This window comes from Apium graveolens, chromosome 11, assembly GCF_009905375.1.
Source record: "Apium graveolens cultivar Ventura chromosome 11, ASM990537v1, whole genome shotgun sequence".
Lineage (NCBI taxonomy): Eukaryota > Viridiplantae > Streptophyta > Magnoliopsida > Apiales > Apiaceae > Apium > Apium graveolens.
The window spans coordinates 198,414,469-198,486,557 of NC_133657.1; the positions used below are offsets into that span (position 1 = coordinate 198,414,469).

Below are 72,089 nucleotides of genomic sequence, written 5' to 3' on the forward strand. Positions count from 1 at the left end.
TGAATACAGTGTATAGCACAATCAAATCGAATTCTAATAACACAAGTAACAGAAAACAGACTTTATTCAAAGCAATAAACTCTGTTATAATATGGAACTGTCCTCTCTCAGTGATGAACGAATATCACGAGAGCTGCTAGGGTTACAATGAATAATATTCTCGATAATGATAACACTTATAGTGTAAACCCTATGTCTGTGTTTATATACTACACAATTACAAGATAATCGCTAATTGATATGGAATATAATTCTGCTTCCTAAAATATATCAATCAGATATCTTTTCTTCCAAGTATTCTATTCTTCATAGAATTCCTTCTTCATGCATATCTCTTCTTACGTTTGTATCAATCTTCTCTTCAATCAATCAGCCGCCTTCCTTATCTGAACGTTTCCTTTAAGTCCTGTTATTATCTCCTGATAAATATCTCCTGAAACTTAAGTACTGATGACTTAAGTTCTGACTTCAGTATAAGTGCTGATTTCAGTTAAGTACTGATTTGTCCTGTTTAAGTAAGATCCGAAAACTAAACATAAATCATATTAGTCATGACATTATCAAATATATCTAACAATCTCCCCCAATTTGTAAATTAGCATAATATACAAGTTTAACAAATATTTGATGATGTCAAAAACATTAAGTACAAATGCATGAGAAATTGACTAGATAACTACAACTTACAGTCCTTAAAGCTTTACCAACTTTAACTTCTGATAACAACTTCAGTCTGTATACATATCAGAATTTTGAGTAGTTGTAGATCTTGACTTGGCTTCACTTTCCGATCTCTCTGATGTCAGGAGTTGTTCTGAGATAGTTCTTTAACAAGCATCTCTCATCATATCTGAGTTCATCAATCATCCTCCTTTTAGCATCTTTAAGCTCTGCAGAATCTTCACCAGTTTGGAAGATAGCAGCCCTGAGATCATTAATCCTAGCTTTCCTTATGTCCTGATCCAGTCTGATCAAATACGCCTTGTCAGACTCAAGATTGAATTCTACAGCCTTATAACCCAGAAAGGTAGTTATAATCTTAGCAGAGTTAGGTTTCATCTCAACAATATCACCCTTGTGATCTCTGTACTTTGGAAGATATGTGCTGTCAGACTCTACATAATAAAGCCTTTTCTGTCTCTGAATTTGAGTCTTCAAATAGTTTGCAGCACTTTCTGTTATTCTGTCATTCACTTGAAGTAAGAATAAAACATGTTCCATTTCTTCAAAATACTTCAGTGGAATAGCATTTTCCCTTATATGGTAAACCCTACCACCTGTCATGAAGTATAACAAGATGTGTTCTTTCAAGTAGGTATGGTAAACCATCTGTACAGATTCTAGTTGATTCAATCTTTCAGGAGTTGCTCCAACACCTGGTTCACTTAAGGAAGTTGGATCATTGGTTGTGTTCTGTACTCTTCTTTCATCAACACTACCCAATACAGATTTATCTCTTGCTTCCTTTCCTTTCCAGTAACCACTCTTGCTTCAAAACCACTTGCAGTAGTCTTCAAAGGTTGAGTCTGTTTGGCTTTGGTGAAAACTGGTAGGAGTAACTTTGAGGATTCAATATGAGCAATGTCAGAGGTTTCCTTTGATTTATCTTCTGATATCAAGTCAACTTGAGCTATGTCAGAGGTTACTTGCTTCTTTGTAATATCAGAACTAACTATATCTTGACTCTGAACAACTTGAGCCATGTCAAAGGTTGTCTTAGAAATCTTTCTTGAAGTCAGAGTAAGATCAGCATCTTCAACAGTAATTTCTTCATCCACAGGAGGTACATAAACCTTTTTAGGTTCACCAACTTTTTATTTGCCCTTGGACCTTGGATCTATCTGCAATTATGATTTAGCCTTGGTTGCCTCAAGAATTGTCCTTTCTCTTATCACAATGCCTTTGGCCTTAGGAAGTTTCTTTTTACCAACAGAAGCTTCAAATTTAGAATTGACCTTTTCTGACTTAAGTCTAGCTTCTTCTTCCATCAGACTCTCAAAGTCCATCCCTGGATTTTCTTTCAGAAATAACTGTCTTGAAATTTCTTCATCAAGATCCAAAAGTTCATCAGTACTTATTCTTTTACTAGTATCAGAAGTAATTCTTTTTCCAGTATCAGAACTTGTTCTATGACTTGTAGCTTCAGCTCTTCTTGATGAGAGACCTCTACCTTGACTATGACCTCCACCCATTCCAGAGTTTTCCTGGTCATCTTTTTCATCATCCTTTCCCTTCAGTGTCTTAACAATTTTGCATTTAGACTTAAGTACCTTCTCCCCCTTTTTGGCATCAGAAGGTAAAAGAAGAGAGACAAGCAATTCCACTGAGGATTGGATTTCATCGAGTTGAGATTGCTGAGAAGCTTGATTTTTCAAAATTTCATCAATCTGAGATTGTTGCTTCTCCTGGGTCTTCTCAATGTAAGCAACTCTGTCAAAGGTAGGTTTGCAAAAGTTTTTCTTGTCCAGCTTGACAAGTGTATCTTGCTGCATTAAGAGTTCTTGAACCCTGTTCAACTTGTCTTGAGTGACAGACTGTTGACCTTGAAGGTGCCTTGTAGTAAGTGCAGTAACTCTTAGCTGTGTCTTGAGATCATCATTAAGTAGCATCTCATCAGCTTTTGCCAAGTGCTCAGCAATAATTTTTTCAAATGGAACAAAAGTAACTGTGTTCCACTCCTTAGTCCACTCCTGTCCTCTAGGAGTTTCACTCCAAGGTACTGGTGCTTCCCCTGTAACAAACTTCTTGATTATCTCACTTTTGTGAATAGTTTGTTGAGGTGCATGTCCTGATGGACCAGCTGCAGTAGCATCTTCATTTATAGCAGCATCACCAGTAGAATCAGCATTTACAGCATCAGAACTTACAGATTCAGCATCTTTCGATAAAAGAATAGTATGAGAAGTAATTGAGGCTTCAACATCATCCTCTAAGTACTGATCTGCTTCCAAGTTCTGATCAACAGCCATATTCTGATGTTCACCTAAAGTTTGATCTTCAATGTCTAGATGCAGAGAAGGTGTTGTAGACAATTCTGGAGTTTCATTAGCATCAATAATTGGTGTTGTTGATGGATTAATTGGAGCTGTTGGAGCTTCTAAGTAGAGAACCGCAGGCACAACCAGGTTGTGAATATCAATTTCAGCACTTGTTCCAGGATCTGTAGCAGATACTGGTTCATGTACAGGAGACACAGGTGGTGTAGATGCTTTATTTGTAGCAGTAACTTCAGCAAATTTTGGCTCTTGTGAGATCAGAGATTCCTGATCTCCTTCCTTAGCTGCTGCTTCCTCATCATCTGAAACTGGCCTGTGAGCTCTCTGTTTCTTGTAACTCTTTGAAGAAGAAGATTCCTTGGGATTTTCAGAATAAGACATTCCCAAACCTCAACAGGAATGGACATTCCCAAACCTCATCAGGAATGGCAGTAACATGCCATTTTTGCTGCCACTCTGGACAGCTCATAGTGAGAGAGCAAGTATCATAGTTCAGAGCTAAGTTGTAATTAACCATGATTGTGATGAGTGAAGAAGAAATGAGTGTGAGAGTTTTGAGTGTAAATGAGAGATGTATTGGCTGAAATGAAGTGTTGGTTTATATAGGCAATAGAATGCCAGGAGACGCAAGGAAAATTTAATGCTGACAGGTATAAATAATTCTACCTCGTCTCCCTAGACTGAGGAGAATAAAAACAGTCATTGGAAGTGTAAAACGGGGTTTAATGCGCACAAGAAATAAGTAAACATTACTTGGCATGGACGTGTACCACTAACCCTAATTTTAGTGACTGTTAATATCTCACCCGAACATATTCTGATGTAAAATGGGACTGTTTCAGATTTAAACCATAAATAAGTCAAGTAAAGAATCAGAATTTAATATCAGGACTTAGACTTATATCAGAACTTAACAGTCATCAGAACATGATTTCTTGACTCTAAAAGTGAATGCCTATCTCTGTAATTCTTCACACAAATTCTGATTTTAGTTCTTCAGAACTTAATCATCAGAACTTTCATCAGAACCTGTCCTCAGAATGTATGCAATCTGACACATAAACTGTTCATCTAAAACAACATTGATCACCACAGTAATTTTCATCATTCATATGGAGTGAAAGTGTGTGCATTAAGCTAAATATCAGACAAAGAGTAAAGTCTGATTCACTTTAGTACATCTTAGAAATAAGGCATAACTAAGAACTTTACTTAAAATATGTCATTAATCTGAAGCCTACTATTGAATGAGTTCATGCATGAGTCCACCTCAACTGTTTAGTACTTATTTTATGCATCTTTTGAAATTCTATTGTACAGTGGCTTCTCAGTGTAAGTGAGTCACGACTGCTTATCAGAATTTATGCTATTATCAGAGTATTTTTCCAGTAATCATAGAGTGTGAAAAGTCACCAAGAAAAATAATTATTTGCTTTTCTGATGCATATTACTTAATACCAGCAATGCACTTGGGTCGTCCCTTTCACATTTTTACTCTAGATCTCAAAAGAGTACCTGATTTTTATTCCTTGTTCTTTTCCTTTTTCTTTTAATAAGTGAGGTTTATCAGCACTTAGTACATTCAGCAGATTTACTAACATCAGAACTTAACAGATGAGAAGCATTATTCTAGTTTTTGACTTAGTAATAAGATAGACAAAGTAAACTTAACTAAGATCAATATCAGAATTTGCTTGTGTCAATAAATTTCCACATAAATAATTACTTCTAACATGGGATCTTTAGTATATTAAAGACTACTAGGTCAGCATCTAGCACAGTTATCCTCATAGGATTGAATAGTCACAGAAACAGTCATATCACTATCAGAGTTTAGAAATACATATCGGACAACAATCAGTACTTAAGCAGTTTTCAATTAAGCACAGAATACACAAAGATAGTAATATCTGTAAATACTGATCATAAAGTCTGATGCAGCAGAACAAAAGCTAAGCAGATTTAGAGAAAGAACCTGAAACCATTCCAAGTTCATTTACCAATCTTGTAAAAGTAGCTTCACATAGTGGTTTTGTGAAGATATCTGCTAGTTGTTGATCTGTTGGAACAAAGTGCAATTCCACTGTACCTTCATCCACATGTTCCCTTATGAAGTGGTACCTAATGTTGATGTGCTTTGTCATTGAGTGTTGAACTAGATTACCTGTCATAGCAATAATACTTTGATTATCACAGTAAATAGGGATTTTAAAATATGTTAATCCATAATCCAGTAACTGATTCTTCATCCAAAGAATCTGTGCACAACAGCTTCCTGCAGCAATGTACTCTGCTTCTGCAGTTGATGTGGAAATTGACTTTTATTTCTTGCTAAACCAAGAAACCAATCTGCCTCCAAGAAATTGGCAGCTTCCACTTGTGCTTTTCCTGTCAATTTTGTAACCTGCAAAATCTGCATCTGAGTAACCTATTAGTTTAAAATCTGATTCTCTGGGATACCACAATCCCAGATCAGCTGTTCCCTTAAGATACTTGAAGAATCTTTTCACAACTGTTAAGTGAAGTTCTCTTGGATCTGCTTGAAATCTTGCACAAAGACAGGTAGCATACATGATATCGGGTCTACTAGCAGTTAGATAGAGTAAAGAGCCAATCATACCTCTGTAATCAGTAACATCTACTGATTTACCAGTATCCTTATCCAGTTTTGTTGCAGTGGCCATAGGAGTGGATGCACTTGAGCAATCTTGCATTCCAAATTTCTTCAGCAAGTTTCTGGTGTACTTGGTTTGACAAATAAAAGTGCCTTCTTCATTCTGCTTGACTTGAAGGCCCAGAAAATAGCTAAGTTCTCCCATCATACTCATTTGATATCTTGACTACATCAATTTGGCAAACTTTTTGCAAAGTCTGTCATTTGTAGAACCAAAGATGATATCATCAACATATATCTGAACCAAAAGTAAGTCCTTTCCTTGGTTGAGGTAGAACAATGTTTTGTCTATAGTTCCTCTGTTAAATCTACTTTCCAGAAGAAACTGAGCTAAAGTCTCATACCATGCTCTAGGAGCTTGCTTAAGGCCATAAAGTGCTTTATCAAGCCTGTAGACATGATTTGGATATTTAGGATCTACAAAGCCTGGAGGTTGTTCAACATACACTTCCTCCTCTAATTCTTCATTGAGAAAAGCACTTTTCACATCCATTTGAAAGACAGTAAACTTTTTGTGAGCAGAATAAACCAAAAATATCCTTATGGCTTCCAATCTAGCACCTGGTACAAATGTTTCATCATAATCAATTCCCTCATATTGAGAATATTCTTTTGCAACCAACCTTGCTTTATTCCTTGTAATTATGCCATCACTATCAGTTTTGTTTCTGAATACCCACTTTGTACCAACAACAGATCTGTTCTTTGGTCTTGGCACTAGGGTCCAGACTTTGTTTCTTTCAAATTCATTTAACTCTTCCTGCATTGCTTGCACCCAATCAGCATCTTGAAGAGCTTCTTCCACTTTCTTTGGTTCAGTCTGAAAAAGAAAAGAATTGTAAAGACATTCACTTGAAGTAGTTGTTCTAGTTCTGACACCTGCATCAGGATTTCCAATTATCAAATCAGGTGTATGTGCTTTAGTCCACTTCCTTGCAGATGGAAGGTTTTCTCTAGAACTGGGTGCTACCCCATGATCCATGCCATCTTCATCAACATCTTCTGATGCTCCCCCTGAAAGTATGCTCTCCGAATTGGATTCTTCAGAATTTAAATTTTCAGAATTATCAGAACTTGGTTTATCAGAACTTGACGAATCAGAACTTGAAAAGCCAGTTGTATGTTCTGATGCTTCTTGAGATGTGGTTGTATCTTCAGTCTGCTCCCCCTGCACAGGTGTATTCTCCTTTGACGTAGTCACCACAGTTTCAATGACATCAGAGTTTAATCCATCAGAGTTTGCAGTATCAGGATTTAATTCTTCATTTTCGAATCTCAGCTGATCATGATCATTGAAATCTTCAAGTCCTGTAATCTTCTTATCATCAAAAGAGACATTGATAGATTCCATGACCACCCTTGTTCTCAATTTGTAGATTCTGAAGGCTTTTGTGGAAAGTGGATATCCAACAAAGATTCCTTCATCAGCTTTTAGATCAAATTTGGATAGCTGTTCAGGATGAGTCTTAAGAACAAAATACTTGCATCCAAATACATGAAAATACTTCAGATTTGGCTTCTTTTTCTTCACCATCTCATATGGTGTTTTTCTTTGCTTGTTAATGAGTGTTGCATTCTGAGTAAAACAAGCAGTCTACACAGTTTCAGCCCAGAAATAGGTTGGAAGCTTTGCTTCATCAAGCATTATTCGTGCAGCTTCAATGAGAGTTCTATTCTTTCTTTCAACAACTCCATTTTGCTGTGGAGTTCCAGGAGCAGAAAATTCCTGCTTGATTCCATGGTCTTTGCAGAACTCTTCCATTGTAAAATTCTTGAACTCAGTGTCATTATCACTTCTTATTATTTTCACAGAGTCTTTAACCAATTTATCCAGTTGCTTGACATGATCAATCAAGATAGATGCAGTTTCACTTTTTGTGTGCAAGAAATACACCCATGTGTATCTGGTGAACTCATCCACTATGACCATAACATATTTCTTCTTTGCAATAGATATGGCATTCACTGGACCAAATAGATCAACTTGTAGTAGATGATAAGGCTCAAGAATTGATGATTCAGTCTTGCTCTTAAATGAAGATTTCCTTTGTTTAGCCTTCTGACAAGAATCACAAAGGCCATCAGGAGCAAATACTGACTTTGGCAGTCCTCTCACAAGATCTTTCTTGACTAATTCATTTATATTGTTGAAATTTAAATGAGAGAGTTTCTTGTGCCAGTTCCAGCTTTCTTCAATTGATGCTCTACTCATCAGACGGATTGCAGAACCATCAGTACTTATTGAAAGCTTGGCTTCATAAATGTTACCATGCCTGTATCCTTTCAGAATAACTTTGCCTGTAGATTTGCTTACAATTTTATAGTGTTCTTCAAAGAAATCCACATGATAACCTCTGTCACAGATTTGACTAACACTCGGCAGATTGTGTTTAAGTCCTGAGACCAGAGCTACTTCTTTAATGATGACATTCCCAAGATTGATATTTCCATATCCCAATATTTTTCCAATATTGCCATCTCCATAAGAAATTCTTGGGCCAGCCTTCTCCACAAAGTCTGATAGCAGGGCTTTATTTCCAGTCATATGTCCTGAACATCCACTGTCCAGAACTAGGATGTTTTTTCCGTTGCCCTGCAATCACAAAGCCCATTAATGATTAGTTTTAAGGACCCAGACTTGCTTGGATCCTTTGGCCTTATTAAGTTTGTTAACATTTGCAGCGGATTTAGCATCAAAGTTTATGTTAACATTTTTCTTATCAGAATTTACACTATCAGACTTTGAATCAGAACTTACACTAGAAGGAACAATGCTAACTTTCTTTAAAGAAGGTTTTATTTGATAATAATCATAGTACAAACTATGATATTCCTTACAAGTATAAATGGAATGCCATAAACTACCACAATGAAAATAAGGATTTTGTGGCTTATATCTAACAGACTGACTCTTAACTCCTGACTTTGAAGGTAAGGAGTTTATGTTCTTATTCTTCCTGCAAAAAGAAGCCAGATGGTTAGAACTTCCACAGTTATGACATGTTTTTTTAGAAGCATTAGGAACATGTTTATAATCATTGCTTTTATTTACACCTTCCTTTCCATTCCTATTTTTCCTAGGTGATTTTACCTTGTCTGCATTCTTAACGTCTTTCAGCTTATGCTTAAGCTGCTTCTTTGTCATTAGGCCTATGTTAACTTCCGTTGTCTTTTCCTGTTTTAGTTTGTCAGAAGTTACTTCCTTTTTAACTTCTGATTTCTCAGTTTTAGACTTTACAGCTACAAACTTAACAGGTTTTAACTTTGGCTTTTGTTTAACAACTATAGGCTTAATATCTACAGTTCATTTATCATTCTTATCATCTCCATAACCTAAGCCCTCTTTCCAGTTTTCATTACTTAACAAATTCTGAGTTGTTCTGCCAGAGTTAGTCCAAGTCCTGATAATCTCTCTTTCCTTTTCTAACTCAGCTTTTAGAGATTCATTCATTTTAAGTACTTCATCTCTAACATAGAAAGTATCATCTCTATCTTTCTGAGTTTGATGGAACATGACTAACTCTTTTTCTAAATAATCATTCCTCTTTTTACAAGCAAGATTTTCAGAAGTTAATCTTTCACATGTTAAAGTTTGATCTCTATAGCTAATGAACATGGTTTTAAGATATCTTCTCAACTCATTAATATCATCAGTATGAAAGGCATAAGTAGTTTGAGGTACCTTTAACTCAGCAGTTTCAGTACTGCTTTCAGCATTTGTCATATCAGCATTTGCCATCAAGGCATAGTTCTCCTCACTTTCAGAATCTGAGGTGTCTGTCCAGCTTTTCTTCTTTGTGACAAGAGCCTTGCCTTTGTCACTCTTCACTTTCTTGCAATCAGGAGATATGTGGTCTTTCTCACCACAGTTGTAGCATTTGACATTTGTGTAATCTCCTCTGTCAGACTTCCCTCCTTTACCTTCAGATTTTCTGAAATTCTTCTTATCAAAACTTGCACCTTTCCTGGAAAACTTCTTTCCCTTCCTGAACTTCCTGTATGCAATCTTTGTGATTCCCTCACCATAAGAGTACATAGCTTCATCATCTCTTCATCAGCATCCATCTCAGGAGAGCTTTCAGTTTCTGAGTCACCATCACTATCAGAACTTGGTGACTCAGTATCAGACTTTGTGAAGAGCGCTTTACCCTTGCCTTTCCTTGAGGTGGCTGCCTTGGGAGATTCTTCTTCAGCCTTAAGAGCAACTGTCCTTGACTTTCCTCCTTTCCTCTTGCTTCTTTGTTCCATCTCAAGTTCATGAGTCTTGAGCATCCCATAAATTTCATCAAGAGTCGTTTCATCAAGATTATAGTTGTCTCTTATAGTTGTTGCCTTCAAATCCTAGCTTTCAGGAAGAGCTAACAAGAATTTAAGATTTGAATCTTCAAGATCATACTCCTTATCAATCAGTGACAAATCATTCAAGAATTTGATAAATCTGTCATATAAATCAGTCAATGACTCATTTGGCTTTGAGCCAAAGTGTTCATACTCTTGAGTGAGTATTGTCTTCATGTTCTTCTTAATCGAATCAGTTCCCTGACATCTTGTTTCCAAGGCATCCCATATCTCATTTGTCGTCTTGCAGTTAATTACCCTGTTTGACATTACATTATCAATGGCACTATGCAGCAAGTGTTGTACCTTAGCATCCTTAGCAATTGAAGCGATATCTTCAGCAGTGTAATCACTCTTCTCATTTGGTACAGACTTTGCTGCTTCACCTACAACTGCAACTGCGAGTTTTGTTGGATTGTGAGATCCTTCCTTGATTCTGTCAAGATATTCTGGATCTGTAGCTTCCAGAAACATAGTCATCATCACCTTCCATATGGGATATTCAGACGGTTTAAATATGGGAACTCTAATAGTCTCATATCGACTATGGATTTGTGTCTTTGGAGGTTCTTCAGTTTTGATGGGCTTAGTTGGAGTTTCTACTTCAGACATGATTATTTTTGGATCTTAAACTGTTTGTGTGTTAACAGATAGGCTCTGATACCACTTGTTAGGTCACACACACTGTAGAAGGGGGTTGAATACAGTGTATAGCACAATCAAATCGAATTCTAATAACACAAGTAACAGAAAACAGACTTTATTCAAAGTAATAAACTCTGTTACAATATGGAACTGTCCTCTCTCAGTGATGAACAAATATCACGAGAGCTGCTAGGGTTACAACGAATAATATTCTCGATAATGATAACACTTATAGTGTAAACCCTATGTCTGTGCTTATATACTACACAGTTACAAGATAATCGCTAATTGATATGGAATATAATTCTGCTTCCTAAAATATATCAATCAGATATCTTTTCTTTCAAGTATTCTATTCTTCATAGAATTCCTTCTTCATGCATATCTCTTCTTACGTTTGTCTCAATCTTCTCTTCAATCAATCAGCCGTCTTCCATATCTGAACGTTTCCTTTAAGTCCTGATATTATCTCCTGATAAATATTTCCTGAAACTTAAGTACCGATGACTTAAGTTCTAACTTCACTATAAGTGCTGATTTCAGTTAAGTACTGATTTGTCATGTTTAAGTAAGATCTGAAAACTAAACATAAATCATATTAGTCATGACATTATCAAATATATCTAACATACCACCTTCATCTTCAGGTAAATTTATGCCTCTGAAATTGTTTTTATATATAATATTTTGTTAATATACATGTTAATCAACTCAATTTAAAGCTTCAATTTATAAGTGAACCCTTACTTCGTTTGGTCGGTTGTTTAACACATTCCTAAAAAATTGTTAGCACCTTCTAAAAAATATATGATTATTTATTAAAAGTAAAGTACGTATACAACATAACTATAAATCTATACTATTATATTAAAGACGAAACAATGAAAGTTTGATCGGTAGTTGGTCTGATCATCGTAATTATAATAATATTTTGGTACGGTACCTATTTTTTGGTACACGCTGAATTTACTGAATTACCCTTATTTTACTTAAAAGTTTTATTAGCCTTAGTAATCGAATTATAATAGAAAAAGAAATTGATCTACGGTAAATAAAATTAAATTTCAACTAAAGATGATTCTTATATTATTATTTAGTATTAAAATAAAATTAAAATTTATCTAATTCGTTGGTATGTATAATGTAGGCTTAAAAGAGTCGGATAATTGGAATCCAACCCTAAAAGCCGAAATATTAAAAGTTTGATATTAGGTTGTGGTTGCAATGTTTGGTTTATATAATTACGTGATGACTTTAATTTTTATAATATATATAAATCTGAATATAATTATTTGGATGTGGTCGGTATACCAAACTAAAGATAATTTATAAATGAGCTAAAATTTACCTTTAAATTAAAACAAAATTATCTTTCATAAAAACACATATAAACATCAATAAATTATATCTTTTAACCAGTGACATTTTTCTAAACTAAAATATCACTAACTTATACACGTGAATATTTAAAATTATTATCAAATTATATTATTAAAAATTTCTAATAAAAAAATTCCAAATTTAAAATTTTCACTTCAGATTAAATTTAAAAGGTATATAATATTAAAAATAATCCGTGCATCGCACGGGTTTTAGGCTAGTTCTATTAATTATCTTGTAGTTAGAATTTATACAACTTACGATCAACTTCATTCTAAACTCTTTTATTCAAAGCCAAAACTTCCAAATTTATTTAAACAATTAAAATAATTAAAATTAAATATGACAATAAATCAAAAGGTCATAAATCTAGATAATATTTTACTATGATATGGAATCACTAAACTTGGTCTTTTGATATTCAAAAACAACCATTTGACTTAGTGTGTTTTTGTGATCCGAATTCTTCTTGGAACCTTATTCAAGACATTGAAAAACCAAGGGAGCATCTGAAAATTCTTGAGTGGCAGGTTAAATCTTTTTTGTTTCAGGAGTCTTACTGATATTGCTTGCACTTTATGTATTCATTAACTCTACTTTTCTTAATTATAAATTAATAGATCAAACTATAAATTCTATTAACTCTATTAATTAACTCTATTCATTAACTCTAAATTCTATTAATTATGTTGTAGTTAGAATTTATACAACTTACGATCAATTTCATTCTAAACTCTTTTATTCAAAGTCAAACTCTTTCAAATTTATTTAAACAATCAAAATAATTAAAGTTAAATATGAAAATAAATCAAAAGGTCATAATTCTAGATATTTCAAATGACAAATTTATTTTCATATTAAAATTGACATCACAAATAATGAAGAGTACATATAAAATAGACCAAGATTACAAATTAAATATGAAATTTTAATTTAAAATTTAAAAATGAATTATGATACTAATAGCAAGATAACTATTATTAAAAAAAAATTCGTGCATTTCATGAGTTATAGGCTAGTAAATAGTTATATTTGCAATTGAGATTTTTTAATATGTTTTTAGAGAAAGCAGGTCATTTCATAATTTTGATAAATTTCTTTTCAGTTTTGCGGGAAGCATATACTAATTTTGGTATCAAACCTTGTTAAAAATATTACTTTACTAATTTCATAACAAAAACTATTTAAAAAAAAATATCAAATATTTATCTGTTTTTCGCAACGGCCTCCTAAAATGATATTTTGTTTACTACATTTCTTAGTTGGTCTTGTTTATTTTGAATAATATATAAATAAATATAATAAATACATAAGTTTCAAATATGGCTCTCTAGTTAAAATGCTTACTTCAATGAGATAAGTCGCTCTCTAATTTTTCACAAATTTAAAATTATTAAATTATATTATTTATTAGTCAATAATTAATTATAAAATATAATAAAATTTAATTTAAATATTTCAAAAACTAATTTAGTAATTTAGTTTAGTTTAAGAGAATTGTTAGATAGTAATTTAAGATATGGAGAGTGTTAAAGAGAAAATGAATTAATTAACTTTTTAATTGAAAATAAAGTTTAAGAACATACTAATATGATAATGAAATTTTAAGATCCGAAATTTTAAGATGCCAATTTGTGTTAAGAGGAAAATTTAGCAGAATATGAGAAAATTGAGTAGAAAGCTTATTAAAAAGACAGAGAAAATTTAGGAGAAGATTTCTGTTAAGATTTAAACATAATTAGGTCCTAATACCTAAGAGTCCGATTATATTGTGCTTCAAGATATTCATAGAATATTTTTTCAATTTGTAAGGTTATAATATATAAAAAATCCCTGTACGCAACGATTGCATTAATCATATTAAAAAATTTATTTATAATAGATAGAGAGGCTATACAAGTTAATCATAATAACAATAATTAACTTGATACATTAGGGTTTTCATACATTCAAGTGCTTTGCTTTTCTGATCAACAGCTTAGCTTGGACATAAGCCTTTGTCTGAGAGAGAACCGGCATAACAAATGCAGCACAGACAATTCCACCGTAACAAAGAAAAATAAACGAAAAGCCTATAATAAAATACACCCTGTCTTGTTGAAGTACTACGTATATTGTTGTCGGGATGTACACAGTAAGAGCTGATAACAACGCACACCACACTATAAATAGCTTTCTTCCCCTAAATATTTCGCCAGATCCAAACTTTCTTTCCGCCTCTAATGCATCCTCTATTATTGATTCATTGGTGCTCATCGTCGCCATCCGATTTCTCTGTTGCATGCACGATTCAACGAACTATACAGTGCGTATAACGGCTACGAGTTTGCTATGATAATAAAAGTAAAAAATAAAAAAATAAAAATCACGTACTAGGGTTTATACGTGTTTGACTATGCGGGTAGAAGGAGAAGTATTGTTGATCCCTTCCCTACTTATCCAATATATAAGCGTACTGAGATATGAATGGGCTGATGGGGTCTTCTTGGGCTCAAGCTACAATTTGATTCGGCTCTTATTAACTGAAAATCGGACTATAAAAACTTTGATGACAAAATAAAAACAATTCTAACATTGTCATAAAAAATAATTGCCGAAAAAAACAATATTTATTTACATTAAAATCTTATTATGTATATTCCACCCAATACATAAATTTTAGATCAAAAATTATCTCCTCAATAATTTTTTACTTCAAATTAAATTTTAATTTTACTCGCTTTACTCGTACTTGATTGAAAAAATAAAATAAAATTGTATCATTTTGTAACAAAAGAAACATTATATGAAAGTACAATAAAGCTTTTATATATTAATAGTTTTGATTGAATATTAATAAATGATATTTACAATTAACACCATAATAGAGTTGAAACTTGATAAAGTAATAGTCGATAACATAATAAAATAATATTTTATTTCGATTTCAACATAAAATTTACACATTTCATTTTAGTTCCGGTAAAATAACAAAATTGTTAAAGTATAAATTTAATAGGTCTCAATGATGTTACCTTGAAGAGGTTTAACACAGGGTGAAAAACTAAAATACCCAATATTTGAGGACAAATGCCCAAAAATGTCACGATATATTATGTCCAAATTACTCACGAAATACGTACTAGGGATATGCATATTCAATTTTTTAAATTTTAATAAAAAACACGCATATGTGTATGTGTGTTCAGTTTTTGTTTTTATTAAATAGGCATTAAAGGATGCATATTCCTTTTGCCCAAAAGCTGAACATATTTTGCTTAGCGGAAAAGAACATGCGTGTGCTTTATAAAAATTTAAAAATTGAATACGAATATTTGTAATACATATTTCACGAATATTTTGGACAGAACTTACCGTCAATCAATATTTTGAACAATTGATATTGGAAAGTAGTATTTTGAACATTTCTTCTATTACGCATATATCATTACATGAACTTAAAAAATTTGTTAAGAATGAAGAATAATACAAACAAAAAATTTAAAATTACAATATTTAATTGTCACTCATTTTTACTGTTTTTTTTCTCGGTGAACATCAACAACCTTTTACCTTTCTTTACCTTTCTATCTCGAACTACAAATTACACCAGGAATCAAGAACCACTTCTGTGGAAAATACACACACATACACACAACTTTCATATTATCCACAACCAAGCAAGAACCATGGCTTCAACACTATCCCCAACAATCTATCATCTACCTCTTACAACTTACTCAAACAAGAATGTTAAAACCAACAATGTTTTCTCATCTTCACTGTTTTGCAATTCCTCAACCTTATCTTCAAATTCAAACATAACCCACAATTTTCTCAAGGCTAAGAAGTTTAGTACAACAATTTCTAGACCATTTGCTGTTAGAGCCATGGCCCCTCCTAAGCCTGGTGGCAAAGCCAAGAAAGGTAACACCTTTTTGATATATTTCAATTCTTTTTTGTGATTTATGGTTTTAATTTCATTTGGGTATATTTTGTATGTGTTTTTTTATGTGTCTTTATGTGTTTTATAGTACATTTTAAGAACTACATTAGGTTTTTCGGATAATTTACGGTTTTGGTTGAGCTTGTTGTGGTCATTTTTTTTGAAGAGAATGGGAAGGGGATTTAATTTAGCATTGTGAAGTGAATTATATGCGAAAGGGAAGGATTTAAGAGAGAAAAAAATGAGAAAGTGCAATTCTTTATCGATAAGGTTTGTGCAAATCATTATCGATAACGAAATGAAGTGCATTACTTTGGACAGGACCTTAGAGTATTAATTTTTGTTAGTGTTTGTGTTCATACTTGGTTGTGGAAGGTGCTGCAATTAACACAGTGCCGTGATTTAAGCCCTTCTCCTAAGAAATTGAGGTTTTTGGAGAGTGGTAACTTAAAATGATACTGGAGCTCTTTTGGTCAGTAACGTTGATTAGACATGATATAGGAACTCTTTTTATCCAGCGGTCTTGAATTTGAATTCTTAATGGCCCATTATGCTATAAATCTAAGTTTGTAGTCCAAGGTTGAATATTCTCCCAAAGAAGAGCTTATTGAGATCCACTCTTCAATTTAAAAAATGAACTTTTGATGTGATGGAGCGTATTAACAGAAGCATGATGACCTTTTATGCCCTTCTCACTTATATATCATTCCCTTCTCCTTGTATACATGTTTATCCCCTCTCCAAATACTTGAAGCTTAGCTCATAACTTAACATTGTGGAAGGGGTAGGTTGTTGGTTGATATGTGTGTGGGGAAAGCCTCACCCAGCATTTTCAATAGTTAATCGGAAATTTAGTTTTCCCCTGTTATTAATTCTGCTAATTATGTTTATATGTGTTATCTACTGCAGTGACAGGAATGATAAAGCTAGCACTGGAGGCGGGGAAAGCTACTCCTGCTCCTCCAGTCGGGCCAGCACTTGGTTCTAAAGGTGTGAATATCATGGCTTTTTGTAAAGATTACAATGCCAGGACTGCTGATAAAGCTGGCTATATCATTCCTGTTGAAATCACTGTTTACGATGTAAGTTTTTGTGTCACTTTTCTGAATTCTCTTTCTTGCCAGTTTATATTTTCCTAATTTTGTCATGTCATCGGGGTTCTCTTTTCGTTGTTCCTACTGATTTTATTGATGTAGCATCAGCTCACTTCTGCATTCTATTAAATGAAGTCCTCTTTGTACTAGAAGTTATAACTCCATGATATGAAAACATGAATATATATAGTTGAAGTTCACTTTGTCATCATACAGATCTCACCTCATTCAAATTACAAATTTAATTAGAAGTCCTTAAGTTGCCGGGTCAATACTGTGGTGCAATGACTAACCTTTCAAATTTTAGTTATATATCAAAGATTTTAGAGTCTGTTACTTACTTCCGCCATAGTTGTTGGACATATTACTTGGTATATAATGACATCACTCTTTGTAAATAATAGTTTAGTTTTACTATTTATCCTGTTACCCCTCTTTTGGCATCAGTTAGTTAGTCGTAACAGCTTTTCCCGCCCTGTACATTCTTTCGGTACATATACCATTGTATAGACTTCAGTTGAAATAATAATACAGTTAGTATTTTCCACATCTCTCTCTCATCTCTCTCTCTCTCATAATAATAAACACACACACATCTATGTTCAACATGGTATCAGAGCAGTAATGGAATTACTGTGATTGTTTTCTCTTGTCTACTTCCGCATATGATTGTTAATGGCGATAATTCATCATTCCATGATCTTCATCTTGTTCATCAGTTAAGTTGATCATTTCTTCATCTTAGATACACAATTCTATACTAATCTAGTAACTCAAGCTTAGTTTACTTGTTTCTACCTACTCTTCTTGATAAATCTTACGCAATTTTCGTAAATTTCTCGTATTGATTTGTAGTTCTTCGTAATCCTGGTCATAATTTTGCATTTTTTCATTGATTATTCTTATCGATTCTCATTTCTGCACAATCTTGCCGAGATCGTGTATATTGTTAGTGTTTCTAGTCTCCTCATATAAATCTGTTCTCATATCTCACTGCACTCTACGTGTTTGTGTTTATGACTCAACCATTTTTTACTTGAAACTTGTTCTGATTTCTCAATTAATTCATATGGCATCTACCTCTCATAACAACACTGAATCTCAATCTACTCCTCATCGATTCACTCAATCTCATACTCATCTTGATCATGATAATCCTCTCACTTTGCATTCTTCTGATAATCCTGGAATGAAACTGATAAATGACGTCTTTGACGGCAATGGTTTTAGCAACTGGAAACGTTCTGTTCTGATCGCTTTATCCGCGAGAAATAAGATTTGTTTTGTTGATGGCTCTTTTCCCAAACCTGATCCTAATGATCCTACCTTTAAGAGCTGGACTCGTTGTAATGATATGGTTATATAATGGATCCTTGGTGCTTTGTCAAAATCTATTGGCCGTAGTGTTATCTACTCCACTTCGGCTCATCAAATGTGGCTTGAACTTGAAGAACGATATGGCACTTCTAATGGAGCTCACTTGTTTGGACTACATAAAGAATTATCAGAGATTTTCAAGGAAATTCTACTGTTGCTACCTATTTCACTAAAATCAAAATGTTATGGGATGATATTGATTCACTCTGCACTGTTCCTTTTTGCACTTGTGGTTGTACATGTGGTGCTTCGAAGAAACTTACTGAATTTCAACAGGATCAGAAAGTCATACAGTTTCTCATGGGTCTTAATGACACTTATAATATGATGAGAGGTTCCATATTGATGAGATCACCTCTACCTTCTCTGGGACATGTTTACAATCTACTTCTCCAAGAGGAAGCTCAAAGAGAAATCCACTCTTCTGGACAATTGTTGCCTGATTCTGCTGCATTGAATGTTAATTTTCCCCGAGCTCAAAATCAGTTTAACAGACCTAAATCTGGGTTTTCTGATGCGAAAAGGAGTTCATTACATTGTAACTATTGCAAGAAACCAGGACATCTCATTAACAAGTGCTACAAATTACATGGTTTCCCAGTTGATTTTAAATTTACCAAGGCTAAGAAATTTGCTGCTTCTGTTGAAAGCTCTAATCCAGGATCTGATTCTCCTACTCAAAATGCCCCTGCTGTTGAAGCAAAACCATCACCTGGACTAACACCAGAACTCTGTGCTCAATTTATGAATTTACTGAAGTCTGCAACACAACAATCCCAGTTATCTGATCAATCTCAAGTCTCTGCTGCCAACTTTGCTGGTACTGTTTCTGTTCCTTCCTCGCAAATTGCTTGCTTATCGAATTCTCAAGGAAATGATTGGATAATTGACAGTGGTGCAACTGACCATATGTGATATAATAAAAATCTGTTCACTGCCTTAAAACCCATAACACACAATACCACAATCTCTTTGCCAAATGGTCAACACATTATTATTTCCTCTATAGGAAATATATCTTTATCCAATGGTCTTGTCTTATATGATGTGCTTTATGTTCCTTCTTTCAAATACAATCTTATTTCCATCAGCAAATTAACACAACAAATGCAATGTTCTGTTAATTTCACATCTGCTATATGCTATTTGCAGGGCTCTTCTCTGAAGAACCCTCTGGCTCTTGGTAGATTCTACAAAGGACTCTATCTTCTATCCTCTTCATCAACATTTGCTGCTACTCCTTTTTCTAGTATGAATGTTAGTTCAAATTGTAATAAGAACCTCCTGTTGTGGCACTCTAGATTGGGTCATTTACCCTTATCTAAACTCAAGAAATTGTCTCTCTGTAATAATGATTCTAGTCAATCTGACATTGATACTCTTAGTGCTTGTGATATCTGTGTTAAGGCAAGACAACACAGATTGCCTTTTTCTCATAATTCTGTTCATTCCACTGTTAAATTTCAGTTAATTCATATTGATCTCTGGGGTCCCTATCATACACCTACTTATAACAAGTACAAATACTTTATCACTTTGGTTGATGATTATACCAGAACTACATGGACTCACTTGCTCAGTTGTAAAAGTAATGCTTTTACCTTCATCAAATATTTTTTGTCAATGATTAAAACCCAATTTAAGTCACAAGTTCAATGCATTAGAACTGATAATGCATTAGAATTAGGATCTTCTTTAGATGCAAAAGCCTACCTTCTTTCTCAAGGCATTATGCATCAAACTTCTTGTGTCTATACCCCTCAACAAAATGGGGTTGTTGAGAGGAAGCACAAACATTTGTTAGAAACATCCAGAGCCCTTTTGTTTCAGTCTAATCTCCCACTTTGTTATTGGGGTGATCGTGTCCTAACTGCAACCTACCTTATTAACAGATTTCCTTCCAAGGTTCTACAGGGCAAATCTCCATATGAACTGTTTGATAAATCACCCACATTTTCTCATTTAAAACCTTTTGGTTGCCTTTGTTATAGAACAATTCCACCTCCTTTTAGGGATAAATTTACTCCTAGAGCTAGTGCTTGTGTTTTTCTTGGATATCCCTATGGTAAAAAGGCTTACAAAGTTCTAGATCTTCATAGTAAACAAATTTACTTTACCAGAGATGTCATATTCCACGAAAAGATTTTTCCTTTTGTTAAAATTGTATCTCATACATTCTTTCCGCAACCTGTCCCTGATACCGAATTTCCACAAGATATTCTTCTGCCACACCATGATTCTACATCTCCTATGTCTCTCATACATAACAATTTTACTCACATTTCACAAAGTTCTGTACCCGATACTGATTTTTTTGATAATACTGATACTTCACCTCAAAATCATTTCACACCTCCTCTTGTTAGAAAATCTACCAGAGTTCATCAACTCCCTACCTATCTCAAAGATTATGTGCATTCTTTTCCATCATCTTGCAAAGCTAATGCTTGTGAAACCTCCTGTGATAACACAATCACATCTTTATGTATATCTCACACATCCTCTCCTGTTCAGTCCATTTGTTGTAACAGTGGTTTTCTATCTTTACCTCCTGCTGAGCCACAGTCTTATGAAGAAGCATCTAAATTTCCTGAGTGGCAACAGGCTATAGCAAACGAATTTTCTGCCTTGGAAGCTAATAATACATGGTCCTTAGTTCCTCTTCCTCCTGGCAAAAAGGCCATTAGTTGCAAATGGGTTTTTAAAGTTAAGCATCATGCAGATGGTTCTATTGAGAGATACAAAGCTAGGCTTGTAGTTAAAGGTTTTACCCAAAAAGAGGGTATAGACTATTTTGAAACTTTTTCTCCTGTAGTCAAAATGACCACCATAAGGAGCCTAGTAGCAGTTGCTGTTAAGAAAGGATGGAAAATGTATCAACTTGACGTTAACAGTGCTTTTCTTCATGGAGATCTCCATGAAGATGTTTATATGAAACCACCCCCTGGTCTTTTCCTTTCTGATCCTACTTTGGTTTGTAAACTCTTAAAGTCATTATATGGCCTCAAACAGGCCTCTAGAAACTGGTTTTCAAAGCTTAGTACTGCTTTAATTTCTCAAGGCTATCAATCTTCTCAAAATGATCACTCACTCTTTTACAAAAAGTCTGGCAATTCTGTTGTTTATATGGCTGTTTATGTAGATGATATAATGGTTGTTGGGAATGATGACGTTGAAATCTCTCACATCAAGTCATATTTGGACTCTGCTTTCAAGATCAAAGATCTGGGGTCTCTTCATTACTTTCTCGGTTTAGAATTTTCAAATGTTCCTGATGGGATGGTTGTCTCTCAACAAAAATTTGCTACTGATCTTCTTACAGAATTTGGTCACTTGAACAGTCCTCCCGTGGTTAGTCCACTTGACTTATCAGTCAAATTATCACCAACTGAAGGTGACTTATTCTCAGATGCTGCTTTATATAGAAAATTAGTGGGAAAGTTAAATTTTCTCACTAGCACTCGCCCAGATTTGGCCTTCTCAGTACAACACTTAAGCCAATTTATGGCTACACCAAGGCTCCCTCATTCGCATGCTGCATTACATGTTCTCCGATATCTAAGTGCTAATCCTTCTCAGGGTTTGTTTTTTAATAAATCTTCTAATATTCAATTGGAAGCATATTGTGATGCTGATTGGGCTTCCTGCTCTCATACTAGAAAATTTGTCAGTGGTTATGTTGTTTTAGTTGGGGGTAGTCTAGTCTCTTGGAAATCAAAGAAGCAGCATACCATTTCCTTGTCTTCTGCAGAGGCCGAGTATAGATCTCTTAGACGAATTACTGCTGAACTTGCTTGGTTATCTCGGTTATTACATGAACTAGATGTACCTGATATTTTGCCTATTTATGTCAAATGTGATAGTCAAGCTGCAATTTATATAGCCAAAAATCCTGTGTTCCATGAACGAACGAAACACATCGATATTGACTGCCATTTTGTACGGGAAAAACTTCTTGGAGGTCTCATTTCACTGTCATATGTCCCAACTTCCCTGCAACTGGCAGATGTGCTCACAAAGCCTCTTACCGGACATCAACATAGCTCTGTCATTCACAAGTTGGGTGTTCACTCCACCTCCAACTTGAGGGGGGGTGTTGGACATATTACTTAGTATATAATGACATCACTCTTTGTAAATAATAGTTTAGTTTTACTATTTATCCTGTTACCCCTCTTTTGGCATCAGTTAGTTAGTCGTAACAGCTTTTCCCGCCCTGTACATTCTTTCAGTACATATACCATTGTATAGACTTCAGTTGAAATAATAATACAGTTAGTATTTTCCATATCTCTCTCATCTCTCTCTCTCATAATGATGAACACACACACATCTCTTGATGTTCAACAATAGTCTTCAAAGTAAGTTCCAAAAAGTTTTAAGTATTTCATTCAACGCTAGTAAATCATGTCATCCTCTTCTACTTCCTGCACCATAGAATTGCAGCAATTATTGTATTTTGAGATTTTCACTATTTCTATTGCAAGCTCTAAATGAACAACTTGAAGGGAAAAATTATATTGACTCAGTTGTAGTAAACTATTCGTTGATACTTGAATCAACGGTACCATCTAGTGTCAGAGATTTTTGGAAGTTTTAGTGACTTGCGAGGTTATTTTTTTTATGCAATCTCTAAAGGCTGGAAATTTTGGTCCCTGTATAGTATTTTTCATGAGCCCTAGACCTGTTTTTTACAAGGTCACCTTCGTAAACTAGCTAAGAAGTTGAGTTGGACCAGTGTTATAGAATGTAGGCACCCAATTTATGACCAAATGGTCATGGGTTTGACAAGGCTGCATACATTCTACTCTCGCACACCCTGCTCTTCGAGCGGGATTTAGACATATAGTGGGGAGGGTACATCCCTTTTCCTTTTTTTGCTAAATATCCGTTTCCCTAATTTTTAGTTAACTTTCTTAAACCAGCTTTCCTGGCGAAGCTACTTCTCATCCAGAACAAGCCCACACATATTCTGTGAATACATGCAACAAATTTTAGAAATTTAAAATTTCAACTCAGGACTTCTACCGAAAACTCTAGAAAGAGTGCGAAACCCACTTCAAAACATCAACTGAAATATCATGAAACATTTTTGTAACTAAATTTACTGCCAAGAACGATTTTCACATTTTTGAGAGGTTTTGGCACAAATTTGATACCTTTTTGATTTTTAGTACTCATCTATCTCATTATGGTGTGAGATTTATTAAATGAAAAGTGCTAAGAGCTTGACGAGACAATTTAGACCGGTTTCAGGGTCATATACTTCAGTACACATACACTTATATTTCGTATGTTTACATTATTGCTTCTATTTCAGGACAGAAGCTTCACTTTCATCTTGAAAACTCCACCTGCTTCAGTACTGCTTCTTAAGGCTGCAGGTATGATAAGTTGTCTAGAAGTACTTATTTTGATCAGTTGCCTTAAAGTTTCGTAGTTCTACAGTATCAAGCATATTTCTTGAAATAATTAAAACGATGTACTTTTATGATGTTTCTACCAAAGTCAATACATTGTTACACTTATGTTTATGGTTATCCTGTTGTGAGGTAAGGGCAATAGTGCGATTTCTTGAAACTGCTACAGAGTTTTATCATAGATTTACAATAATCAATGTATTTTGATGCATCACTTTATCATAGAAGTATTAAAATTCTTATGAATACAAAGAGATAGTGGTAATACGGACAGTGTCACACTCTATATCTATGCTTTCAAGTTTTCGAAACTATTAATGTAACAGCTCATGTCAAAATCCATGTCCAGAACTTAAAAATTGGACTCCCTCCTTCGAAAACCATCTGTGGTAAAATTATCTCTTATGCTAATGGTAATCGAATATATAAATTACCTTAGTAGGAATAGAGGATATCAGTATACATTGAAATTGAACGGTAGAGGGAATCCTTTTTCTTTTTTGGGGGGGAGGGGGAGAGGGGGGTAGCGTTCTTTAGGTTTGATCCCTTTGGTGCGAGGTGAAAAATGCATAGTAAGCTGCTATCGTCCTGTTGAGGCCATATAGATACAGTGAAGCCTATCTAGAGATGTTAAATAACATCGAACACGTGTATCAAGATCATCAAGACGTGGAAATTAAAAGATGAATCTTACGGAGTTTTACATGTGAAACTCATCACTTGGGCACCACAAATGATGTAGGTCGAGCCTCGCCTCAAATCAAAGCTCATTGTTCTCAAAGTAGATGGGTTTGGGATGTTTGGCTACATAAAATCTTTCTTTTCTAACTTCCCTATCTAGACCAGTAAACGACTCTATAGTTTGTTTTCTGGAACTTAACAGGATACAAAGTTTTTTTGTGTGGGTGACTTACCTCAGGGTAAAAGTCCACTGTGTAGTGTGTACCTCAACTATATAAACTGCCGTTTCATATCTCCGGTAATGGACAATTCTTCCATATAATGACACAATAAACATTGTGTGGCATTTTACAATTCTACATCTTGTAACTGCTTCAAAATTATAGATGCCAATTGCTGAGTCACCAGTCAAGTCTTCATTCTTTAAGTAGTCTTAAAGTGAATGCATTACGTGTTAGTTCCTCCTTAGCAGAGACTTAATATTTGATTGTCCCCTTATTGTGGTTAGCTATTTTGCGTCCTCTCTTTTGGAATCTCATTGCGGGTTGATAATGTATCTTATATATCACTTGAGGTAAAGTTAGACTTCTGAGAAGCTACAATGCCAAAAGGTTTGATTACTTGAAACACTGTCTTGCTAAGTGTTATTAAAACTTTTTTATAAGAGGAAATATTAGAATCCTTGTTACATAAAATACATGCTATGGATTCTATGGTCAACAAATTATGAAAAGAAATGACCTAAGTTGATAGAAAACAGAAAGTGTCTAATGTCTGCAGTCCTTTGGTGGAATTGATGGTTCATTTCTGAAGTGCAATTCCTACGCAGCTGCCAAGTTTTTTAGGAAAAATAGCCAATATAGTGTTTTTCTTGCCTTGTACCGTAAAGAGCGCGATACTGCTTGTACCACAAATCGCAGTTGTCTACGGTTGTTTTATGTACTTGATTATAGTGATTTTGATTTATTCTACTTATTTGGCAGTAGAAGTGATAAACAATCAATAAATAATCGTTGTATTATTGTATGCTTTTATTAGGTAATAATTTTAAGATGAAACAGCAGAAACAAAAAAAATCTTAGGACAAGACAGCGGTTCTAATTTGGTACCAGAGATTTAGAATCTTCTTTAAAAGCAAATTCACTACCAGCCCAAGTTTGAAACAGTGCCTCAGAAAAAAGATTACTTAGAACTTATATACTCCCCTCCTTCCCATTTATATCGTCACTTTGACCAAATTTTGGTCAAGTTAACTAATGATACAATTATTTTCCTGGTAAAATGATACAATTATTGTTGTTTCCTGACCACCTGCTTATAATTAGGAATTGCAAAAGCAAGCTTATTGAGCTGATTCGTAAATCTGAACAATTTTGCAGGAGCAGAGAAAGGCTCAAAAGACCCAAAACTAGAGAAAGTCGGGAAAGTCACAATTGACCAGCTGCGCACCATTGCAATTGAGAAATTGCCAGACTTGAATTGTTCAAGCATAGAATCTGCAATGAGAATCATAGCTGGTACTGCAGCTAATATGGGTATTGATGTCGATCCTCCTATTCTTACCCCCAAGATTAAGGAACTTGTGTAGCCTCTCTTTTTTCCATCCCCCGTCGCCCATTCACCCAACACAAACACATTATCGTTTTCCTTTGTATGTTCCTACTTTAATCGTAGTATAGGCCTTTCAATTTCTTCTAGCTTCATTATACGTTAGTGTGCATCAAACTCAAGTCATGTGCAAAATGTTGAGCCCTGATGATGATTTTCAAAAGTCTGGTTGATGTTGATTTATGCTTGCAAATTCACATGGCTGTCAATTTATTTTGTTTGTGGTGACTGAGATGTAGAAGCTGATGACTAATAAACAATAATTGCATAAAAAAACAACACAAATAATTCAAAGTCACCATCCACAGATTCTTTATTAATCAGTAAAACGGCAAGACATCATCATTTTAACACTTGTCTTTTATCATTTGGTTGCTTCTTGTCTCTGAAAATTGTAAGAAAATTGAAAAATCTAAGAATTCAATAGCTGATTTTATGGGTTCTGTACTTCTGTTGTTATATTTAAGAAATTCTGTGTAATTCAGATTATTCACACCTCCTAAGCTATAGTCCAAAAACTCTCTCTATCAACAAAGTCCAAGAACAATTTACAAAATAGAAATAGACAGTTGGATAAAAAAAAAATGTGTGTGAGTATTTAAATTTGTTATTAATAGAAAAAGTAACAGGTCATTACACAAAAGAAGTTTTGTTATTACTGTAATTGTTTGGGTGCATCTGATGTTTTACTGGTTCACCAGTACACTTTGCCCCCCAATTTTGACGTTTGACCGTAGCCTTTTACTTGCTTTTTTGTATTATTGTTAATCTAAGTAAGACCTTACAGTTACTTTGGTATGTTTGTTGTCGTTTTTATCTTTTACGTCCACAAAATATACGAGTATCTTGGAGAGTGGTTACTGAACGATTGCTAAAGTTGATATTTTTATATATTTTTGGCGGTGTTACAGTAAAGATGGAGGGATCGATTTAGAATTAATTAAAAGAATTAATCGGAGTAAAAATTGAATATATTATAATATTAAAATATTATTTAATATATTATTATGATGATATTAATTATTTATCAATAAATATATATTTATTATATAATAAATTTCATAAGTATTCATATTTAAATTAATATAGTATTCTAAATTTAATAAACCATTTTATGTATTCCAATAAAGAAAAGCTTATAAAAATTAATCAGAATCAAAAATCAGATCGATCAACTATCTTGCAGAAAATTAATCGGGAATAATCGGGAATATCAACTATCTTGATAATTAGGAATAATTGGTTAAATCGGAGATTTTTTGTCATCTATATATTGGAGTTGGTAAATTATCATGAAATTGACAATTTTTGACAACTTTTTGAAATATAATTAAAATAAAGGGGTTGTCAACTAACTAACTATCTTCAAAGCCTGGCTGAAAATACTACGACTACAAGCATATTCTGTGTATAAAAAGTCGAAATTTGAGCCAATGTCCCGGCAAGTGAAAAAGTAGTGATAATATTTTATTGTTAATTGTAATTTTCTGGGTGCCTTATCTGTTCTGACTTGCCATATCATTGTATGATACATGTGGTCAGATATTTGTTGCAGTGCTTTCTCCCATTAGATTTTATACATCATTTTTTGACATTTTTTAAATACTTGTTTAAAGTACAGTTTTATAATATATTTTTAAATTATTATTTTTGAATTAAAATTTTATGTTTAAACTTTTATTTAAAATAAAATTTTTAAAAATATATTATAAAACTAAATTTTATAAAAATCTCAAAATACGTGTAAACAGTACTCTCATATATATCCTAATGGAACATACGTAGTAATTTTCTTTGTACCGCATTCGTTTTCAGACAGTACAATATAATAGTAACTTCATAGATGTACTTTTAATTCCTCTGTTTGATTGGTCAAAGACCTGTTTAAGGGGTCAAATTTATTTAAATTCACTTGAATTTCACTAAACGTTTAAATATCTAATTTTACATTAATCAATATATTTATATTTATAATTTTGCTTAAGCTCCGCTTAAACATTTATTTTAGAACAAGTCTAATACAAGATGCAAAATATTTATAACTATTACTATCATTTAGCACAACAACATTCATCTCATTTTATTTTATTTGATACTAAAATAAAACTTCAACTTCAATGCTAGATGCATTTTGAAACCAAATATTTTTTAATTTACCTAAATTTTGTCATTTTACTCTAAGTTTTATTTAAAGCACAACAACATTCATCTCATTTATGGTAGTTTGATGATATGGTTACATACATAAATATATCATTGGTTTCAAATTTAAATCAATTATGCATATATGCATATTTGCATCCAAGTATAGAAATATTTTGAAGTTGAAACTTTTGATATTTGGCTTCAAATTATAGAAAAGATATCACTTATAACAATGTATTGGACTTGTTCTTATATGATTTTTAAAATACTTATAGTAGATGTCTGATTCATGATATTTGATAGAGAATTTTGTTTTTCTAAACCTAAATTAGAGCCGTAATCGGGCCGCTCACAAGTTTGCCGGACTGAACTCGGTTCATTTAGCTAAATAAGCTAACTCAATTCGATTTGTAAATTAAAAAAGCAAAATTCAAGTAAAAGTTTAAACTTTTTTTTATGAGAGAGTAGAAGTTTAAACTTGATTAAATATAAAATTAAACGAGTCAGCTTATTCGACTCGTTAAAAACGATTCATTAAGCTAAACGAGCCTCTTAGTATTAAACAATTCGAATTCATGTAGAGATTTAGACTCAATTAGTTAAACTTGTTGACCCGACTCAACTTAACTAAAATCGGTTCGAATTACGCTCGGCTCAAAATCTGGCTAACTCGACCGAAATTACAAGTTTACAACCCTACCTCAAACTCTTTGGATATGATTTTTTTTTGTGGGGAAATTGTGTACGTAAAATCAACTTTATTTTTACTATCGCATCTATATTTAAGTAATTAAATATAAATATCTTATAAAAATAAATCAAAAACAAATTAAATAACCTTTTTAATTAAAAATTTAAATTTAATGAATAAAAAACTTTAAATAATCAATTAAACAATTGATAATTCAATTCTAAAACCATACCCGTTCAACCCTACCATAAATCAAACTGCAAGGCTCCACAAAATGACAATAAAAACCACAACCTTTTTATAATTCTTTTAAATATAATTTATATCATTATAAACAATTATTAATTTTATTAATTTTCGGGGTGAGCGAAACCGAAACCAATTTCCTTTTTAACCCCATTCCCTCTTCCCAACTGATTCGATTCTGATCCCTCCCTTCAGAATATCCCCCTTTTACAAAACCCTAGTGGCCTTTATATAAACCACCCTACACTCTTTGCCACCTATACACACCTATACTTACACCTATACTTACACCTATACACACAAATAATTCACTCCTCCGTTCATCCCTCTCGCTCCACCTCCTTATCCTGCAAGGTAACATCTATCTAACTCTTATAAATTGTGTGTGTGTGAAATTTTTTTGTTTATATTGATGTTGTGTTTTGTTTGTGTTCATTATGTATGTGATGATGATTATGTGGATTTGATTGGTTGTTGATTTATGAATGAAGCTGGAGATTTGAATTGAGTTATCGAAAATCGAATTAATTACTAGGTTGTGGATAGTTGTGGTGTTGTTGAGGTGGCCTTATCCTGTTTTTTGGTTTGTCTGTTTTCGCCTTTTTGTCAAGTTGTTATTTTCTTTCTTGCTGATGGAATATTACGTAATTTATTGTGTGAAGCTTGTAGCCGTAGGCTGTTTGTTAGTGAAACGCTGTTTGTTAGTGAAATCGTAGTTTGTTTCGTGTATGTATGTATTTAATTATCGGATTACGGATATGTATGATTATATAAATAAATCTATTTTTAGTGATGAATAGTGTAATCGAGTTGTTATTCCTTTCTGGCTGATGTAAAATAAAGCTTGTAGGCTATTTATTAGTGGAATTGTAGTTCGTGTTGTGTGTGTGTATTTAGTGATCGGATTACTGATACATTGTTTGATTATATAAGAAAATGTTGTAATCTATAGATATAAGTAGCACATTTTAAACTATAGTTTTATTTTTAGAATGGACAAATATAATCTGATATATTGATCAATTTAATTCATTTGTGCATAGTGATTTTTATATGATTGAATTGTATACAAGCAATTTATTGTATTTTGTACGGTATTTGATGGTTGTTGAGTTAGGAAGTGAAAAAATGAGCAAAGAAATTGATTTGGATGACTTTAAATAATATATATTATAATATGGTTTGAAATATTTAATTATAGAAGGTTCACATGTAAAATGCGGTTGATGATGCCACAGTGGGGCCGATGGCTTTCCGCAATTCCGCGCCAAGTGTGCATATATAGACACATCCTTATGCTTATCATCATATATGTTTCAAGTTTCTGTTTCAAGATTTGGGATTTTCTTCCATTTTATTTTCGTTACGTTCTCCATTCATTTTAAGGTATGCATATGTTTTATTGCTATAGATGTGTTTGAGAATTATAGCTATAGTGCTTTGTTTTGGTTGTGCGAAATTACTGAATGTGTGGGTGAATGTTAATGGCTCTTAAAAACAGTTTTAGTTTATAAATATCGAAGAATGTTGTTTTTTTGTTCTCCTTGTACTTGGTGTTACTAGACATAGTTTAAGAAACAAATCGTGTCATGATTCCAGTTCAGACACATCTTTTGAGCATCTTCTTATGAGAGCCTTGCTTGCTTGGAAAATGAAGTCCAATTATGGTAATATATGATTTACCCCATGAATGCAGTTGATTTATTAGATGATATGATTATCGAGAACTTTTACGTGTTCATAGATCTGACCATGAAGCCGCTTAGTATTTAAAATCGATCAGAACCCTAATACTCCTTCATTTTGCAATCTCTGAACTATGTTCGGTTGTTTGCTAATCTCTGTTCAAGACTTTAGGTTTTACCCTTGGACTGCTTCTGACAACTGTGACCTTTGGTCTGTTGTGGTACTCTTACTTTGGGATTAATGTATGTTTATTATGGCTTCTAATATCGTTCTTCTTTAAAGTTTTTTTGTTGTGTTATTTAGTCACATTTTGTCTACTTAGATTGTTGAACTTTGTCTTACGTGATCTATTGCATTTTCAGTTGATATATTCACCTTCTAATTCATAGGCAGCAACTAGTTATATATTTATATTTTCAGCTTTAAGTTCTAATAATATGGATGTCATACTTAACTCATTTTTATTGTAAACATTCAGATGGATACGCATCATTCTGAACAAGGACACATCGTGGAGGTATGTGGAGATCTTCAAGTTCAAGAGAGGACATCAGGTGTGAATAAAATTTGTGATGGAGCACCATGTGGATTTTCTGATTCTTTATCCAGTCCCAAAGAAGCGAAAGAACGTAGTGATTCCATGCGAAAGCTTTTGATTGCTGTTGCTCTATGCATCATATTTATGACCGTAGAAGTTGTTGGAGGTATTAAGGCCAACAGTCTAGCTATTTTGACAGATGCGGCTCATTTGTTGTCAGATGTTGCTGCTTTTGCAATTTCATTGTTCTCACTGTGGGCATCGGGATGGGAAGCTACACCTCGTCAGTCTTATGGTTTTTTCCGAATTGAGATTCTCGGAGCATTGGTCTCAATTCAAATGATATGGCTTCTTGCTGGGATCCTTGTCTATGAAGCCATTTCAAGATTCTTTTATGAAACAGGTGAAGTTCAGGGCTTCCTTATGTTTCTTGTTTCTGCTTTCGGTCTAGTGGTTAATATTATCATGGCTGTTTTGTTGGGGCACGATCATGGCCACAGTCATGGCCACGGTCATGGCCACGATCATGGCCACAGTCATGGTCAGGATCATGATCATGCGCACGAGCACAACCATGAGAACTCTGATGATATGCACACCCATGGAGTGACAATCACAACCGAAGTGGTGAACAAAGCGGGGCATTCCAAACATGATAAGCATCATCACCATGCTCATGGAACAGATCATACCGTACCTTTGCTTGGTCCTTCCTCTGAATCTGAAGGTGAACATAAGCAAAAGAAGCAACGCAACATCAATGTTCAGGGTGCATATCTTCATGTATTAGGGGATTCAATTCAGAGCATTGGGGTGATGATTGGTGGAGCACTTATATGGTATAAACCTGAGTGGAAGATCATTGATTTGATATGCACACTCATCTTTTCCGTAATTGTTCTGGGAACTACTATCAACATGTTGGGCAACATATGGGAGGTTCTGATGGAGAACACACCCCGAGAAATCGACGCAACAAGGCTTGAGAAAGGACTTTGTGAGATGGACGAGGTAGTTGCAATACATGAGTTGCATATATGGGCAATTACAGTAGGCAAAGTGCTACTAGCTTGTCATGTAAAGGTGAAGCCTGAAGCTGATGCTGACATGGTACTGGACAAGGTTGTGGATTATATCAAAAAAGAGTATAATATCAGCCATGTAACTATACAAATCGAAAGAGAGATGCAAACTTGATGTTATGCAGTCAGTGTCTTCTAACTAGGCTATGGCTCGGGTTCTTGTATTCAGAGAAAAAGGCCCGTTACATCGCTTGGGGGTATGATTTTCATGTTTTATAAATGTGATGTAATAATTTGGGCAAGATGATTTACATTATGTGTACTCTTTCGTTTTCATGGTGTTTTCAGTCCTGCTTATGAAGTTCTTTTGCCAGTAAATGTTTAAATTTCGATTCAGATCTGGAATCCCCTATGCATGTGTACTGCTTTACAAGTTTCTTGATGGGATGGTAAACAATATCCATTACGGATTTTGCTTCCCATTCTCTTGAAACAGTTGAAGTTGACACATTCACAACATTTTTTTCCCATCTAATCAAGTGGATGCTTTTCTTTTCTTGTTCGATTTTATAAATTAAGGCTCGGTTAGTGATGGCAAACGTTCTTTTCCTCATAAATCTAAGCCGGAGAAGATTTATCAGTATTCTGTTTGCTCTTAAAATAGGTTTCTTCACACACTGTGCCGGGTAGCACCATCTCAGCCTATGAAATTGATACAATTTGATCTCAAGTATACAAAAATACACAAAATACCCATGTAGAACATGATGCTGTAATATTTAGGCTAATTAATATGTATAGTTAGATCTTTGTTGTTATATATTCTGAAGAAAATAGGAAATATTCCTTTTACTTATTCCTCAATGTTGCCTCTGAGATCAATCAACTGGGATTTATAATCTGTATTTTACACACTGATCCTCGTCTTGAGCAACTTGTAGTTGAGGGTAAATCTATATGGAAAAATCCTACAGGTTACCTGCCCGGTAGAATGGCACACCTTATGAACTTTTACGAGTTTATGTCGCTAGGCTTTGTTTTGTTAGGCATATATTAGTTCACTCGATATGTGAAATTCTGGAAAGAGGTTCTTCCGTTGCAGAATTGTGTAACATTGGTTTTTTTTCTAGGCATGTTTGAGATGACCTTGTGGTATTCTCATTATGCTGAATTTAATGAAACTGGAGTTCGACCAACTGGGATTATACCATATGGGCTGTTGTTACCTTTGGCACTGTAAAACGCACCATTTCACGTTTAATCATCCTAATGATTTTAATCTGCTATGGTGTTATAAGACTTTCCCTAGGTGGTCCGACTAAGAAAGTAATGATACTTGGAGTCGACTTTTTTGTTGCATCTGAAGTTCTTGAACTGGTAGAAAATGTAGGTGCTATCAGTGATCTTTCTGGAATGGCAAGACTATTCTTTGTTCTTGCTGTAGCACTCTTGGATGCATTCTTTGTTATTTGGCTGTAGCTGTCCTCGTGTGTGTCGGATGGAAATGTTATCAGCTGAATTTTAAGAAAGGTTTAAATTTCAAAGTAATCGTTAAACTCGGGCTCATATATCAAAAATATCATTCTAGCTGGACTGACTTACAACAAGGTGACAGATTTCGGATGTTTAACAAACCATTTATAAGACAAATTTTAAGTTTCTAAAATCTTATCAAGTTTTACTAATTTTAAATTCAAAATTTCTATTTTAAAGGATGTAAAATTTAGTCTATTATGTTTTAAAATCATTAAAAATATTTAATATTTTTCTCATATATATTTTAGTTGTCAAATTTTACCAAACAAAATTATGATTAGAAATAATAAACATTTTCAATATATTTAAAAAGTTCAGATTTATATAAAGTTGATCAGTATGTTTTTTGTTCATATTTTCGTCGTAATTGTAAATTTTAAGATCCCATTATTTCTTTAAATTTTATAAAATAATATTTTATACTTAAAAAAATGTAGGCAGGGTAATAATTTTTTAATTTCAAATTGATTTTTAATTATAAAATATCAATCCATAATAAGTAAATTGATATTAAAAAAGCAGTATCCTTTTCTCTCCTTTTCTATGTGAGAGCGTGAGTTTTTCTCTCCTTTTCTGTACCAGAAGAAAGTGTGGGAGGTCTGTGAATTCAATCATGGACAACCTTGATGTCATGATGACTGACTTAGATATATCAAATGAGGAAAATGAAGAAATGGTGTTCGATGAAGAGTTCGAAGAGGAAAATAACAGATTTGAATTGTGTTTGGTGGGAAGGTTTTTGACTGAGAAGAATCTGAATGTCCGTGCTATGAAATCCAAGCTAGCAGATTTATGGAGGCCAGCAATGGGAATCTCTATCAAAGCTTTGAATTCAGGGGTGTTCTTATTCCAGTTTTATCATAAAGATGACCTAAAATGGATGCTCTCTAATGGACCGTGGTCGTTTGACGGGGCGATGCTAGTTGTTAATGAGATTAAGGCAGGGGAGGACCCTGTTAAGGTGCAGCTGAATGAAGTGGAGATGTGGATCCAGATATACAATCTTCCCATGGGTTATATGACTGAATCGGTTGGTAAACAGCTGGGCAATTTCTTTGGAAAATTCATTTCCTATGACTCAAGCAATGACTCAAGTATCTGGCGTGAGTATATGCGTGTTCGTATCTCTTTGGATGTCAGATGCCCGTTGAAGAGGAAGAAGAAGATCAGCAGGAAAAATAAATCAGAGATTATGGTTACTTGCAAGTATGAAAAGTTGGCAGATTTTTGTTTTCTGTGTGGCCTAATCACACACACTGAGCGTTTCTGTAAGAAGAAGTTTGAAAGTGGTTCAGAACAAGTCATAAGGGAGTGGGGGAGTTGGTTACGTGCTCCGGCGAGAAGGGGTGGAAACCAGGAACGCAGCAAGTGGCTCAGGGATGACAGGGAGGATAGGTGGGGCGAGAAATTCGGGGGTGAGAGCAATCAGGGAATTCAAATTCCGGGGTATCAGCAAAACACAGTTGTGCAGCGTGAGAATAGGGAGGGGTTAGTTAACAAAGCGCCAATCGTGGAGAATTTGAAAAATATGACAGATAAGACGATGGAGGGAAACGTAAATCTGAATATAGTTATTGGGCCTGGAGATTCTGAATTAGATGGGCTAGAAATAGAAGAAAGGAAAAGAAAACGGATTGGCCCAGTTGGAAATAAGGAGATTGTTCAAGAGGTAGTAATGTATCAACAGGATCCTGCACTTTCTACAGTTGATTGTCCAGGGACTTCAAACTTGTTATTGGCTCAGCTTGCTCAGCAAGCGAGCCATTCGCCATGAATACGTTAAGTTGGAACTGTCGAGGGCTCGGGAAACCTCGTACAGTTCGAGCTTTAAACGATCTTATTCGAGATCGTAGACCCGAGGTGTTATTTTTAATGGAAACAATTTCAGACAAAAAGAGGATTGAGGAGTTAAGTGTGAAGTTTGGTTTTTCTAACTGTTTTTCAGTTGATCGAGTAGGAAGAAGTGGAGGTTTGGCTGTTTTCTGGCATAGTAGAGTGGAATGCAGAATCTTTGGTTATTCACAGAATCATATAGACCTTATGTTTGAGGAGAATGGTTCAGAAGCTTGGAGACTCTCGTGCTTTTATGGTTATCCTGATCGTAGTCGCAGGAAGGAGTCATGGAATCTTATGCGTAGGTTATCTAAATTGTCTGCTGTTCCGTGGTGCATAATAGGTGATTTTAATGACCTGTTATACAACTCAGACAAGAAAGGTGTGCATAGTCATCCAATTGCTTTAATGGAAGGGTTTAGGCAGGCTGTGCATGATTGTGATTTATCGGAGTTGGACCTATGTGGAGGGAGGTTTACTTGGGAGAAGAGCAGAGGTTCCAATAATTGGGTTCAGGAAAAATTAGACAGAGCGTTTGCTACAAGCAGTTGGTGGAGTAAATTCCCGTTATGTAAGTTAAATTTGCTTGTTGCCCCTGTTTCAGATCATAGTCCTATCCAGTTGACTTTAATGGATATTACTATCTCTAAGAAGGTGTTTCGTTTTAGATTTGAAAATATGTGGCTTAAGGAGTCCTCGTTTGTTAAGGAATCTACTGAATTTTGGAAAAAGATCCCTGTTATGCATCTTATTCCGAAGTTAAAGGAAATGTCAAGATTTATGGGTAAATGGGGTAGAACGTTCTTTAATAAATTTAGGGAGAAACTAAAAGTGCAGAAGGAGGTGCTGAATAAACTGAAGGATAGAACAGATGAAACAGGAGTGAAGGAGTTCGTTATTGAGAAGGAAAGAATGAATGATTTGTTGCTGCAGGAGGAAACCTACTGGAAACAAAGAGCTAAGCTCTTTTGGTTGAAAGAGGGGGATGAGAACACGCGCTTTTTCCATGCGAGTGCTTCTGTAAGGAAGAAAACTAATCATATTTCTTATCTAGTTACTGACACAGGTTTACGGGTTGAAGATAATGAAGGTATGTGCAATGTAGTGGGAGATTATTTCAGTAATATATTTGCGAAGCCAGATTCCATGAATAACAGTGAAGTTGAAGCAAGCCCCAGACTTGTAACTGAAGCACAGAATGAGAAATTGACTGAAGAAGTCACCTTCGAGGAGTTCACGTTAGCAGTTAATCAGATGCACCCTGACAAAGCGTCAGGGCCCGATGGGTTAAATCCTGCGTTCTATCAAAGTTTCTGGAAAATTATGGGAAAGGAAGTGTTCGAGTGTTGCAAGAAGTGGCTTCGAGGTGATCCGTTCCCTGCAGATTTAAATAGCACCAATGTAGTCCTGATCCCCAAAAAAGATAATGCAGCGACAATGAGAGATTTCAGACCTATTGCTTTATGCAATGTTTTATATAAGATCATGGCTAAGGTTCTCGCTAATCGTCTCAAGGAGATTCTTCCTGGAATTATTGCTGAAAATCAATCAGCTTTTGTGGCTGGTAGGAATATTACAGACAACTTCTTGGTGGCTTTCGAAGTTATACATCACATGAGGAATAAAAAGAGGGGGCAGGATGGTGAGATTGCTTTGAAATTAGACGTTAGTAAAGCATATGACAGAGTTGATTGGTCATACTTGCATCAGAGGATGGTTGCTATGGGTTTTTGTGAGGGTTGGATCAAATGGATGATGAGATGTGTAACAACAGTGGGGTATGAATTCTGCTTCAATGGAATGACAGTGGGTCCGATTGTTCCAGGAAGGGGACTTCGACAGGGTGATCCCTTATCCCCCTACCTGTTTTTGTTTTGTGTAGAGGGGCTTTCCATTGCTCTTGATAATACTGCAGCTAGGGGAGAAATTCATGGATGCAGGATAAGTACTTCAGCTCCAGAAATTACCCACCTATTGTTTGCAGACGACAGCTTCCTTTTCTTTAAGGCAGAGGTGAGCGAGGTTTTAAAAATCAAGTCTATATTGGAGGAGTATGCTGTTAAATCAGGTCAGTCCATCAACTTTCAAAAGTCTGGGATTTTCTATAGCTCGAACGTTAGAAGAGAGAAGCAAGTTGAATTCTCGGAGATTTTGGGGGTTTCTAATGATATCTCCAGTAGTAATTACCTGGGTTTACCTGCTTTGATCGGTCGCTCGAAGAAAAGGATGTTTGGGTTTTTAAAAGAGAAAGTTAGTCGCAAACTGCAGGCATGGTGTGCAAAGCCTATCTCGAGAGCGGGTAAAACAGTTCTTCTAAAAAATGCTGCACAATCTATTCCCAGTTATTGTATGACATGTTTTTTGCTTCCAATATCGCTGTGCCAGGAGATAGAGAGATTGTTCAATGAATATTGGTGGAAATCAGGTAATGGTCAGAGAAGGGGTGTCCACTGGCATTCATGGGAGTCAATGAGTATGTCAAAAGGTAAAGGGGGCTTAGGCTTTCGAAGCCTGTATGGGTTTAACATTGCGTTATTAGGTAAACAAGTGTGGCGTTGTATGAGTCGTCCCAATCTTCTGGTTTCTAGAGTGCTAAAAGCTAGATACTTTTCTGATTCAAGTTTGTTACATGCTGTTAAAGGAAACAACTCGAGCACGGTCTGGGGGGGAATATGGCAAGTCAAGGAACTATTGAAGGGTGGTTACAGATGGGTGGTAGGAAATGGCAGTGATATTATTGCTACTAAAGATCACTGGCTAAGAGATAAAAATAATTTTTGTGTGGAAGATTTTCATGGCTATGCTGGCAGGTCTGAATGTGTCAAGTCGTTATTCATTCCAGGAACTAAAATATGGGATGAAAGGAAAGTGAAGCAGCTGTTTATGATGGTTGATGCTAAAGCTATTCTGGCAACTAGGGTGCCACATCATGAAGTTGAGGATAGAATAGTATGGTCCAGCTCCAAGGATGGGATATATACAGTGAAAGCTGGGTACAATTTTTGGCATAATCGAAATGTTGACAGCTCTGCAATTCCTCAGTCGAATGGCTGGCACAAGGTCTGGCAATTGACTCTCCCACACAAGGTCAAAATTTTTATCTGGAGATTTTGTCGCAATAATTTGCCTGTGAGAGTGAGGCTGCAAGGTAAAGGTATCCCAGTCCCTACTAGCTGTCCCATGTGTAATGTTGATATTGAGAATTTACGCCATGTATTCTTTGAGTGCTCTTTTGCAATGAGCTGCTGGCAACATGTAAATTTGCTGTACGACACGAATGAGATGGACGAAGCTAATGTATGGCTTCTTCATAAATTGGAGACGGCATCCCAGAGTGAAATTACGCAGGGGTGCATGGTTCTATATGGAATCTGGTTCTGGAGAAATAAGCAAGTCTGGGAGGGTAAGACGGTTACAGGGAAGGTAGCTGTGGAGTGTTGTAGCAAAATGGTGCAGGACTGGAAGGAAGCCAGAGCAAAGGGAGTGACAGAGAAGAGAGTTCACCAATCTCAAACGAACTGTAATCTGAGGAAGTGGACGACCCCAGCAGCTGGGGAATATAAGGTTAATGTAGATGCTTCGTGGTTTCAGGGGGCTGAATCTTTCTCCATAGGAATGGTAATACGTAACCATCTTGGAAGTTTTGTCGAGGGCCGAACTGTAGTCCTTTCTCAAGCAGCAGACGCATTGGAAGCAGAAGTTCTAGGGATAAGAGAAGCTCTCTCGTGGGTGAAGAGTATGGATGGTAGAAAGGTGACGGTGGAGTCGGACTCACTAGTAGCAGTCAATGCAATTAATGGCCAGAACAAGTTTCTGTTAGAGGTTGGCCACATAATTGACCATTGCAGACTATTGCTCCAGTCGTTGTCAGGGGTTAGTGTCAAGTTTGTTCGAAAGCAAGCCAATGAGGTAGCTCATGGATTAGCTAAAATGCCTTGTTCGGTTAATTGCTTTATCATTTTCACGTCTCCTCCTACCCATTTGGTGGAGATTTGTACTATTGATGCTTCTTGAATGAAATATTCAGTTTTGTTTCAAAAAAAAAAAAAAAGCAGTATCCAAGATTAAAAAAATATAAATTAGAGATATTGTATAAGAGAAAATCAATGCATCTAATTATGTTTTCCATTTAAAAATGAAAATTAAAATGTAAAATGAAGATTATGTATAAACCCCTGAAAATGCTATATATATATAGACATACATGAATATCAAGAGAGTCAGGACTCGCCAGAATCTGGAAATCAACCATTAAATATACACGACATTTTGGAAGATTCATACCCATCAAAAATCAGAATCCGAGTATTTTACTTTCATTTACAATCATAAATTTAGCGAAAGAAAAGAAGCTTTATCATATTCTTCTGAATATTCAAGGCTTAAATTGAGGTTGGCTAATTATTAAATTACTAGTGACTTGTGCCCGCTACGCTTTGGCATCATAAAAAAGAAAAAAAGCATAATGTACGATTAGATATTATTTTTTTATTCCCTTTAAAAAAATGTTGGCCGTCATGTCAATTTTTGTAGATACCCCTTATATATACCCTAACCATTATATTTTTATTGAATAATTTTTTATGTACTTATTTGATGTAACAAAATTACGTACCGAGGCAGAACGAATCTTTAAAAAATATCGAACTCCCACATATAAATTGTGTAATAAAAACATGGTTAAATTTAATTGGAATAAGATTTTTAACAGCGATTTCATTAGAATCAAATTTATGTTATATAGGGTATGTATATAATTTCAAATTATAAATCCTTAACATAATATATTTAAAAGTGATTACAAATTATAAATTTTAATCAATATATTAAAATACAATTCTATTAATGTTGTACAATCATTAATTCCTCATATTCATCGTGGAAAAGAAAAATAGACGATTGTACGATTAGATATTATTTTTGTATTCCCTTAAAAAAATGTTGGTCGTCATGTAAATTTTTTTAGAAACCCCTTATATATACCCTAACCATTATATTTATATTCAATAATTTTTTTTATTTATTTGATGTAACAAAATTACGTATTGAGGCAGAACGAATCTTTAAAAAATATAGAACTCCCACATATAATTTGTGTAATTAAAATAGGGTTTAATTTAATTGGAATAAGATTTCCAACAGTGATTTCATTCGAATCAAATTTATGTTATTTAGCGTATGTATATAATTTAAAATTATATATCCCTAATATTAAATTTTTAAAAGTGATTACATTATATAAATTTTAATCAATATATTAAATTACAAATTTATTAATTTTGTAGAATCATTATTTCATTATATTCTAATAAATTTTATTTCATAGGTTATGATTATTATTGCAACAATTATTATCAAAAAAAAAAAAATTAGATACCAAATTGTAATTTGACTGTGTGTGTCATGTGAGAACTATAAAAAAACTATTTACCAGTCTGCAGTTTCAACCGTTTCCTTTCTTGACATATGTGCATGTCTTAAAGCCCATTTACTTTTGAGTATTAACTTCAACTAATCGCTGTCTAAATTATCTCTTCAATTGGGTTTATTGCTTCCATCTTAGTCCGTAGTCCATGCTCTTGTACTTTTCATAGTCCATGTTCTTGTGTTTTTCATCTTCATTACATAATGGGTCATGTTACTGTACTTTGTCATTCTCCTGCAGAATCATTTGCATTTGGAACAATTGTAAGTGTTTCCTTCACTCTTAAATTGATATTTTGTTCTGTTTCTGTTTTCTTTTACTGTTTGGTTCTTTTCAAATTACCTAATAATTTCTTAATTTTCCGTAATAGAATCTTCCTAGTGGTTTTTTCACTGCATGTTCTGATATCATATCAGAAAGGGTAACTTTGCATGCTCCGAATGAAAAAGTTTGGTCCGGTATGTTATTTAAAGAAGGGAAAAGTATCCTACAGTTAGAATCTCTGATGAAATTTTATGGTGTCACGCCTTACAACATGATTTTATTATCATATCTTGGTGGATCAGACTTCAAAATCCAAATATTCGACTGTTACGGATTGGAAATAGGTTATTTGGAATCATGTACAGATTGCAGGAATGATAGTATTGCTATAGATGTACTGGCTTCTACTAAAAAATTTAGTATTTTGGAGAATTTCACTTGCCATCATAAATTGGTGATTACCACGGCGCCCCGTATGGATGAATCTTGGTCTGAGGTTAGTTTTCTTCGTAATACTTAAATGTCTGATTTTTTCCGGTATCTTATATATTATTTTTTGTTTAGGTTTTGTGTGAGTTTGCATGTTACCAATTAGACTTGAAGGTTGGCCGCCCTAATATAATGCTAGGATTTGAGAGTCATATGTGGAAAATTGGAGTGAAATGGGTGAACAAATATGCCTATTTTGATCAGATGTGGGATCATTTTCTTCATAGTGCACACATAGATGTTGGTGACACCCTTGCTATTCGTGTAGTTCCCACACTTGATGTATCTGATATGCCAATATTCAAATTAGTTGTTTTCCCTCCTTCAGTTCTAAAGAAAGATGACAATGTTCATGGTACCTCTATTTTTTATAATTTCTACTTATTTATTTCGTTCCTTCATATGTTATTGGTTGACGGTTTTTAATACTGAACAGGTTTAGATGTCATTAAATCTTACTAGAGGTTCTATAAATTTGTTACCTTAAATGCTTTGGAATTTGGTCATTTGGTAAGTTTTTAAATATAAGAATGTTTGGAGTTAACTACGTTCTTGTTTTTCTTACTCCTTAAATATATTCAGGAAATTCCTCATGCTTTTGTTGCGAAATACGGAGATCGGTTATCAAATCCACTCAATATTTCTCTTGGTGGTGGTTATCGAACTTCTTTCATGTATTCTCATTCTGATCGGAAAATACATGGTTTAAAAGTTTTCTTTGAGCAGTATGAAGTTTTAGATGAATATGTCATTATTTTTGACTACTTTGGTGAGGCAAATTTCAGTGTGGAGGTTTACAACTCTGAGGGTTTGAATCATTTAGTTAATTCTGATGGTCAATTTCGTGTTGAATTGTTCCAAAAAATATTGTCTAATGAGCCTACTGTGGATGAGGTACCTAATCTTCAATACCATTCAACTGCAACTGATTTGACGAGTTTAATTGGTAATGCCATTGATGAAGACATGCAGATTATATTGGTCAGTGAGAGTACATATAAAGGAGGTATGTTCACTGTTCAGTAAATATAGAATAATCTTTATACAAATTGGTAACATCGTAATCTGACACTGTTGTTTCCATTAATCATTAATTCAATTGCACCAGCGCAATTAAGTATTAATCTTGAATTTGTAGGTTCAGAATCTGATTTGGATATTAATTCAATTACACCAGTGCATAACAACAGTGACCAAGGTATACAGTTTCTTCATATATTTACACACCTTATTTCTTAAGTGTTTAGTTATATTTTTTTCTGAAATCATCTTGCACTATTAGACTCAAGTTCGGATTTAGATGATTTGTCAATGGAGGAACAGCAGAACAACAATCCCATTGGTAACAATTTTTTCTCTTATTCTTTTCATTACTCATAAAGTATTTTCAAATTGGATATATTTATTCTTAAAACTTCTTGCAGTATTAGACTCGGATTGGGATGCGTCGTCCGTGGTGGAACAGCAGAACAACATTCCCATTGGTAGTTTTTTTTCTCTTAGTGTTTTCATTAATTATGAAGTCTTTGTAAGAATTTTCTTTGGTTTCCTATTTAGATGATAATATACCACTGGCTGAGGAACCCTCGTCCTTTGTTGCTGTACTTTCTCAATGTCATGTAGGGAAGAAATTTCATGGCGTGGTAAGTTAACTTATGAAATGACTTGTTTATTGCTAAATATATGTTTAGTTGTACAGTTCTTATTCAATTAATGTGTTAAATATTAGGATATTGGAAGAGATTTATTTCCAATTTATTTTGACTGGGGCAAAAGAACGAATACTATCTTGACTTATGGTGGAAGGGATTGGAATGTTGAAGTTTTGAAGACTGGAAGGCGATGCAGATTCGGTATTGGATGGAAGGAGTTTGTTGTGGAAAATAACTTTCTTCGTGACAACCAATTGTTGTTTGTTTATAGGGGAAACTTCAATTTCCTGGTATTGCTTATTAGTTAGTTTCCTCTATTTAATGAATCTTTATTGTACTTTTAGATTATTTTCAGTTGTATTCTAGTTATGGATGATACAATGTGTTATTAACTTATGTTGTTTATGTATAAACTCCTGAAAATGCTATATATATATAGACATACATGAATATCAAGAGAGTCAGGACTCGCCAGAATCTGGAAATCAACCATTATATATACACGACATTTTGGAAGATTCATACCCATCAAAAATCAGAATCTGAGTACTTTACTTTCATTTACAATCATAAATTTAGCGAAAGAAAAGAAGCTTTATCATCTTCTTCTGAATATTCAAGGCTTAAATTGAGGTTGGCTAATTATTAAATTATTAGAAGGATTTGATTTAAGAATTTAAACTTTTAATCGATTATGACTTGTATGTATTTCTTTTTTTATTATAAAGGTAGTCATGCTTATTTGGAAGCCATGTAAGTTGTCATCTGTTGCAATGTCATGCCATTTGTATTCTCCGTTAAGTTTGTAACGTTTTCCGTCAAGTCAACGATCTTGAATAACGAAGGTGTCATTACTTTCAACTAGAATAGTGCATACGAGTCCCCGATAACTAGAGTGTTCTTTTTGATATATGATATTGAGTTCAGTGACTACTTTGAGATTTAAGCCTTTTAAGAAACCGATGTGTACAACGAGTATCGGAGGAATGCTTGGATCATCCCAGCATTCTGGCTAGTTGGGATACCTTTCTCTCCTCTGTGTCATCTGCGCTCTCCGGGCTCCATCTCAGACTTCGATGAGAAATGTATACTCTGAAGACAGAAGTGATGAGTTTGACAAGGAGCATACATTGACACTTATAAAATTACGAGAAATGGATCAAAATATCACTTTGGTGTATAAAATGGTCCAAAATATCACTTTTGAAAAAAAATGGCTCAAAATGTCATTTCAAAACGTTACATCGTGTAGTATTTAGAAAACAACCCAAAACGCTACACGATGTAGCGTTTTGTTTTTTTTTTTTAAAAAGGTAAAAACGTTACTTTATATGACGTTTTGTTGCTTTTGTATCAAAACGCTATTTTATCTAACGTTTTGCGCATATAAAAAAACCAAAGTGCCAAAACGCTACACGAATTACCGTTTTGGATCTTTTGCATAAACGTTACACGATGCACCGTTTTGAAGTGACATTTAGGGCAATTATTTTCACAAGTGATATTTTAGACAATTTTTAACCCCAAAATGACGTTTAGGGTCGTGAGAAATGCTTGTGGGATACCTATAAGAAAAATAGTTTATGGTAAAAAAAACCACTTTAAAGCATGAGAGAAAGAAAATTTATACCACAATCAACCAAATAAGATAAATAAGAATAGACACACAATCAATAGAATATAAATTTGCACAATAATATAAACTTTTTAGAATAAAATTTGATAGTGCCTCTAGCCTCTTATGAAAAGTCTACACAGCTGTGCGTCAAAACAGGATCAAGCATGACTCCTACACCACCACTTGGCTAGCACATACTTGATTCTCTTTTTCCAATTTACTCTCTGTCTCTCTTTTATTAGATATGCATGTTTGTCTACCCATCTTTCTAGTTGTTGCATTGCATGAATCATGAACCTATATATGTTCAAATATTTGTGGGAAAGTTGATATATATTCTTTGATATACACTTTCATCAATTACTCAGAGATTAACAAGAAAAATGAGCACTGAGGAGGAAGGTGCACCAAAGTCTCCTAGTGGAGGCAAGGCTCCTAAGTTGAATGAGAGAATCCTTTCATCTTTGTCAAGGAGACAAGTTGCTGCACATCCATGGCATGATCTCGATATCGGTAACTAACTCAAATATCATTTTGCAAACCACATACATATGTTATTTCGTATATATACATCGATCCTCGATCCATTTACGGGTGCTGGTCATTTTTAGCACAAACTGTCGAAAATGTTGGTGTAGAAATGTTCGCTATTCATGGCACAAAGTTATATGAAATTGCGTTATTTTAGTGCCAAAATGTTTTTTTTTCCTTTTTTGATCATTTTCTTTCGATCTATCCATCCATTTATGCAAGATTTAATTACACGTAATTTATCAATCCAGGACCTGGAGCTCCCCAGACAGTCAATGTCGTAAGTACTTGGCACCATTCCTTCAATATTCTTATTCTGATTCGTATCCTGCCAATGTACCAACCTACTGTCTCTTGATCAATTTGCAGGTCTGCGAGATTACTAAAGGAAGTAAGGTCAAATATGAACTTGATAAGAAAACTGGCCTTATCAAGGTACTTCCCATGACCAGAAATCCAATTACTTAAGTTGGTTGTCGAATCTGTTAACTGACATTTTGTCTTCTTGCCTCACCAGGTTGATCGTATCTTGTATTCCTCGGTTGTCTATCCTCACAATTACGGATTCATACCTCGAACATTATGTGAGGATAATGATCCCATGGATGTATTGGTCTTGATGCAGGTTAGCTTAAGTGAAGCCCTTGGTCTAAAATTTTATGTGTATCTATGATGCTAATTGAAATTTAGTTAGTCAACTTTTTATTAACTTCTGCAACAACAGGAGCCAGTCATTCCTGGATGCTTTCTCCGTGCCAAGGCTATAGGATTGATGCCCATGATTGATCAGGTGCTTTTACATGCACAGATTAAGATCTTTTAGCTATGAAGATATATGTTTGATTGTGCTTTTGCGCTTACATTATTTTCCTATCATGTATAGGGAGAGAAGGATGACAAAATCATTGCAGTGTGTGCTGACGATCCAGAGTATCGTCATTATACTGATATTAATCAGCTTCCCCCACATCGCCTTATGGAGATCCGTCGCTTCTTTGAAGATTGTGAGCTTATGCCAAACTGTTTAACTTGCTCTTATTCAAGTATATACAGAATTACTAACAGAGTTTTCCATTGCTTTCAGACAAGAAGAATGAAAACAAGGAGGTTGCAGTGAACGAATTTCTGCCTCCAGCTACGGCTCATGAAGCAATCCAGCACTCCATGTAAGCTTGATCACTATGTGTTAGGAATCAATTATATTACATTACAATGTTTACAAGTATTCACTTCAAGTTCACGAGGTTTTCATTTTTCTGGGAACGATACCAGTTTCATGGCTGATACCTCAGCAGCATTATATATCACTACTATTATTCATTAGTCATCCTTTTGCCAATTTTTTACAGTAGGAACTATAAAGAACGCTGTTTCAGAAGTACTACAATATACCCTATTTCCGGCCCTACACTAAAATAAATATGCTGAAGGAGCCTGCATCTAAATTGTACTACTGTAAACTTCTGCCTAACCTCTATCTCCCTTGCTCAGTTCTGGTAATTAGACTCATATCCTTGGTCTACTAGACAATTAGCTCTCAGCTATCGAGATGCTGATAAAGTCTAGATTCAAGAATATAAGTCTAGGACTTGTGTTCCATTGTTGTCTGTTGAGACAGAGACAGCTCAAGGGTGGTTCAGACTGGTTTTATTTGTATCTAGTTGAACTAAACAATCCATACCTGCATGTCCTACTAGAGACTCTTTCCCTCTTTAACCATATATCTTGAGAAATATTGATGTTCTTTAGAGAAATTAGGAAACAAAATAACAGGAATAGACACCAACAGAGAAGGGATGATAAGACTTAATCATATAAAAGTACTGAACTACTCACAAATCCAACCATGGTATCTTATAAAGTTCTACCAGATTAGACTGCTAACATACTAATTTAGTTTCTTTAGCTAAAAGAAATAATCATTAAGATTTACCTTTCACTGCAGGGATCTTTATGCCGAGTACCTCATGCACAGCCTGAAGAAAGATTAGTTTCTTTAGCTGACAAAAATAATCATTAACGTTTACCTTTCACTGCAGGGATCTTTATGCCGAGTACATCTTGCACAGCCTGAGGAAATAGCTGCGCGAAATATGGCCCGTATTAATAATTTCTTACGGTTGTGCTACCAGAAGCCTGTCATCTGAGATCACAGACCAACTGCTATTGTTTTTTCTTTACAAATGTTTGTTTATTTATATACACTTGACAAATATTAACTAGTTACTGATAAAATTTCATTTGTTGAGCTATTGTTTGAACTACTGTGAGGAAATTTCTGTATAGTTACTTCATATTAAAGATATAAACTATCTACTTGGGAGCTCTACTTCATTTGAGAACTCTAGTAACATCTTGCTGTTTTGTTTGTGAGCATAGGTGTAAACGACTTGTTGTAATCGTACTTGTTGAAATAATATAATAGCTGCAACTCAGCTAGAGGAGAGGAGGGGGAAGAACACCTGCATAAACACTTGTATAAACACCGAAACTAGAATCTCGAATCCAACACGACTAAATGAGCCAATCATTAAATAAGACCATAAGAGTAAAATCCGAACTCCATGACTACATTATAAACATACAAGTATGATTTGGATTAGAATCGTAAGTAAGATTATGATGAAAGCAATACACAAAGATAATATTTGAATAAGTATGCATTTATTATTTTAAATATATGAAGCCAAGTATATATTGGTATATTACTCTATTTACTCTATTTTCTTAACCATAAAGGAGACATGCCGAAGGGGAATTAAATATATGGAAACTCTTAACCAAGCAAAGTTGGATTGTTTAACAGAAAAAACCATAGCCTAAAGCATCAAGTAATACAAATCCATAATTGGTACTTCCAGTTCCAATTAAACAGAAAACTGAGTAATCTGCATGCAGATGCCATGCATAGTAAATTGTTTCTACTCTTCTCCATGTAAATTCTAATAGAAGCCTGTTCCTTTAATGGTCAATCCCTCAGCGTTGGGAAGAGAAAAGAGCTCTGCTGATTATACCAGTGGCTTCAATATAACGATCAACACACCTGGAAACGCAGCTACTTTCACCACCGCTTAAGCTACTGCCAGGTTTTGTGATGCACTTGTCAAAGCACTTTCCTCTAACAGTCTGTTTTATTAAAAAATAATTAGCTGTATACTCTCAAATAATCGACCAAACTATAGCATATGCTTCATGATTTATTGTACCGTGAACTGATAAATGATAGAACTTGCACAAATGTATCATTATCAACTGGCTGTAGGAGTCAGCTATGCCTAAAACATAGCTGGCACTTGTATCTGTGGAGAAATGATAAACCTTCCTAAACATGCATATATCGTATCGTTCATCTTTAATTATCATTCACGAAATTTATAACATAAAACTATGCAGTTTGCACCCATTGGACAAAAACTCCACAAACGTACAAAACTTCTGGTTTTAAATTAATTCTGATAATTTTTGCCTTGAAAATTGACGCTTACGGCGGTTTTCCACACATTGCTGCATCCATGTAGTCATGATTGTTAAGAATTATCTCAAAAGAAAAAATCTGATTTGATTTTTGTGGATTTTTAATATTTACATAGGTGATGGATAACAAAATACATTACACATTCGTGACAAGAATATGTTCCTCTAACAAAGGATATAAATCCGACATCCACTCTTACTTACTGACAATAAGTGCAATCTGAAAGTGGATTCACTTCAAGATACATAATAAAATCGAACTGCAGAGAATATTAACAGATATTGAACACAAGTTAAGAGATGATGTGGTCACTGCAAAACCGAAGTGGTCCTGTAATGTGGCTAACAATAATTTATATACACATATATTTCGAAGCACGTCTATAATGAAAGTGTTCAAAGAATAAGAAGAAGCCAACTTTAAGGATAACACAATACTGTTCATAAGCAGAGTAATTTGCAATTGGCTCTATGTTTGTTCTGATTAAGTACGTTTGTTTGTCTTAGCTTGAAAGTTACCTACTCTAAACTCAAACTCTTAGTTTGATAAAATAATCCAGCAGACGAAAAGGAGAAAGCTCGGATTGGTTAAGACTCAAAAGTTGGCTGAATATATGTTCCCCACAAGTCCAAATATAATCTCTCAACATATATAACCATAGAGTATACACATAAATGAGGGGTTAATTATCAAATAAATCACTTATTTCACTCAAATACATCAAGCGGATCACCGAGAAACTTTTGGTCTCTATTAAATCACTCAACTAATAAAATGTAGCATTCAGTTACATATTTTGATAATGATAGACGAACAAAGCTGAACAAACATTAGAAGAACTAGTTTTGTAATGTCGGCATTCCATGTCAAACTAGACCCATAAATACATATGCGAAAATAAGGTTTCTACGGTTCTTCGTACCCCTATTTTAATTGTAACTGATATAAATCCAATTATTTTTCTTTTTCTTTAACAGAAATGTTTTATTGCTATGCAGAAAATGCAGGTCAAATACAACTCCCTTCCAAATCAAGACCCACGTCAAGTTCTTGTAGACCTATTTGACGAAATATGTTTATTTTAACAGCAAACCCAATGTAACATAACTCAGTAACCAATTGCGAGTTGAGTGACTTAATAGAGACCTAAAAAAATTCGGTGACCCACTTGATATACTGGAATGAAATAAGTGAATAAATTGATAATTAACCACATAAATGAGGCTGTAAAGATTCTAAACAATCACGTAATTAAAATTTCAACTAGTTATCCCTCATATCTGGCTTAAAACGAGGCTCTGAGTTCATTAAACATATTAACAAGTTTATGTGTACTATAGGGCCAATCTTAACCCCCAAAAACCCGCTTAACGTATAAGACACCCCTTACACAACAATCCTCACAATCACACAATGGGGCTCAAAAAAATAATCCCTGCTTGCTGTGTGATCGCAATTCACGTATTGGGGGCTCACCCCACTTAAATAAGTACATCATTAAAACAATTGCAAAGCTTATGCTAGCAAAATATCCCTAATCCTTACTTAAATTCTCAGTACGGGCAAATGTGGGCGTGAATATTTAAATTTCATACTTAACTTAAAATTAACTTAAATCAATTATAATTAACCTAAGATAGTAATAACTAGTCAAACATCAAAAAAAATAAAATTGATTGATTAATTAAGGTAAAAAAAGGACCTCGAGAAATTCCTCAGCATAGGCCTGAGCGAGTTGGGTTTTGAGTTGATTCATGAAATCTTCTTGTGAAATAGGAGGTGATGATCCGCCGCTCGCTGAGGGGTTTGAAAACGAATCCATCTTAATAAATAATTATTACCCCTCGCGCCGCTCTCTGATTTTTCTAAAACCCTTGTACTCAGCCCCCTTCTGCCCTTTTTATAAGTCACAAAGTCCATTTTTCATCTCTTGGCCCAACCAGCCTGCACTACTATTTCACAAGAAAGTTGTGAAATACTAATAATATTATTAGTATTATTAGTATAATGCTAATAATATTAGTTTTTATATAAAAATAAAATATATAATGGTATAATATAAATTAAAAAAATACTAATAAACATTTTAGTTTGGTGTATTATTGCTCAGATCATATAATTTGAAAAATTTGTACGAAATTCTTGAAAAATTATAAAATACTTCTATTTCAAGATATTGTTTTTAGAATAATTTTGCAGAGGCTTCAATTTTTATGTCACGTGAAATTAAGCGTTATATGTTAAATATTTAATCTTTTAAAATTTTACGACATATAATGTTATCATCAAAATCTTGCATAAATCATACCTAGGCCCATTAATGTTTTATGGTCCAATCCAAAAGAAACTCAAATGATTTGGAAGAATTTCATAGGTTTAAAGATAGCCCATAATAGCTATTATAAGTGTTAACTTAAACCGACAGATAAAAAAAAAGCTATACTGCTGAAACCAACTTCTTATTAACAGAGAACTTAAAGTTACATCATACTGATCATCTAATAAATAGAACAAGAGGTAACAAATTGATATGCATTATCCTGAAAACAAACAACTAAATCTGAAAAATAGAAGACTCAAAACAACCACGAATAACAACTACTTGACAACCCCTGTATATAGGACTTATTTTTGACTCTGTAAATAGATAAATAAAATTAATCCAACATTCCCTCCCTTAAACTGAACATCTCCACCGTTCAGCTACATAAAATTGCAGTCTTACTCTAACATGTGTTCTTTAATGTGCAGACTCCAAGTAACTTACGCAACTTCACAAATGCAGCTGATTTGAGGGGTTTCGTGAATATATCAGCTACCTGGTCTTCACTTCTACAATAAATTAAATTAATAACTCCACCGCTTGATAAATCACGTAATAAGTGAAATCGTACATCTATGTGTTTGAATCTCCCATGCAATACAGGATTTTTAGACAACTTGATTGTGGAACTATTGTCACAAAAAATTTGACTGGCATCCTGTTGCTTGCACTGGAGCTCCTCAAGAATATTCCACAGCCACAAAGCCTGACAAGTACACACTGCTGCTGCAACAAACTCAGCTTCAGTAGTAGAAAGAGTAACTATTGGTTGTTTCTTTGAACACCATGAAACAGAAGTGCATAAACAGAAGTGCACTTTCGATCATCCAAATCTCCAGCGTAGTCATTGTCAGTGAAGCCAAACAATTCAGGCACTTCACCTCTTGTATAGAACAGTCCAAAATCAGAAGTTCCCTTCAAGTAACGGAGTATTCTCTTTGCTGCTAAAAGATAAATTACTTTTGGAGTTTTCATGTACCTATTAATCATACTCACAGCTTGCATTATGTCGGGCCTGGTTGCTGTTAAATATATCAAACTTCCGACAATTTGCTTGTAAAGAGTACTATCAACTCCTATCCCAGCAATTCCTTAGTAAGCCTCACACCCTTTTCAGCCGGAGCAGTAATTGGATTGCAATCAAGCATACCAAACCTTCCTGATACTTCTTGTACATACTTCCTTTGACACAGAAAAATTCCAGAATCTGATTTCATTGCTTCTATGACAAGAAAAAAATGCATCTTCCCAAGATCAGACATATCAAACTCATGCATCATAGATTGCTTAAACCTTTCAATCATGACACTATCATTTTCGGTATAAATAAGATCATCTACATACAAGCACACAATAATCAACTTTCCATCATCTCCAATTTTCGTGTAAAGAGTGTGCTCATAAGGACACCTTTTGAAACCTTCTTTTAAAAAATAAGCATATATACGACTATACCAGGCTCTAGGAGCCTACTTGAGCCCATATAAAGCTTTCTTTAATTTATAGACTTTATGCTCAAGACCAGATTTCACATAGCCAGGCAGTTGATCAACGAATGTAAAAATGCCGACTTGACATCTAACTGAAATATTTGCCATGAGCTGCAAGCTGCTAATGCCGTCACCAAACAAATAGTATCATGTCTTGCGATAGGTGCAAAGACTTCCATGTAATCAATTCCGTGCTCCTGCTTGTATCCTTTTGCTACACGACGTGCTTTATGTTTATCAATTTTCCCAATTTCATTGAACTTTATCTTGTAAACCGACTTCACACCAATGCTCTTTTGTCCAGGTGGAAGATCAACCAACTCCCACGTATCATTTCTCTCGATTGTTGCTATTTTATCATCCATAGCACTCCTTTATTTCTCTTCTTTCACAGCTTCCTTGTAGATTGTTGGATCGCAATCAGAAAATAAAGCAAATTGTATAAGGGGATCGTCTGGAATTTTATTTTCTGGAACTTGATAATCGGACATCCATTCCGGTCTTATTTTAGCACGATGAGAACGTAAACAAGCTGAGTCTTGAACCTGATATGTTCCACTGCTTTCAAGAGTTTCGAGACCATCATTTTTAACATTTTCAGATTCTGCTCCATCCGAAATTTGTTGCTCTTGATGTTTTTGCATTTCAACTTCATTTTCTACATCAAAATTAGATGGAATTTGTGTACAAGCATCGCCACTAGTGCTGTCCCAAGACCGGAATTTTTTTTCATCGAAAACTACATCTCGACTGACCACTATTTTCTTAGTGATAGGATTATACAACTTGTAAGCCTTTGTTGGCTCGTTCATACCAAGAAAAATGCATTTTTCTCTTTTATCATCCAATTTTTTTCTTCTCTGGTTAGGAACATGAGCATATACAATGCTCCCAAAAATCCTGAAATGCTCAACATCAGGCTTCTCACCTTTCCGGGCTTCATATGGAGTCATATTTTTAGCGGAAAACGTAGGACTCCTATTCAAAATATGTATGCTCCAATTAACCGTTTCAGGCCAAAAAAATTTTGGTACTCCACTCATGGACAGAAGACTTCGAACCATATTAAGGATCGTATGATTCTTCCTTTCACTTACACCGTTTTGTTGAGGTGTGTAGGCTGCTGTAATCTGTTTCTTAATGCCATGATATTCACAGAACTTCATAAAATCATATGAGGTATATTCTCCTCCACGATCCGTACGAAGTACTTGAATAGAATTTCCCGTTTTCTTTTCCACAAGTGCTTTGTAATTTTTGAAGGCCATGAATGCTTCATCTTTTGTCTACAAAAAATAAACCCACACTTTCCGACTAAAATCATCAACAAAGGTAATACAATGCCTTTTTCCTCCATTAGAGGTATAATTCATAGGCCCACAAATGTCAGAATGGATCAGTTCTAACACCTTCTTGGCTCTCAGGGACTTTTCTTTCGGGAATGGATCTCTGTTGTTTGCTGACAACACAATCTTCACAAACTTCAAATGAAGCACTTATTTGAGGAAGACCAAACACCATATTTTTTCACGAAAGTGTTTGCAAACCAGCAAAGTTTAAGTGACCATATCAAAAATACCACAACCATGATACATCATTTTTACCTCAGCTATCAACCCCAATTTCTTGTCCTTAATTGTGCACACACCATTTTTAATACATATTTCTTACCCCATATCTTGCAGCTGTCCAACACTAAGCAAGTTTGTTTTTAAATCATGAACAAAAAGAATATAAGAAATAATGTGACCTACATTCCCTTTGCTTTGAACGATTACTTTCCCTTTTCCCATAATAGAAATGGTTGAGTTACACCAAATTTCACACTATTTCGAAAAGATTTGTCTAACTCAGAGAATGCATTTTCATTTCCACACATGTGATTACTGCAACCAGTATCTAAGTACCATATATTTAACTTTGTTTTCTCTTTTTCATGACACATCATTAACAAAATCACTTCTTCGGATGTATCCTTAATTTTAATATAATGAGATCTTTCACCATTCCGTTTCTTCAGATTAGTATATCACTCAGATTTATAGTGACCAAATTTATGACAACGGTAACATTCTATCGTAGACTTGTCTACTGACCTGAGCTTATTACCAAATGATTGATGTCCTCCTCTGCCAAACTTTCTACCTTGGTGCTCTTAATTTGCACGAGCTTTGTTTCCATTTCCTCCTCCCCTTTGATAGTTTCCACTGAACGCTTGTAGAACCTGCTCTTCCTCATCTTTCCTAAAGACTTTTCGCTCGTGAACTTTCAAAGAATTTTCAAGTTCCTCAATAGATAGTTCATCGATATTTTTGGACTTTTCAATTAAACAAACAATAAAATTATACTTTGGCGTTAAATATCGGATAATCTTCTCAACCACACCAACATCCTCCTTCTTGTCTCCATTAATTAGCAACTTGTTAATGATTGCCATCATCCTCGAAAAGAAGTCAGTAACAGACTCTCCAGCTTCATTTTTAAATCATCAAACTCCTCACGAAGTGATTGCAACAACACCCTTTTAGCTCTATCGTCCCCCTGATACTTCTTCTTCATTGCATCCCATATATCTTTAGAGTTATCTTTTCAAAGAATAGTCTATAAGGTCGACTTATCAATGGCGTGGAATAGATAATTCTTCGCTTTGAAATCCTTTAATTTTTGTACATCGCTTTCAGCTTTCTGCACTGTTGTTGATTCTTTTGTAACCTCTGTAACACCATCCGTAACAATATTCCAATACTCCTTGGACCTCAAGAAGTTTTCCATTAGTATACTCCAATGATTATAGTGACCATAAAAATGAGGGATTAAAGCCTTGATAAAATTTTCGGACGTCATCACTATGCTGCTGCGTTAAGGTGATGACAAATGATTCTGAAACAAGACTTAAAAAAGAAAATTATCGGAGGAGAAGGTGTTTGGCTTTGATACCACTGTTAACTTAAACTGACAGATAAAAGAAGAAGCTATACTGCTGAAACCAACTTCTTATTAATAGAGAACTTAAAGTTACATCATACTGACCATCTAATAGATAGAACAAGAGGTAACAAATTGATATGCACTATCCTGAAAACAAGCAACTAAATCTGAAAAATAAAAGACTCAAAACAACCACGACTAACAGCCACTTGACAATCCCTAAATATTAGGTCTTATTTTTGACTCAGTAAATAGATAAATAAAATTAATCCAACAATAAGAAACAAATGATTATCCAAAAGTGCAGATTTCAGAAAATAGTTTTTATCCATAACTAAAATAAGACTAGCTTCTAGGATGATACAACTTCGGCAGACACGCTTTCAGACATTTAGGCTTTCAAATGATCCATTGCAATTGTTAACATGCCGTAACTTACGACACCCTGAGTTAGGCCGAAGGATTTCATAAATGCACTCATATTTTTATGTCATGTAAAATTAAGCTTATATTTTAAATATTTTATAATTTAAAATTTTTCGACATATAATGTTGTACAAAAAACTCGCATGAATTATAGGGTCTAATTCATAGAGAATTCAGATGATTTTGACGCCTTCCAGAGTGTAAAGGTACCCCATAGTAACTAATCACGAGGAATCGATGGTTACTAATTTAGTAATACTAAGTGGTCTAGGTTCTTGTAAATAGCTTCCAACTAGTTACCCACGGTTTATAACTCACGAAAGACCAGTATCTGGACTGATATATTTCTAGGATGATAAAACTTCGACACACAGGCTTCCGAATATATAGACTTTCATATGATGATTCATAGTATTTACTAACATACCGTAAGACATTAAAATCCCCGACACCCCGAGTCAGCGATAGAATTCTAAAAATAGCTTTTAGAAACAGGTTTCCAGAAGAGATATAAGCATTCCTTACGCTATCAGATCGGGTTTCCAGGCTCTCGTGATAACCTGAGAAACCGCGAATAAGGTTAAGAACATCCTCTTATTTTTTAGGCGAACGTCTCTACATCATACACAAATGTATTTAACTAATATTAAATTTCTGATTAACTGATAAAGATGGCATTTATATGATAATTAAAGAATACTTGAAATTATGGTAATTAATGCGGCTTCCATAATCTTATTTTCACTAGAAAACCTCATATATGCATTATCTCTTGATGATACAATCACATATATTGACGTTGATTCTATTAGAGTCGTGATAAGGTATTTTTAATAATTATATCAGAGTTTGATTCCTATATACAGGGGTGTGTAGAAAATTTATTGAATTTCTTGACCATTTATAGGCATGAGAGTTAATGCAACATATGTACTTTTATATGACAAATTAACGTGAGTTTTTGGTTGATTTTGCGGGACTTATAAGGTCCTTGAATTCCAATATTATAGATCAAGTCTATCTAGTAGCGATCTATCATGTTCTTCAGTAATCTAGTTATAACTTCATATTGCAACTAATTTTTTCGATATTTAACAGAGTTATTCCAATAATCACCTTCTCATTTGTTGTTGCAAAATCCTTTTACAACATATAACATCGAAAATATAATATAGTATTTTAACTAAAAACTATATGAAGGTATTTAAAAATTAATTATACAAATAAACGATCCTAACCATGCATTTAGTTCAGTTAAGCTATTAAGTGAAAAAATTACAAAAAATGTTACTTTTTTTGAACTTGTTTGCAATTTTGTTATTTTTTGAAAATAATTACAAAAATACGTTTGTAATCAAAAGTAATCACATATGCAACTTTTTTTTATCTTTACAGAAAAACGACTGACTTTTTTTTTGAGTGCATCTGATTGCAAAATCGTGTTTTTGAATATTTTTTTGCAAATAAAAACCTAAAAATTAAAAAACTTCAAAAAACATTTTTTTCCAATAAAATCTCAGAAACAAATGAAACTTACGAAACACATCGACATAATAAATTATTACTACTATCATTTTTAATAATGTTATAATTTTTTTAAATATTAAATATATTTGGACTACAAAAATAATGGGTCGAACATGTTCTGAAAAGAGGCGTACTCTGTGTAAAGCCCATAAGAAAAGACTTTGGAGGACCTTGCCTAGCTAGACAGATATGGAGAGTCCGTATTTAGGGTTAAATTTGCTGGGCTGGTCACAGAGTCCAATTGATAAGCTAGTGTTACTAAGGAGTTGGACATGTGATTAAAAATAAATGAGAAGATTCTTGAGAAGTATGTTAATATATACATAATATTTTAAATATGTTCATAAAAATTATAAATGATAATACAAAGAATTTGGAAAAACTGAATTTATTTTTTAATTAAAAATGAATTATTATCAAGACTTTGAATTCTGTTTTTAAGTTTGTTTATTAGTTTTTCCAGTTTTAAGAGGGCATATTCAAATGAAGTCAATCTAGCAGCGGCTTAAAAGATGAGATATGTGTGTGTTTTCTAGAGTAAAAATATATACCCAACACAAAAAAGCTAAAGTAAAAAACATGCTAGACTAGTTTATAACTGTGCGATACACACACGAACTAATTTAAAAAAAATTATATTATTATATATTTTTTATTATATAATTTTTCATTAGTAGAAAACGAATTGTAGAAAAAATATGTATATTAAAAATGAGGTTGATGAGATCGTTCTTAGGTTGTAGCCGTAGATTAAAACAAATTCAATATATGCCATTTAAATTTTATATTAAAAATTAGCATATAATTGGAGGTCATTACAAAATTTGTTTTCTTTTTAAGATGAATAATATAAATATTTAATCAAATTTTCTAAGCATATGCTAATAATTCGTACTTGATAAGTTGTCAAAATTTTATTGACGAAGAGTTTATTAATAATTATGCACAAAAATATTCAACAATAAAATTTTGACACGGATTCTTAGTTTGTGTGTTGGGCATACAAAAGAAAAACGTTATTTATATAATATATTATTAATTGGACTTGAATCGTAAAGCTAAGTACCATAAATATTAAAACAAAGATTTTTTTTATCTAACTATCCTCCTTTATGTGCCCTAACATTTGTTATTTAGCGTATATTTTCTAATATACATAATATTATCAACGGATAATCTTAATTCTATTATAAAATTTATCACAAATTATAATATTTTATTTCATAAAATATAGAAATCGATTGTAATATAGAATAATATTTATATATAAATATAATAAAAAGTTTAACAATTAAAATTTTTAAAATAAATAAATTTTATTCTACTGTGAAATAATTTGAATAAGTGTGATTCTATTATTATAATACTGCAGAATTACTTTAATATATTTCATTAAATTTCATGAATTTTTTAATAAAAAATTATGTAACTTCGTTTTTTAATTTAATAATTTAAATTTATAACTATCACTACAAGAAAATAGGACAAAACCGACCGTAAAAAATGGTCGGTTAAGAGGCAAAATGGTCGGTTAAAATGGTCATAACCGACCATAGGACGTGGTCGGTTTTAGCCTGGTCGGTTATGACTTTTGGTCGGGTTTAAGCCTCATAACCGACCAACACAGTGGTCGGTTAAGTGCCTGGGCATTTTACTAAAATATAGGGTCACTGTGTACACGTGGTAACACGTGTGCACACGTGTCGCCACATCACTGAGTCATAACCGACCGCCGCAGGTGGTCGGTTATGTCTATTTTTAAAATGTTGACTGGAACTCATAACCGACCGTGGTCAAAGTGTGCACATCGGTCGGTTTTATTTCAGAAGCTAACCTAAATGTCATAACCGACCGTCCTAAAACCGACCACCCTCTAAAGAAGACGGTCGGTTTTATGAAGAAGGTGGTCGGTTATGTCACCTGACGGTCGGTTTTCTGGGTTTTGTAATGGTCAAAAGTGGTCGGTTATGCCTATTGTCGGTCGGTTTTAAGGTCTGATTTAAAAAAAAATTGCAGGTTTTTCTGCAGCCCCCGGATACCAAACCAAATCAATACACAAATCCAATCCAATCACAACCAAACAACCAAACAAGCAAAACAAACAACAATGATAATCATTAAACTATACTACTTAAAATCATTCGCAAAAACTAGTAAATTTCATAATTAAACCATATTAATTAAATCCAACGCAAACATTCACAAACTCCGATAACCGGAGGATTAAACCGTATCATTACATCATTATAAGCAAACCTAAATAACCGACAAAGTATCAAACCATCACAACGTATTATATTACATCCCATAACCATCAAATTACAATAGTCTTAAAACCGATCAATATAAACTAATCCGGCAAATCAACATCGGACGATCCACCGCCATCACCGCCGCCATCACCGCCGTCATCACCGCCGCCATCACCGCCGCCATCATCAAAGTCCTCATCATCGGAGGTCTCATCCTCGGACGTGTAATCCTTATCGACTTCCATAGCACGCCGATTGTTTTTCTAGATACATAAGTTTAATTAAACTAGTTAAAAAGAAGAAACACAATTTACATGTGAATGAAAACAATAAATAAACAAAAAAGGTCAAAAATTATACCTCCGCAACACGAGCTTCCGTCTTTTGGACAATATCTTCAATCAAGGAGCCCACGATATACATGATCTCGCCACCGATAAGGTTATTCCATTGCAACCTTTGGCTAGGATCGGAGGATGGATCCGAGGCCTCGAGAGCGGTACGTTCGAATGTAGCTATTTCCGCATCGGAAAGTTGGCGAGCAAACCGATTTGGATTAGCACGGATTTCTGTAAGCACATTCCTCACGATGGCAAGATATACATTGTCGGGGATGGCTTCACGTTGTCTCGGAGCGGATGAGGATGAGCCGACTTCATTCTGTGTGGAATCTCGGTACCGGGTATCAAGTGTAGGCAAGAGATCGGTGGCCCGAGCATTGGGGAACCCCACCACATAATTCTTTTTCGGCTTTGTACCTTGGGGGACCTCCAACGCTTCCATCCACCAATCCCACCGCTCATCCCGATCACCCGTTTGTGTAACCTCCACGGGCATGCGCTCGAGAATGGCGGCATATCGTTCCTACAAGTTCATGTAAAATAATTAACGATGCATTTAAAATCAAATAAAAATACATATAAAATTACATATAAAAATGCATTTAAAATCACATAAATACATATAAAATCACATATTAAGGATGCATTTAAAATCACATAAAAATACATATAAAATCACATATAAAAATGCATTTAAAATCACATAAATACATATAAAATCACATATTAACCCTCATTTAAAATCACATAAAAATGCATATAAAATCACATAAAAATGCATTTAAAATCACATTAAATACATATAAAATCACATATTAAATATGCATATAAAATCACATTAGAATGCATTTAAAATCACATTAAAATACATATAAAATCATATATTAAAGTTGCATTTAAAATCACATAAAAATGCATATAAAATCACATAAAAATGCATTTAAAATCACATAAAAATGCATATAAAATCACATGAAAATACATATAAATTCACTTATTAAATATGCATTTAAAATCACATAAAAATGCATATAAAAAACATAAAAATGCATTTAAAATCACATGAAAATACATATAAATTCACTTATTAAAGATGTATTTAAAATCACATAAAATGGTCATAAAAGTACATAAAAATTACCGCAATACGCATGACGGCCGGTGTAGTGTAGACGGGATTTTCCGGATCGGATCCAACTTTCCTATGACATTTATCCCACACCTCGAGTCTCGTCGGCTTTTTCTTGTTCTTGTTCGTCATTACCTTTCAAAATATTAAACAAGTTATATTAGCACGTCCTAATAATTAGTTGATTATATTAAATATGGTGAACGTGTATGTATGTGTGTGTGATGGAATATAATAATATTACCTCCTAAACTTTATTGAATGACCTTGCACCGGCACTATGCAATCTTTCAACTTGTTGTCGGTTGGTGGATCCAACCGATGACCGGTGCAAGTGTCCTTCGTTCTTCTCCCAATACTCCAAAAGGTCCTTCCAAAAAGGAACAGACCAATCAGGCGGCTTCAAAGACAACTTGCTCACGCCCTCCTCCCTTACTTTTCGCTCCACCCTCTTCTTAAGCTCGTTCAAAGTCCTTTTTATCGTCACTTTAATGTGATCTTCCATAATTTTTCGGGCCTTTGAACGGCTTTGCCCCTTAAGATGCCTATAATATTTCTAAACTTGCAAAAAAAAGAAAACAAGGATAAATGCATCATAAAATCAAGAAATAAATGACAATAAAAAAAAATTAACTTACTTGAAACTCCTCGACTCTTACATTCAACCAACCCGGGTGACGTTCTTCGATATCGGTATAAGTGTAACGCCCAAGAGGCCACTTCTCCCGAATCATAGCCAAAAGCATTTTCTTAGCCGTATCATCTTCAATACTATATTTAAACAAAAGAAAACAATAAACATTAACAATTCACATAACAATATTGAACATAACCAAAAATATAAACATATAGGAATGATGCAATTTAAAAACTTTCTAACTTACTGTCCATCAGAGATATCAATGCGATATGGCTTCAATGGCGGTTTCTCTCCATATATGCCACTCGAATGTGATCGAGGTCGCCTTCCTCGCCATTCTCGCTCCTCCGCATTTGTCATGTGCCGAGTCGGATCATTCGGGTCTGAATCCGAATCCGTCGGCTCATCCTGCAAATGCAAATTCCCTCCTCTGCCCTTTGCACCCTTGCCCTTGCCCTTCTTACTCGCGACTTTGGCCTTTCCCTTGGCCTTTGCCTTCCCCTTATCTTTTTCCGGCTCCTTGTCTTTCCCCTTCCCTTTTCTCGCCATCGCCAACACCACAAGACTTATTATAACCAATGTCAACATCCAAGCAAAAAGATCCTAAAATAAATAATAAAAATATATTAGCCAATATGAAAACAAACAAATCGATGAAACGACTTGCATTAGTAAATCACATTACATAAAAAAGCATTTAAAATCACATAAAATGCATATAAAATGCATATAAACGTATCCATTTCACAAATTAACGATAAAAATAAACACAACTAATTAGAGCATTATTTAATTACGCAAATTAAACCATTAAATCAACTTAATCTATATATACAACAAATTAAAGTCCCAAACTCACATATAAAGTACAATATTTATCCATTTTCGAGTACGGATCATGTTTACAAGAGCAAACCCCTACAAATTAACCCTAAAAATACATTTATACTTCTACCTAAACGTAAACAAACTGACAAAAACCCTAAAAAATTTATACTTATACATATATTCAACAAATTGACAAAACCGACGAATCTTTTACATGCAAAATTTTACATGAAAAATGAAAAATCATATGAACTTCAATTTAAGTGAGAATTATCCATTTCGAGTACTTTTATGTGTTAACGAGAGCAAACCCCTAAAATTAACCCTAAAAATACATTTATACTTCTAAAAAGAGTAAACAAACCGATGAAACACCCAAAAATTATGACTTTAACCTATATTAAACAAATTGACATAACCGACTAATGTTTAACATGCAAAACTTTACATAAAAACTGAAAAATCAATGAAGTTTGATTTGAAGTGAAACACATCAATTTATGTGAGAATAATACTTTAACAAACACAAAAAACATATAATTAACTTCGAATCATATATATAAATGTTAGATATATTTGATAATGTCATGGCTAATATGATTTATGTTTAGTTTGCAGATTTTACTTAAACAGGATAAATCAGTACTTACTGGAAGTCAGGACTTAAGGATATCAGTACTTATATTATTAGGAGATAATCATCAGAAGATGGATATCAAAACTTAAGTGCTGAAGTATGTTCAAATAAGGATAGTAGCTGATTAAAGGAAAGAAGATCGAGATAAATATAAGAAGAGATATGCATGAAGAAGGAGTTCTATGAAGAATAGAATACTTGGAAGAAAAGATATCTGATTGATATATTTTAGGAAGCAGAATTATATTCCATATCAATTAGCGATTATCTTGTAACTGTGTAGTATATAAACACATACATAGGGTTTACACTAAAAGTGTTATCATATTCGAGAAGATTATTCATTGTAACCCTAGCAGCTCTCGTGATAATTATTCATCACTGAGAGGTAACAGTTCCATACTGTAACAGAGTTTATTGTTTCAATAAAGTTTGTTTTCTGTTACTTGAAATATTAAAAGTTCGATTTGATTGTATTTATACACTGTATTCACCCCCTCTACAGTGTGTGTGACCTAACAAGTGGTATCAGAGCAGATCTATTAACACACATACACTTTAAGATCCAAACACAATCATGTCTGACACAGAAACTCCAACTAAGCCTACCAAAACTGAAGAACCACCAAAGACACAAATTCAAAGTCGGTATGAGACCATCAGAGTTCCCATACTGAGACCATCTGAATATCCCATATGGAAGGTGAGGATGACCATGTTCCTGGAAGCAACAGATCCAGAATATCTTGATAGAATCAAGAAAGGGCCTCACAAACCAACCAAGCTCGTTGTTGCAGTTGCAGGAGAAGCAGCAAAGACCGTACCAAAGGAGAAGAGTGATTATACTGCTGAAGATATCACATCAATTGCTAAGGATGCTAAGGTACGACACTTACTGCATAGTGTCATTGATAATGTAATGTCAAACAGGATAATTAACTGCAAGACTGCTAAAGAGATATGGGATGCTCTAGAAACAAGGTGTCAGGGAACTGATACAATTAAGAAGAACAGGAAGACAATACTCACTCAAGAGTATGAACACTTTGACTCAAAGGCTAATGAGTCATTGACTGATTTATATGATAGATTTTTCAAACTCTTGAATGATTTGTCATTGGTCGATAAGGAGTATGATCTTGAAGATTCAAACCTTAAATTCCTGTTAGCTCTTCCTGAATGCTGGGATTTGAAGGCAACAACAATAAGAGACAATACAATCTTGATGAAACAACTCTTGATGAAATTTATGGAATGCTCAAGACTCATGAACTTGAGATGGAACAAAGAAGCAAGAGGAAAGGAGGAAAGTCAAGGACAGTTGCTCTTAAGGCTGAAGAAGAATCCCCCAAGGTAGCTACCTCAAGAAAAGACAAGGGTAAAGCTTTTTTCACAAAGTCTGATACTGAGTCATCAAGTTCTGAAAGTGGTGATGACTCAGATTCTGAAAGCTTGCCTGAGACTGATGTTGATGAGGAGATGATGAAGCTGTGTGCTCTTATGGTGAAAGGGATCACAAAGATTGCATACATGAAGTTCAGGAAGGGAAAGAAGTTTTCCAGGAAAGGCACAAGTTCTGATAAAAAGAATTTCAGAAGATCTGAGGGCAGAGGAGGAAAGTCTGATAGAGGAGATTATACCAATGTCAAATGCTATAACTGCGGTGAGAAAGGCCACATATCTCCTGATTGCAAGAAAGTGAAGGGTGACAAAGGCAAGGCTCTGGTCACAAAGAAGAAAAGCTGAACATACACCTCAGACTCTAAAAGTGAGGAGAACTATGCTTTGATGGCAAATGCTGATAAAGAAAGTGCTGAGAGCAGTTCTGAAGCTGCTGAAACAAAGGTACCTCAGACTACTTATGCTTTTCATACTGATGATATTAATGATTTGAGAAGATATCTTAAAACCATGTTTGTTAGTTATAGAGATCAAACTTTAACATGTGAAAGATTAACTTCTGAAAATTTTGCTTTTAAGAAAAGAAATAATTTCTTAGAAAAAGAGTTAGTTATGTTCCATCAAACTCAGAAGGATAGAGATGATGCTTTTTATGTTAGGGATGAAGTGCTAAAAATGAATGAATCTCTAAAAAATGAGTTAGAAAAGGAAAGAGAGATTATCAGGACTTGGACTAACTCTGGCAGAACAACTCAAAATTTTCTAAGTAGTGAAAATTGGAAAGAGGGCTTAGGTTATGGAGAGGATAAGAATGATAAAGGAACTGTAGAAATTAAGCCTGTTGTTAAGCAAAAGCCAAAGTTAAAACCTGTTAAGTTTGTAACTGTAAAGTCTGATAATGAGAAATCAGAAGTTAAAGAGGAATTAACTTCTGACAAACTAAAACAGGAAAAGATAGCTGAAGTAAACATAGGCTTAATGACTAAGAAGCAGCTTAAGCATAAGCTGAAAGATGTTAAGAATTCAAATAAGGTAAAATCACCTAGGAAAAATAGGAATAGAAAGGAAGGTGTGAATAAAAGCAATGATTATAAACCTGTTCCTGATGCTCCTAGGAAAACATGTCATAACTGTGGAAGTTCTAACCATCTGGCTTCTTTTTGCAGGAAGAATAAGAACATAAACTCCTTACCTTCAAAATCAGGAGTTAAGAGTCAGTCTGTTAGATATAAACCACAAAATCCTTGTTTTCATTGTGGTAGTTTATGGCATTCCATTTATACTTGTAAGGAATATCATAGTTTGTACTATGATTATTATCAAATAAAACCTTCTTTGAAGAAAGTTTCCATTGTTCCTTCTAGTGTAAATTCTGATTCAAAGTCTGATAGTGTAAGTTCTGATAAGAAAAATGTTAACATAAACTCTGATGCTAAATCCGCTGCAAATGTTAACAAACTTAATAAGGCCAAAGGATTCAAGCAAGTCTGGGTCCTTAAAACTAATCATTAGTGGTCTTTGTGGTTGCAGGGCAACAGGAAAAATATCCTAGTTCTAGACAGTGGATGTTCAGGACATATGACTGGAAATAAGGCCCTGCTATCAGACTTTGTGGAGAAAGCTGGCCCAAGTGTTTCTTATGGAGATGGCAACATTGGAAAATCATTGGGATATGGCAATATCAATCTTGGGAATGTCATCATTAAAGAAGTAGCTTTGGTCTCAGGACTTAAACACAATCTGCTGAGTATAAGTCAAATCTGTGACAGAGGTTATCATGTTGATTTCTTTGAAGAACACTGTGAAGTTGTGAGTAAAGCTAAAGGCAAAATTGTTCTGAAAGGATACAGGCGTGGTAACATTTATGAAACTAAGCTTTCAACAAGTATTGATGGTTCTGCAATCTGTCTGATGAGTAGAGCATCAATTGAAGAAAGCTGGAATTGGTACAAGAAACTCTCTCATTTAAATTTCAACAATATAAATGAGCTGGTCAAGAAAGATCTTGTGAGAGGACTGCCAAAGTCAGTATTTGCTTGATGGCCTGTGTGATTCTTGTCAGAAGGCCAAACAAAGAAAATCCTCATTTAGGAGCAAGACTGAATCAACAATTATTGAGCCTTATCATCTACTACATGTTGATCTATTTGGTCCAGTGAATGTCATGTCTATTGCAAAGAAGAAATATGCGTTGGTCATAGTGGATGAGTTCACCAGATACACATGGGTGTATTTCTTGCACACAAAAAGTGAAACTGCATCTATCTTGATTGATCATGTCAAACATCTGGATAAATTAGTCAAAGATTCTGTGAAAATCATAAGAAGTGATAATGGCACTGAGTTCAAGAATTTGATAATGGAAGAGTTCTGCAAAAACCATGGAATAAAGCAGGAATTTTCTGCTCCTGGAACTCCACAACAAATTAGAGTTGTTGAAAGGAAGAATATAACTCTCATTGAAGCTGCACATACAATGCTTGAAGAAGCAAAGCTTCCAACCTATTTCTGGGCTGAAGCTGTGCAAACTGCTTGTTTTACTCAAAATGCAACACTCATTAACAAGCAAGGAAAAACACCATATGAGATGGTGAAGAAAAAGAAGCCAAATCTGAAGTACTTTCATGTATTTGGATGCAAGTGTTTTGTTCTTAAGACTCATCCTGAACAACTATCAAAATTTGATCTAAAAGCTGATGAAGGAATCTTTGTTGGATATCCACTTTCCACAAAAGCCTTTAGAGTCTATAATTTGAAAACAAGAGTGGTCATAGAATCTATCAATGTCTCTTTTGATGACAAGAAGATTACTGGTCTTGAAGATTTTATTGATCATGATCAACTGAGATTTGAAAATGAAGCCTCAAATTCTGATACTGAAAATCCTGATAGTCTAAGTCCTGATACTGTAAACTCTGATGGATTAAACTCTGATATTATTGAAAATGTGGTGACTACGCCAAAGGAAGATGCACCTATGCAGGGGGAGCGTACTCAAGAACATACCACATCTCAAGAAGCATCAGAACATACATATGGCTCTTCAAGTTCTGATCCGTCAAGTTCTGATAAGCCAAGTTCTGATAGTTCTGAAAATCTAAATTCTGAAGAATCCAACTCAGAGAGCATAGTTTCAGGGGGAGCATCAGAAAATGAAAATGAAGATAGCATGGATCATGGGGGAGCATCCAGTTATAGAGAAAACCTTCCATCTGCAAGGAAGTGGACTAAATCACATACACCTGATTTGATAATTGGAAATCCTGATGTAGGTGTCAGAACTAGAACAGGTACTTCAAACGAATGTCTTTACAATTCTTTTCTCTCTCAGACTGAGCCAAAGAAAGTGGAAGAAGCTCTTCAAGATGCTGATTGGGTGCAAGCAATGCAGGAAGAGTTAAATGAATTTGAAAGAAACAAAGTCTGGACCCTAGTGCCAAGACCAAAGAATAGATCTGTTGTTGGTACAAAGTGGGTGTTCAGAAACAAAACTGACAGTGATGGCATAATTACAAGGAATAAGGCAAGGCTGGTTGCAAAAGGATATTCTCAACAAGAGGGAATTGATTATGATGAAACATTTGCACCAGTTGCTAGGTTAGAAGCCATAAGGATATTTTTGTCTTATACTGCTCACAAAAAGTTTACTGTCTTTCAAATGGATGTGAAAAGTGTTTTTCTCAATGGAGAATTGGAGGAGGAAGTATATATTGAACAACCTCCAGGATTTGTAGATTCCAAACATCCAGATTATGTCTACAGGCTTGATAAAGCACTTTATGGACTTAAGCAAGCTCCTAGAGCATGGTATGAGACCTTAGCTCAGTTTCTTCTGGAAAGTGGATTTAACAGAGGGACTATATATAAAACACTGTTCTACCTCAACCCTGGAAATGACTTACTTCTGGTCAGATTTATATTGATGATATCATTTTTGGGTCTACAAATGACAGACTTTGCAAGAAGTTTGCCAAACTGATGCAGTCAAGGTATCAGATGAGTATGATGGGGGAACTTAGCTATTTTCTGGGCCTTCAAGTCAAGCAGAATGAAGAAGCCACTTTTATCTGTCAAACTAAATACACCAGAAACTTGCTGAAGAAATTTGGAATGCAAGATTGTTCAAGTGCATCCACCCCCATGGCCACTGCAACAAAACTGGATAAGGATACTGGTAAATCAGTAGATATTACTGATTATAGAGGTATGATTGGCTCTCTACTCTATCTAACTGCTAGTAGACCTGATATCATGTATGCTACCTGTCTTTGTGCAAGATTTCAAGCAGATCCAAGAGAACCTCACTTAACAGCTGTGAAAAGGATTTTCAAGTATCTTAAGGGAACAGCTGATCTGGGATTGTGGTATCCCAGAGAATCAGATTTTAAACTAATAGGTTACTCAGATGCAGATTTTGCAGGTTGCAAAATTGACAGGAAAATCACAAGTGGAAGCTGCCAATTTCTTGGAGGCAGATTGGTTTCTTGGTTTAGCAAGAAACAAAAGTCAATTTCCACATCAACTGCAGAAGCAGAATATATTACTGCAGGAAGCTTTTGTGCACAGATTCTTTGGATGAAGAATCAGTTACTGGATTATGGGTTAACATATTTCAAAATCCCTATTTACTGTGATAATCAAAGTGCTATTGCTATGACAGGTAATCCAGTTCAACACTCTATGACAAAGCACATCAGCATCAGGTACCACTTCATCAGGGAACATGTGGATGAAGGTACAGTGGAATTGCACTTTGTTCCAACAGATCAACAACTAGCAGATATCTTCACAAAACCATTGTGTGAAGCTACTTTTACAAGATTGGTAAATGAACTTGGAATGGTTTCAGGTTCTTTCTCTAAATCTGCTTAGTTTTGTTCTGATGCATCAGACTTTATGATCAGTATTTACAGAATTCAATCTCATTGTGTATTCTGTGCTTAATTGAAAAATATGTTTAGGTACTGACTGTTGTCTGATATATGTTTCTAAACTATGATAGTGATATGTCTGTTTAGGTAACTATTCAATCCTATGAGGATAACTGTTATTCCCAGTGGACTAACAATGAGATTTACAGAAGGGGGGTTGAATGTAAATCTCAAAACTTTATCAAGTTTTGAGCAATTTGTAAGACTAAGTGTTTGAGTGATCAAATGTGTGTAAATTGCTTGGAGCTGATGCAGACAGATATATATTTAAACACAAATGTAATGAACACAAAGAACTTAAAAACTTTTCTGGTGGATTTATTGTTCCACCAGAGATGTGTTATTTCAGAAAATCTGTGATTCAAAATTAAATCACAGCTGCTTCCTAGTACAAACTAAATGATTTTCTCTCTTGATATTTCTAAACAGCTCAGGGAAAATTCACCTCTAATTACTAGCTGCTACTTGGTTTATATAACACCAAGTTTACAAGTGAAGACAAAGATAAAGTACAATAGGACAATAGTTCTCCACTTGTTTCTGTTCCATTTTTATCCAGTGTAATATGGAATTATCTGTTGACTTTCCATTATGAACAGACTAAAAATGGCTGCTTTTTCTGCTGTTCCTGAAATAGGCTACCACATCTCTGTCAATCCATGTGCCTCTGTCAGCTTTGTTAACTGTCACTATCAACTGCTATGAGACTGAGCATCCGTTGAAGCTTTCATCCGTTGATGGCTTTATCCGTTGATGCTCTAGCAGTGCATCCGTTGAAGCTTTCATCCGTTGATGGCTTTATCCGTTGATGCTCTAGCAGTTCATCCGTTGAAGCTTTCATCCGTTGATGGCTTTATCCATTGATGCTCTAGCAGTTGAAGCTTTATCTGTTGAAGCACTTATCCGTTGAAGCGTTAGAGACATCTGTTGACACTTCTTTACTTATACAAAATTACAAGGCATGAATCTCAGTCCTTCTTTATACACTTCTTTACTTATACAAACTTGGGCTCCCTCCAAGTTTTCCTTATGTTGGCAATCTTATTGAGAATCTCAGTCCTGGCAGTTCTGGTAAAGCCAGAATCCTTATGTATGGCTGAGTAGACTCTAATCAAGGTAGTGTAGCCTTCATTCAGAATTCTGTGAAGAGGCCATGTTCTTTCCCCAGCTCCTTTGTATTTGAACACTAGTCTTTCTGGTAGCTGTCTGTAGGCAGCTATTCCCCTTACATCCTCCAGCTCATCCAGATAGAGTTCAATGTCTGAAAATTCTTTTATGTCACAGATGTGAACATAATCATCTTTAGAGTTTTGAGGTTTGGACTTAGGCTTCTGTGTGAATTTGATTGAGGCTTTAGAGGGCGTTGATTTGATTCTTCTTTTCTTCTTCTTTGATGGTGGAGAAGAGGTTAGGAAGGTGGGCAATTTGATGGTGTCCCAATCAATTGGTTCCTCCTTGGGAATGATTGTTTCACCATGAATGTTCATGAAGGGATCAGGTACAATGGGTTCAGGAATAGAGGATAATAGTTTGGATATTGATTGGGTTTCTTCAGTCTTATCTACCTTCTTTCTCTTTGCATTGACCTTCTTTCTTTTCCCTTTCTGCCATTCTTCCTTACTTCTTTCCTCCATCTCAGTACCAACCATGTCCCCCATAGCTTCATCTTCACCTTTGTCTTCAATTTCTTTCTGATCTTCAGCCTGACTTGACTCTAGCTGATTTACAAGCTTTGCTTGTGCTCTTTTGTCAGCCTTTAGCTGTTTGGCTTCTTCATTCAACCTTTTGGTTTCTTCCTTCTTGGCTGTTGAGAATTTGGGATGTCCTTGCATCACACATATGCTCTTTCCCTCTCTGAAAATAATAGCCATATTTCTCCTTACAGCCTCATCCATGGTCTCTTTGAGATATGCAATACTTCTTCCTAAAAGCTTGTCCTCATCTGCT

General features: G+C 34.4%; 4 protein-coding genes across 6 annotated transcripts; 3 read left to right on the forward strand and 1 right to left on the reverse strand.

Annotated features, from left to right (window-relative positions):
* Window positions 1–15,625: 15,625 nt before the first annotated feature.
* LOC141698113 (uncharacterized) lies at window positions 15,626–26,351 on the forward strand. The gene is made up of 4 exons (XM_074502731.1): window positions 15,626–15,939; window positions 16,868–17,040; window positions 23,750–23,813; window positions 25,910–26,351. The coding sequence occupies exons 1-4, from the start codon at window positions 15,702–15,704 to the stop codon at window positions 26,116–26,118; spliced, it is 684 nt and encodes a 227-aa protein (XP_074358832.1). The 5' UTR covers window positions 15,626–15,701; the 3' UTR covers window positions 26,119–26,351.
* Window positions 26,352–29,342: 2,991 nt separating this feature from the next.
* Window positions 29,343–32,827, forward strand: LOC141697407 (metal tolerance protein A2-like). Of its 2 annotated transcripts, none has more exons than XM_074501773.1 (2): window positions 29,343–29,574; window positions 31,385–32,827. In XM_074501773.1, exon 2 carries the CDS (start codon window positions 31,385–31,387, stop codon window positions 32,639–32,641), a length of 1,257 nt encoding a protein of 418 aa, XP_074357874.1. In that variant the 5' UTR covers window positions 29,343–29,574; the 3' UTR covers window positions 32,642–32,827. The 2 variants fall into 2 exon arrangements, with proteins under 2 accessions (XP_074357874.1, XP_074357872.1); XM_074501771.1 differs by lacking the exon at window positions 29,343–29,574 and adding an exon at window positions 30,479–30,606.
* Window positions 32,828–45,507: 12,680 nt separating this feature from the next.
* Window positions 45,508–48,143, forward strand: LOC141697828 (soluble inorganic pyrophosphatase 1-like). 2 transcript variants are annotated; one of them, XM_074502379.1, is made up of 8 exons: window positions 45,508–45,796; window positions 46,066–46,094; window positions 46,184–46,249; window positions 46,332–46,439; window positions 46,539–46,604; window positions 46,698–46,818; window positions 46,899–46,980; window positions 47,760–47,898. In XM_074502379.1, exons 1-8 carry the CDS (start codon window positions 45,667–45,669, stop codon window positions 47,803–47,805), a joined length of 648 nt encoding a protein of 215 aa, XP_074358480.1. In that variant the 5' UTR covers window positions 45,508–45,666; the 3' UTR covers window positions 47,806–47,898. The 2 variants fall into 2 exon arrangements, with proteins under 2 accessions (XP_074358480.1, XP_074358481.1); XM_074502380.1 differs by having other exon boundaries at window positions 45,516–45,796; window positions 47,854–48,143.
* A 416-nt stretch (window positions 48,144–48,559) lies between these two features.
* LOC141695138 (mitochondrial import inner membrane translocase subunit Tim13) lies at window positions 48,560–51,176 on the reverse strand. The gene is made up of 2 exons (XM_074499393.1): window positions 50,992–51,176; window positions 48,560–48,940 (listed from the first exon to the last, which is right to left on the reverse strand). Exons 1-2 carry the CDS (start codon window positions 51,109–51,111, stop codon window positions 48,791–48,793), a joined length of 270 nt encoding a protein of 89 aa, XP_074355494.1. The 5' UTR covers window positions 51,112–51,176; the 3' UTR covers window positions 48,560–48,790.
* Between the last annotated feature and the right edge of the window lie 20,913 nt (window positions 51,177–72,089).

Excerpts from the sequence above, each read along its gene's own strand:
- LOC141698113 (XM_074502731.1), top strand. The coding sequence starts at position 15,702 with ATGGCTTCAACACTATCCCCAACAATCTATCATCTACCTCTTACAACT. Across the intron at positions 17,041-23,749 it reads TTGAAATCACTGTTTACGAT|GACAGAAGCTTCACTTTCAT; the intron begins GTAAGTTTTTGT and ends CTTCTATTTCAG. Across the intron at positions 23,814-25,909 it reads ACTGCTTCTTAAGGCTGCAG|GAGCAGAGAAAGGCTCAAAA; the intron begins GTATGATAAGTT and ends ACAATTTTGCAG.
- LOC141697407 (XM_074501771.1), top strand. The coding sequence starts at position 30,532 with ATGTTTCAAGTTTCTGTTTCAAGATTTGGGATTTTCTTCCATTTTATT. Across the intron at positions 30,607-31,384 it reads CGTTCTCCATTCATTTTAAG|ATGGATACGCATCATTCTGA; the intron begins GTATGCATATGT and ends GTAAACATTCAG.
- LOC141697828 (XM_074502379.1), top strand. The coding sequence starts at position 45,667 with ATGAGCACTGAGGAGGAAGGTGCACCAAAGTCTCCTAGTGGAGGCAAG. Across the intron at positions 45,797-46,065 it reads ATGGCATGATCTCGATATCG|GACCTGGAGCTCCCCAGACA; the intron begins GTAACTAACTCA and ends TTATCAATCCAG. Across the intron at positions 46,981-47,759 it reads GAAGCAATCCAGCACTCCAT|GGATCTTTATGCCGAGTACC; the intron begins GTAAGCTTGATC and ends CTTTCACTGCAG.
- LOC141695138 (XM_074499393.1), bottom strand. The coding sequence starts at position 51,111 with ATGGATTCGTTTTCAAACCCCTCAGCGAGCGGCGGATCATCACCTCCT. Across the intron at positions 48,941-50,991 it reads ATGCTGAGGAATTTCTCGAG|ACTGTTAGAGGAAAGTGCTT; the intron begins GTCCTTTTTTTA and ends TTAATAAAACAG.